The 72,089-nt window shown below is 35.1% G+C and overlaps 3 protein-coding genes across 7 annotated transcripts; all 3 read right to left on the bottom strand.

The window, feature by feature from the left end:
* Nucleotides 1–8,605: 8,605 nt before the first annotated feature.
* On the bottom strand, nt 8,606–11,966 carry LOC132311741 (uncharacterized). 3 transcript variants are annotated; one of them, XM_059809814.1, is made up of 4 exons: nt 11,692–11,966; nt 11,388–11,493; nt 9,926–10,258; nt 8,606–9,772 (listed from the first exon to the last, which is right to left on the bottom strand). In XM_059809814.1, exons 3-4 carry the CDS (start codon nt 10,226–10,228, stop codon nt 9,191–9,193), a joined length of 885 nt encoding a protein of 294 aa, XP_059665797.1. In that variant the 5' UTR covers nt 10,229–10,258; nt 11,388–11,493; nt 11,692–11,966; the 3' UTR covers nt 8,606–9,190. The 3 variants fall into 3 exon arrangements, with proteins under 3 accessions (XP_059665797.1, XP_059665795.1, XP_059665796.1); XM_059809812.1 differs by having other exon boundaries at nt 9,899–10,258; XM_059809813.1 differs by lacking the exon at nt 11,388–11,493 and having other exon boundaries at nt 9,899–10,258.
* A 1,853-nt stretch (nt 11,967–13,819) lies between these two features.
* On the bottom strand, nt 13,820–23,286 carry LOC132311740 (uncharacterized). Of its 3 annotated transcripts, none has more exons than XM_059809810.1 (5): nt 23,206–23,286; nt 22,697–22,814; nt 22,442–22,599; nt 15,012–15,421; nt 13,820–14,896 (listed from the first exon to the last, which is right to left on the bottom strand). In XM_059809810.1, exons 1-5 carry the CDS (start codon nt 23,210–23,212, stop codon nt 14,159–14,161), a joined length of 1,431 nt encoding a protein of 476 aa, XP_059665793.1. In that variant the 5' UTR covers nt 23,213–23,286; the 3' UTR covers nt 13,820–14,158. The 3 variants fall into 3 exon arrangements, with proteins under 3 accessions (XP_059665793.1, XP_059665792.1, XP_059665794.1); XM_059809809.1 differs by having other exon boundaries at nt 14,991–15,421; XM_059809811.1 differs by lacking the exon at nt 22,442–22,599 and having other exon boundaries at nt 14,991–15,421.
* Nucleotides 23,287–25,723: 2,437 nt separating this feature from the next.
* On the bottom strand, nt 25,724–42,568 carry LOC132311742 (MATH domain and coiled-coil domain-containing protein At3g58370-like). The gene is made up of 6 exons (XM_059809816.1): nt 42,221–42,568; nt 41,803–41,871; nt 41,569–41,634; nt 41,274–41,397; nt 41,027–41,187; nt 25,724–26,846 (listed from the first exon to the last, which is right to left on the bottom strand). The coding sequence occupies exons 1-6, from the start codon at nt 42,450–42,452 to the stop codon at nt 25,924–25,926; spliced, it is 1,575 nt and encodes a 524-aa protein (XP_059665799.1). The 5' UTR covers nt 42,453–42,568; the 3' UTR covers nt 25,724–25,923.
* Between the last annotated feature and the right edge of the window lie 29,521 nt (nt 42,569–72,089).

The following is a 72,089-nucleotide window of genomic DNA, read 5'->3' on the forward strand; positions in this document are numbered from 1 at the left end:
TTTTTGCCATTTTCTGAGCTTTTTCTGAATATCTTTGCTTGACTTTAAAAAGGCTTTAATGAACCGTTCTTAGCTCATTTTAACTTTATTGCCCTGAAATACACATAAACATAAATTGGGACTAAAATATGAAATGAAGATAGATGCAAAGACTGAAATACCTTAGCTTAGGTGCTGAAATGTGCAACATGTAAGCCCTTATCAGCAACCCGAGTAAAATTCGCACCCCCCCTCGCTCTCCAAAAGGCATGAAGAGACTAGGCACCCAAATATCATTCCAAATGTGCATAGATTTCCCATCGCCGATAACCCAACACAAACCATGCCTCAACAGCTCCTGTGCTGACCAAATACTACGCCAAGCCCAGGAGGGATTCGATCCAAGGTGCGCATCCACAAAGGCACATGATGGAAAATATTTCGCTTTGAATAACTGATACGCCACTCTATGTTTAGACACTTGGAAACTCCAAGCATGTTTTGCCAACAACGCCAAATTAAAAGCTTCCAGATCTCGAAATCCCAAACCACCCTCTTTCTTACTTGTACACAATAAATTCTAAGAAGCCCAATGAATTGCTTTATCTTTCCTAAATTTCCGCCACCAAAAAGAGCGCACTTACTGTAATAATTCCAGACATAAATTACGAAGAAGGTGGAAAACAGACATAACATAGGACGAAAGAACAGTCAACACTGCTTTGATCAAGACTTCCTTGCCACCATTAGATAATGTAGTTTGCTTCCAAGAGGCTAAACGATCCTTCATTCGTTGAAGCAAAAACTTAAACACATCATATTTGGACCGACCAATTATCGTTGGCATCCCAAGATACTTCGTCTGAAACCCTTCCTCAGATAACCCCAAGAACTGACTCAAGGTATGCCGTAAATGCAAAGGCGCATTCTTGGAGAAAAATGGTGAACTTATTAAAGTTCACCTTCTGGCCGGAAGCTATCTCATAAGCAGTAAGAATACGCTTTAAAGATCCGAGCTCCGCTTCAGAGGCCTGACAAAAAACAACCGAGTCATCCGCAAAAAACAAGTGCGAAATAGATGGAGCACCTCTACAAATTCTCACCCCGAATATGAGCTTTGCTTGCTGGGCTCGCTGGATAGCCAAAGACAATGCCTCAGCACAAAGAATGAAGAGGTAGGGCAATAAAGGATCACCTTGGCGCAACCTACGCGTTGGCTAGAAGAAACCCACTGAAGTGCCATTGATAACCAAAGAATATGAGACCATTGAGAGACAGGAGGATAACATTTTAACACAATGGTCATTCAGTCCCAATTTACGAATCATACTTAATTAGAAATCCCATTCTATATGATCAAAGGCTTTACTCATATCAAGCTTGAGCGCTAAAAAAGCCTTCTGACCCTTCCTTTTATTTTTCAAGTAATGGAGAACCTCATGGGAAATAAGAATATTATCAGTAATATGCCTTCCTGTAACAAATGTTGATTGATACTCGCTAATAACTTGATCAAATACATCTTTTAAACGATTAGTCATAACTTTAGCAATAATACGATAAGCAACATTCCAAAAAGAAATAGGCCTATAATGAGTAACTAAAGTAGGTGAGTCAGTTTTAGGAATAAGAATAATATTAGTATGATTTAAAGAGGAAAGTATATACCAGTTTGGAAGAAGCTGGAGACCGCAGCAACATCATCCTTAATCACCTCCCAATATTTATGATAAAATAGAGAAGTCATACCATTTGGTCCAGGCACTTTCAAAGGTGCCATTCCAAAAATGGCTTCCTTAATTTCCAATTCGGTCAGTGGCAACAGTAAAGATTGATTCATTTCTGGTGAGATTCGACAAGGAATATGACGCAAAAATTGGTCAATTTGTTGAGGATGCTAAGTCTGAAATAATTGTTGAAAGTAACGTAAAAAAATAGATTGAATTTTATCATCCTCCTCTTGCCACACTCCCACTTTATCAATCACCCCAGATATTCTATTTCGAGCTCTACGTCAGCAGGTTGGAGCATGAAAAAAACGTGAATTCTTATCCCCGAGTTGAAGCCACTGATTCCGAGATTTCTGTTTCCAATAAATCTCCTCTTCCAACCAATACTACGACAAAGCAGATTCTGCCTGAAGCACCAATGAATGATTATACTGCTCCGTCTGCTCTTTAAGAGATCGCAAATAAGATTCCACCTGTCGAATCTTATTTTTAGAATTAGTCTGACTACGCGTCTATTCTACTAAGGCTTTTTTATAGGCTTTCAACTTGGAAGCCTAGCAAAACTGTCGAGATCCATGCACTGATTTATTCCACAAATCTTGAATGATAGCCAAACAGCCATTATCCATAGTCCATCGAGCGTCAAAATAAAACTGACGTTTCCCCTTAGGAAGAATTGGAACAAGAGTTAACATTAACGCATGGTGATCCGAACCAGCCACAGTAAGATGGTATAAGGTAGCCTGTGGAAACACCGAGGTCCACTTTGTAGTTGACAAAGCGCGATCTAACCTTTCTTGAATATTAGTAGACCCAGAACGGTGATTATTCCACGTAAAAGGATAGCCCAGATAGCCCAAATCCCACAAATTACATGTCTCCAATAAAGACCGAAATGCCTACAAGCGCCACCCAGCTTTAATTACCCCACCATAATTTTCAGAACGATGAAGAATATCATTGAAGTCACCAATGAGCACCCATTTTGACGACCAGGACTGGGTTTGACGCGGCAAATAATTCAATTGGACCGCACGAACCCGGTCCTTAAGACTGGCATACATAACAGTAAGTGTCTATGGGGGATCTTGTGGAGGTTGAAGCATCACTGTAATATGAAACTCATTTAATTCCAGCACTTGCAACGGAACCGAGTCCTTCCACCAAAGCACTATCCCTCCCGAACGTCCCACCGGATCCGAAACTCTCCCGTAATGAAATCTAAGAACTTTCTGAAGATGAGCCAGTCGAGTTCAACGATTTTTGGTTTCCAACACTGCCAAAATATCTAGAGAGTGTATCCGATTAAGAGATTTTAGCTGTTGGATAGTCACAGGATTACCCAACCCTTGACAATTCCAAACAGTTATACGTAAGTTAGTATTCTGATAAGTATCTGAAAGCCGAGCCTGAACCTTAGAGCTTGCACCACACCACCGAGTACAATCAGTATAGCACGCCTGCCTAGCTAAAGTCGTCTTAGGCAGGAATTGAGGACCATACGCAGGTGTCTGAAGCACAGGCGGAACAACAGCTCCAATGGGTGGAAAAATTGATTCAAAACAAGCCGGCCCAGAATGTAACTGACCATTTATACCATCTAAAGTGTCATCCTTTGGCTCATCAACAAACAAGCCAGGTCCATCACAACCAATAGAGTCCATTCGCGGCCCATGAAAAGAGGCCCAATAAGAGCCCACTCCGGGCTCAACCTTATGAGGAAGGCTTCCAGAGTTTTCTACAGGAGTCGAACCTGACCGCCCCGTAACAGTAGACACCGCAGACCTTGAAACCGACGACAATGTATCCAACCACGAGTGATTCCTTCTTTCCATCACCCTAATCCCTGGACAAAAAATCCCTAAGGTGGACAGGCAGAATCTTAAACCACTAAAACTCAATTACCGTTACACGATAGAAATCCAGAACAAAGAAAGAAAATTGCGAGACCCACACTGGATAGCTCCTTGGGATATCCAAACAATCAAATCTGGAATTTTGGATTGTCGACCAAATGCCCCCCATGGTATGCCGACCTTCAAAATCCACAAGAACCAAGCAACAAACAGTACCAGGACCCAACCCAATGGAAAAATAAAAAAACAACAAAAACCCAAAGATAGGTAGATGAAGCCAATATACAACGACTAGATGAAGATCACACCCAAAACCAGATATAGTGGACGACACACAAACCTCTGACAAGCAAAGGAACCCTCTAGAACAGAGGCACTCCTAGGACAGGAGAAAAATTATTTCCTGAACATTAATATATATAGTTAGATAGAGTGAAGAATAATTAATATATAGGGTAAAATGCAAGAAACCCCCCTAGACTATTGGAAAATCTGTAACTAACCCTCTGGACTTTAAAAAATGCAAAAAACCCTCTAGACAATGCAAAATTATTGCAGATGACCCTATCCGTCCAATGTCCGGTGACATATGACCGTTAAAATTGGTTTGTTAATTTTAAATGACCATATTACCCATGGAAGTATGAAAGGACAATAGTGTCCCTAATTTCCAACATTTGATAGCCCATTCCTTATAATTGAACCGACCCAAACAAACCTTAATAAAAAAAACTCCCTAAATCGACAACTCTGCAACTTTCTAGGGTTTGTCTTCATTTTCAATTAGTTGTGCATCTTGCTGAATTTGGTGGTCAGAAACAACATACCCTTATTGTGCTTTCGTGCCAATCAACTGTGCATCTTGGTAAGGGTTGTTATCCATCTGTAGGTCTGTATTTTGGAAAGAGCGAACAAATTTTTTTTCACTTTGTTCATCATTGTGCTCTAAGCGTATCCATCTCATTTTTTGTCTCTATGTATGTTTGTTGTGTATTGTTCAATATGTGTGTGTGTGTGTCTATATATATATGGTATTATTTTCTCTATTAATTTTCATTTATATGGTATTATTTGTAGAAAATGAGTTTTGAATCGTCTGTAAGTTTTAGTTTTCGGGGTGTGGTGCGAAGGGGTCCTTTTAGGAATAGGAAATGTTGTTGTGATAAAAGGACAGCTGTTTTTATATCTGAGTCAACCGACAATCCTGGCAAGCTCTATTTCAATTGCAAGAATAAGGAATGTAATTTTTTCCAATGGTGGACTCCTCCAACAAGTTTCGGTGAAGCCATTGAAGATGAAGATGAAGCTCGAGTAGGTCATGTTGTACCTCTCAGTTCGTTCATTGCAATTGTTAAGTCAATGTTTGTTGGAAGCATGTTCTTCTTTGGGTTGTCAGTTATAATCTTATTTCGTTTCCTTTTTATGAAGTGAGTTTTTTGGCTGGGACTTGATAGTGTTGTATGTTGAAGATCAATTTTAGGAGTGGAATTTTTTGGATGGTTGGGATTTAGTAGTGTTGTATCTTTATGTATCATTTAAACCTCTTGTAATACTGTAAGTATGTTGGATGACAATGGTGTCTATTTTGTTTAATGACAATGCAATGCAATTATGTCTATTTTCTGGTTGTATATGTTGTGCAATGCAATGACAAAAAATGCAGGAAGGTGTTTTTGGTTGTTTGATGAATGACAATGCAATGCAATTGTATCTCTTTTCTGGTTATATATGTTATGCAATGACAAAAAATACAAGAAGGTGTTTTTGGTTATTTGATGAATTAGAGTGCAATGCACTTGGTTGTTTGATGAATGACAGTGCCGTGCAATTTTTAACAGACTTAACACAACATGCTCATCTCTCCATTTTTACCCCCACCCATAAAATCAATTTTCCCTCACTGAAAATTTCTTATGCTCCAACAGTTAAAAATGACTTCATGGTCCGGATGATATGATCATGGAGAAGTTGAGAGGTAATGGGAGTGTGTTTGATTTAATTTCCAAAAATAAAAAATTCATGTAGCAAGAATAGACTTGCAGGGATTTCTCTAAATGGAAGTACAAACCTAAATATAGAGACAAAATCCAAACGTAATAAACCATAGACTGTCTAAGGTACAAAGACCACCCTTTTTTTTTCTCATGCTTGTGACCTAAGAACAAAATGACATAACATACTAGAAAAAGTAGAAACTGCCAAACATCAAATTAAATGAAGTGAACAATGAATGATAAGAAAGATCAAGAGGGGAAGGAAACAAAAGAAAAAAAGACAATACACTTCCTCTCTTTTTCATGAGAATCCCTTTGTACATAATACAGAATTTTCCTCTCTCTCATACATAGCCTATCATACATCAATTACAGCCAAAAAAAAAAAAAAAAAAAACTTCATACTGATAAAGCAGCCATACATTCAGAAAAGTTTAGAACAGTTACACTGATAAAACAAACATACATTCAGAAAATTTTAGAACAGTTACACTGATAAAACAACCATACATTCAGAAAAGTTACATAAGAAGACTATTTTGAGCTAGTCTTTCATATAACCACAGAGTGACAACACCAAAAAAGCCAACATATGTAGTCTTCACTCCATTATCTTTAACAATCACCAAAAAATCAAACTCTTTAAGTCAGCAATAGTAGAGTGACAAAACCATCATCAGCTCTATGGCCATATTAACTACCAACATGCATATTCACTATCCATCATTGAGTTGTTAATCAACCAAAAAATTTGTTAACAACAACAAACAAACCATAGCATTAAATCTAAATATGGTATGTTTTGAACTTGAAAAGGTATGGTATGTTTTGAACTTGAAAATTAAATTATACCTGTAAGAATTTGATGGCTGAGTTTGTGATAGCTGAGAATATGGTATGTTTTGAACCTAAAAATAAATTGGTTGAGAAACAAGTGAGTTTGAACATAAAAAAACCATAGCAAGTGTGTGTTCATACCATAACATTGGACATACCTCTTGGTTTGAAGGTGCTGGAGCAGGAACTTCAACTCCTCTATTTCTCCCTCTTCCAGCCCTTTTTCCTCTTCCTTTTAGTGGCATCCCAATAGGTCCTCTTGCTCTCCCTCTTCCAACATTTGTTGGTCTACCTCCCTTCCTTGGTGGAGGTCTGTCAATGACTAAAGGCTCAGGTAATTTGCAAATCCTTGAGTTATGCCCATTCTCTTTGCACCTGGTACATTTTAAACTAACTATTGACCTGCTAAGCTTGGTTGAACCTTTGGGATCATCATTCTTCTTATTTCTAGCCTTTTTTGGCCTACCAATGGGTTTCCTATAGTGTGATGGAAGCAATGGGTCAATGGTGTCAGTTTTTATTAACCTTTCCATTGAAATGGGAAGGATCATGCCACTATAACACTTCATATAGGTTTCCCTCTGATAAAATGGGTGAACATATGCCTCAAGAGAGTCCCTTTTAATGAAAATACATGCCACAGTATGCCTACATGGGATACCAGTTAAGTTCCAAACTTTACAGCTGCAGGTTCTTTTATCAATGTCAACTGCCTCACTAATGCCATAGTATTGCACCTCATACTTGTTCTCACCAGCATAATGAACTTTACACATGGTAGCTTGCTGTTTGACTTTATTCAATGCCTTTTGTATATGTAGACATAAGAAGCCAAATCTTACACTGGAACCTTAGCATTAGATGTCTTCTAATCATTTCAAGCATGTAGATTATTGGTTTATCCCTTGCTTCAAGAATTACAGTATTCCAACTTTCACAAATGTTATTAATGAGCAGATCATTTTTTGAAGTTTCAGTGAAGGATGACCATACACACAATTTAGCTGGCACCTTTGTTAACCAATCATTAGCTTCAACATTCAAGTATCTGATTTTTCTCTGATTAGGTTTGCCGAGCACAGAGTATACATAAACACCACAAATGAATGTTTGTGGGTCTGTGGTGCGAATAAGCTGGGTTGCTGGTATGACACATTATAAGAGATAACATACCTTATCTCTTTAGTGTGCTATCGAGCTCCCATTTGCTATTGAGATTTTTGTTGCCATGTCAGCAAGCTAATATGACAATGTTTAAACGGTGTCGTTTCATAGTAAGGGCAAATATGTCATTTTTCTTTTCCGGTGACTTGATGGGGTAATATGCAACAAAATCAAAGTCCAGGGGGCTTTTTTTGTAGTCCAAGGGGTTTTTTTTTGTAGTCCAAGGGGTTAGTTGCAAAACTCCTATAGTTCAGGGGGGTTTCTTGCATTTTACCCTAATATATAAGATGACATCGGCTCTAAGTTTTGCGAAAAATAAATTGGAGCCCCACTTAGCATAGTCTCATTCTCACATAAAAATATAAAAATAAAAATTACTGTGATTAAATTAATGTCATAAAATAAGTTTTATAATTGAAATTTATTAAGAGTTTACAAAATTTGCTAGCCCCTTTACAAAATTAATTATTATTATTTTTCAACGTAATCTCATTTTTCTATTTTTATTTTTATGTTTTTTTCATTATATTTTTTTCCTACTTCTCAAAATAATTATTCTTCTTCTTTTTGCACTTATGTTTGTAGTATATATAACTTCTTTATTTTTCTCGTTTTGTTCTTTTTTGTTCTTCTTGTAATTTCTTTCATGTTACTGTATCCAATGAAAATACTACCTTGGGAGCAGCTTCAACGTTCCCGCTTTATAGCAATTTTGGGCCAAAAAATAGAAATATGTTACTCCATTGGACTAGCTGAAAAGTGGGCCAGTATTTTTGAGTTTCCAAATGGGTCGCCAAAAAGGGCGACCGTGTTAGCGATCGCGGGCCTACCATGCGGGACAACCTGTTTTTTTGTTTTTCATGTTTGTAGTATATAACTTCTTTATTTTTCTCTCTTTTTGTTCTTTTTATTTATCTTCTTCATATTTTTCTTTCATCTGACTGTATCCAACGAAAATACTACCTTGGTAAGGATATTATTTTGTAATAATTTTTTGTTGTGGATGATGGTAGAGTCTATCCATTACACATAAATGTCTGGTACCTTAAGAAACCAACTCTATGAAAAGAATTGATATTGATAAATGACTGAACCAAAAAAGAGAAGAAAATGGAAAGATGTGTCTCTGAACTCTCAGGTTGTGATGCATGCATTAAGTACAAAAGATAATCACCAGAAATAAGTACAGAATATCAATCCAACAGACCAAATATAAGTTAAATATCCAAAAACATGCAATGAAAGGACCTAGATAGACGATATCAAATAAAGTTCCCAGCAAAAGTTTATCCTCTCGCAAATAGAAGAGATTAATTGTTTGGTTCCATGAATATGTGCCTAAGCTTAGGCCACTTTTGTTGGACCGAAGACAAAGAGCTCTCTGCAGTCTTCTTCTCAGTCTCAATAGTTGAGATCTCCTCAAGAACAGAGGATCTAGACTGTTCTAGAATAAAGTACCCAACAAGTTTATCGTCTTGCAACTAAAAGAGATTAATTGTTTGGTTCCATGAATATACGCCTGAGCTTGGTCCATTTTTGTCGGTACGATGACAGAGAGCTCTCCGCAGTCCTCTTCTTGGTCTCAAGAGTTGACATCTCCTCAAGAACAGAGGATCTAGACTGTTCTAGATTAACCATCTTCATGCAGTTGCTTCATCTCTTTCTCAGCACTTCTCTTCTTCTCAGAGATCTTTGTCAGTTCAGCCTGCAGACTGGCCGCCTTCGATATAAAGTCTGTGTGAATAGCCCACTGCATTTGGAATGCCAATGCATCAATCTTTATTTGCTCAACCAAAGACTTCTTTGTTCCTTGCTTTTCTGCCATTTTTTCCTCAACCTCCTTCAAAGAATGATTGGAAGTCTGGTAAGTTTGGAGAAGTGTTGGAAACTCAACCTTAAAGGTGTTCAACTCTGCAAGCTGGGCTGGAGTAAGGTCACAGCACTCAGACAAGACTCTGATGGATTTTGTAAGGCGTGCGGCCAAATAAGGAATTTCTGACAGGTCCCGAGATAGCATCTCTATGAAGAATTTTTTGGCTTCATCAATAGTTGATTGAGGAATGGAGGTTGTGACCGATCCTTCAGTAGTGGAGTCAAAGATTGCATCAGTCTCTACTGCAGACACTAACTCGGAGATATAGGCATTCATGTCATCAAATGAAGATGACTCAGGAGGAGCACTCGTTGGAGTACTCCTTGGCAACTCAACTTCCTACAAAGATTACAAAGAAAATTTCATTTCAGAAACCGACTATCCATCAGGTAAAAAAGTTTTTTCTTTCAAAGATAAAAATAAAACAAAACATTGTTGATCGAGTCCGGAGAAAAAGCTGCTGACCGGATCTTTGGCCTGAGGGGATTTAACCTTTGATTCCTTTTCAACAATTGGAGTGGTTGGTATGACCAAAGCCTTGATTGTTTCGGTTGCTGATTTACTGGCAGGAGGAGGGCCCAAGATATCAGTTTGAGGTGGGATTGTATCGGTACCAGAAGCAGTCTGTCTAGTGTTCCCATCAATATCCCCACGAGAAGTAGACTCGGGAGTTTCACCTTCGGCCGACGCAGTCTTAAGTTCAACTGAACGGAAGCCAGGAAAATCAACTTCAACTACACATGTATCGTCCACAATATAACCTCTCCCAAGGTCATACAGTTCACTAAGAGGCATGAATCAAATGGAACTGGTGTTCAACAACGCCTGCATAAAGAAAACAGTCACAACTATCGCCAAAGGCTGCAGGCTACAACTAGAACTGCAGTGGACCTCACCACCTAGACATTTAAAGTAAATTAAATGTTTTTATTTTTAAACACCAAAATTAAGTACTTTACCAATTAAAATTTCAACAATGCGTCCCTCTTAATCCCAATAACAACAATGATAGAAACACAACAACATTATCAATAGTAAAGGGAGCATGAATAATCACCATCAGGAAACTAAAATGCACTGTAGCGAGAACAAAAAAGAACATAATACCAAATTCACACTTTCCATCACCAAATAAATGGTGTGTTTTCAATAGAATTTCCTAAATCTACCCCTTTCTGAAAAATAAAAAAGAATGAATGAAGAAAATTCAACCTCAAGCAATTTCAAAGACCTGTCATAAACACATTATTAAACAAATATTTTCCAAATATAATTTCTGCAGCCTTGCTTCCCCTTACATAACATATAATCTATGTTATCTGGACTCGGGTGTGTGTGTGTGTCGGATGTATGTATCCATGTGTTTGCCGTGTCAGATCTCTAAACAAAAGGACACATGGACATCGCTGAATATTCATTTTATTTTATTTTCTAGAGTAAAGTAATATTTTTATCTAATATTACGTTAAATATAGGCTTTTTAATTCATTTTAAAGTAATAATATAATATAATTGAATGATTGAATATGTTTTTTAAGTACATGTCCACCCTAAAGCTTTGCTAATTAGTTCAACACCTATCACATTCAATAATTATAAGTTAAACCACATATAGAATTACCTCTAGTAAAACACCAATTAGAATTACTTCTAGTAACATAAAACCATCAAAAAGAACAAATTCTGCAAATATAAATACTCCGTAATATTTTTCCGCACAACATATAAGCCTATGTGTGTGTACGTATTTAGTCCACCCATATGGCAAAGTTTCTGAATCCGAAACACCTAAATAAATCACCAAATGGTCCGCATCCCTGTTTCCCTTTGGATATATATATATACATGTCTTTTCCACACAATGCAGAAGAAAAAAAAAAAAAAAAAGAGAGCTTAAACATCAACCATAATGATGAAAATCTAAATCTAGAAAGAGGGTAGACATCAAAATTACCATTTGTATCCTCCAACATAGAAACTTTCAGAGCATACCCTCTTGGTATTCAGCCTTGTAAAGTTCTCAATCGTCCATGTTAACCGTACTGTATTATCAGTTTTTGCTGATGCAACAATCAATGATTTTAGAAGAACAATAAAATATTAAAAGGACAAAAAATAAAAACCATACAATGGAATCAAATGATTCAAATCTACTACACACTGACACAGAATCACAGATACAAACACGTAATCTACATGACTTTCCCTGAATTAGTTAAATTGAAACTAAAATTTGAAAATTAGATTAAAGGTAATACCTTCCATGGGGTGAGGGTTGATTGTGTTCGAATGAGAACGAGAAATTTTGAGACTTCAACACCGAAGTAAAGTGGGTTGGAATCTAGAGGGTCCTAAATATTATGAAAAAAAGCAGTTTTTTTTTTCAAACGTAAATGTTTTTTTTAATGCTTTACCTTCTTCTTTTTCTTTTTCTTTTTAAAAGTTAATGCTTTACCTTTTGCATACAATGAAAGTCCTAACTTTTTACTGTGGTCGCGGCCCTCTACTTTTTAATGGATTATACCCATTATATATCTTGCCTCCATATTCGATTGGTTATATTAATCAATATTCGATTGGTTATATTAATCAATTATAGATTTGGATCCCTAATGAATTATCATATTAAATGTTTTAATTCTTTTTCTATTTAGTTCAGACTTCGATTCAGATATAGATATAAAGTTAGACAGAGTAAAGAATAATTAATATATAAGATAGTAAGGTCTGGTTCTAAGTTTTTGAGAGCCTCATGTGAAAAATAAATTGGAACACCATTTAGCATAGTCTCACTCTCACATAAAAATATAAAAATAAAAATTATTGTGATTAAATTAATGTCATAAAGTAAGTTTTATAATTGAAATTTATTAAGAGTTTACAAAATTCACTAGCCACTTTACAAAATTAATTAATTAAATTTTTCAACGTAATCTCATTTTTTTTTTTCTTATTATATATATATTTTATTATATTTTTTTCTACTTCTCAAAATAATTATTCTCTTCTTTTTGCACTTATGTTTGTAGTGTATAACTTCTTTATTTTTCTTTATTTTTGTTTTTTTTGTATTTCTCTTCTTCATATTTGTTCTTACATCTAACGGTATCCAATGAAAATACTACCTTGGGAGCAGCTCCAATGGACCCGCTTTATAGCAGCCCGTACTACCGTATTGAATGACATGTTTAACTGAAATATTACATTAAAATCAATTTTTTGGGTTATTTTGGTCTTTTTTTTTTTTTTTTTTTTTTTTTTTTTTTTTTTTTTAACATAATTGAACTAGAGCCGTTAAGGCACTATTTGACTGATACAAACGATGCCTTCAAAGCTTTTTTGGGCCAAAAATGTTTTAAAAAAATGGAAAAAAAGTGAATTTTTTTCCTTAATAAATATTGTATTGTTTTAATTATTATAATCAATAATATATTTTGTATTGTTTAGATTTTGTATATGATGTAGCAGTTAGAAATATAGCCATTAAGAAAAAGTTAAAAGAAAAAAAAATTATTAAAATTTGAAAAAAATTACTATTTTTGGAGAGCGAAAATGCAAGGATAGCTAAAATTTAAAGATTTCAAAACGTTGACGTAGCTCTTAAAAATGCTGACGTGGCACTTGAAATATGTTGATGTGACAAAATTGAAAACCCAAATTTTAGAAACTTCATTGGAAATGCTCTTAGGATATTATTTTGTAATGATTTTTTCTTATGCCCCTTGATTTGAGCCATTTATATATTTTTTTGGGACACTGCGCCACCCCTTAATTGAGATCGTGGTTCCCCCTGTGGATGGTGGTAGGAGTCTATCCAATATAGATAAATGTCTGGTATCTTAAGAAACCAACCCTATGAAAAGAACTGATATTCATAAATGACTGAACCTAAAAAGAGAAGAAAAAGGAAAGATATTGTGTCTCTGACTCTCAGGTTGTGATGCATGCATTTAAGTACAAAAGATAATCACCAGAAATAAGTACATAATATCAATCCAACAGACCAAATATAAGTTAAATATCCAAAAACATGGAATGAAAGGACCTATATAGACAATATCAAATTAAGTACCCAACAAAAGTTTATGGAACCGGTGTTTATCGTCTGCATAATGAAAACAGTTTCATATCAATCTGCTAAGCATTTGAAGTAACTAGAATGTACTGCATTGAGAACAAAAAGGAACATAATACCAAATTCACACTTTCCAGCACCAAATAAATAGTGTGTTTTCAATAGAATTTCCTAAATCTACCCCATTCCGAAAAATGAAAAAGAATGAAAGAAGACAATTCAACCTCAAGCAATTTCAAAGACCGTGTCATAAATGAAATAAACACATTGTTGACAATGAAACTATATGCTCCAAAGATAAACAACTATGCTTTCCAAATATAAAAGAACATATAATATCTTACCATCCAATGACTACAAATTAACCTCTGGAAAATAACTTCAGAATTTTTTTTTTGGTAAATCATTTTCAATCAGTTGGGAGTAAAATGATTTACATGAAAAATGATTTCCTAACCTTGAACTAGTCTTCCAAACACTGGAAAATGAGAAAAATTATTTCCGAAAAATATTTTACGGTGAAACAAACGGAGCCTAAAGGTAAAATGTAACCAGCCTATACAGATAAATATAACAGTACACCAACAAAAGTTTCTCATCTATCAAATAAAAAGAGATAAATTGATTTAGGAAAGGAAAAAAAAGAGAGATCAATTGTCTGGTTCCATGAATATGTTCCTGAGCTTGGTCCATTTTTGTTGGGCGGATGACAGTGAGCTCTCTGCAGTTTTCTTCTCGGTCTCAAGGGTTGAGATCTCTTCAAGAACAGAGGATCTAGACCGTTCTATATTAACCATCTTCCCATGCAGTTGTTTGACCACTTTCTCAGCACTCATCTTCTTCTCAGAGATCTTTGCCAGTTCAGCCTGCAGACGCTCAACCTCTTGTTGAAGCTTGCCCTCCTTCGAGATCAAGTCCTTGTGAAAACCCCTCTGCATTTGGAATGTGAAAGCATTTATCTTTACTTGCTCAACCAATGACTTCTTTGTTCCTTCCTTTTCTGCCATTTTTTCCTCGACCTTCTTCAAAGAATGGCTGGAAGTCTGGTAAGTTTTGATAAGTGTTGAAAACTCAACCTTAAAAGTGTTCAACTCTGCTAGCTGGTCTGGAGTAAGGTCACAGCACTCTAACAAGACACATATTGATTCTGTAAGGTGGACATAAAAATCAGGAATTTCTGATAGCTCCAGAGATAGCATCTTTATGAAGAATGTTTTGACTTCATCAATTGATTGAGGAGTGGAAGCTGCGACTGATCCATCACTAGTGTCAAAGGGTGCATCAGTCTTTACTATTGACACCAACTTGGAGATATAGGCATCCATGTCATCAAATGAAGATGACTCAAGAGGAGAACCCATTGGAGAACCCCTTAGCAACTCAACTTCCTACAAAGATTACAATAACAAATCTTTTTAGAAACTGACTCTCAGATCAAAAAAATATTAATAATAAATGAATAAAATTAACTTAATTAAATACAAAAACATTGTTGATTGAGACCGGAGAAAAGCTGCTGATCGGATCTTGGGGCAGAGAAGAATTAACTGTTGATTCCTTTTCAACAATAGGAGTGGTTGGGGGGACCGAAGTCTTCATCGCTTCGGTTGCTGATTTACTGGAAGGAGGGGGGCCCGAGGTATCAGTCTGAGGCAGGATTGTATTGGTACCAAAAGCAGTCAGTCTAATCCTCCCTTTGATATCCCCTTGAGAAGAAGACTTGGGAGTTTCACCTTTGCCCGAGGCAGTCTTTGCCGCCTCAACCTCAAGCTCAACTGAACAGAAGCCGGGAATATCAACTTCAACTATGCATTTATCGTTCACAATATAACCACTATCACGGTCATACAGTTCGCTAAGAGGCACGAATGAACTCGCACCCCATTCACTTTCTTTTGCATTGAGTTGAAAGTCTGCATATATAATGAAAACAATCGCAACTATCACCAATAAGGTCAAAGGCTGTAGGCTACAACTAACCTCAACACCCAGGCGCACGCCTATATTGTCAGTATATAAAACATATAAACTAGTAGAGCTATGGTCTTGAAAATGGAGTGCCGACTAGTAGAGCTATAGTTTTGAAAGTGGAGTGCCAAGGAAAGGATTGAAAAGAAATTGAATTTAAGATTGGAGAAAAACTTTGCAGGGGCAACCTTAATTTAGATGGCATTCTCAGCCCTGCATAGTGCATACAAAGAAGTAAAGATATAATTTGCACAAAAAATTATCCATTTAACATTAGCAGCATCAACCCATATCAACTTGTGATTGCATTTCATTACAGACAATTTATGCATTAACCATATAAAAGACTTCTGAGAAAGCGGCAGGATTGAGATTCTTGCTATCTGTCTGAGTGACAGTTAATTATCTGTAATTAACGATGCCTTATTCTGACTTATTTCCCCTCCTTCTTTGGTATCCTTACTTTGTAAAGAAGGTTGAGTATCTTTCTGACTCACGTAAAGTTGATTCCTTAATAAATTTTGATTAATTTTGTTGAAAATTAAAAGATCATTTAATAGGTTAATGTATTAGTAATTATTTTTCTATACATCCTGCACCATCATGAGGAAAGAAAAAATCAATCCACAACATCTTTTCTAATTAAAGCTTCCACACCTGTGGCATTCAATAAGAGATTGATACTACTGGTACAACTTTTTTCGCCTATTTGACATTGTTTTGTTATTTGATATGCTATGTGCCCTCGTACTTGGTACCTCAGAAGCAAAGACAATTTAAAGAGGAGCCTTATTTGTGTTAGACATGTTAGATAAATCCATAATAAAAAAAACTTATTAATTTCAGATTCACGGCTGACACTAATTACCTCTTGATAACATGTGACCAGTGAACCTCCAACATTAGCTTATAACTTTTTATAGCATGGAAACAAAGTACAAGTGTAAGGAGAACTCAAAATTAAAGGTTTATAAAATATTAAGAACAAGTTTGAACATAATTAAAGGCAAAAATTAAAATATAGGCAAATTTATTATATGGGTGAGATCAAGTTAGTGTCCTCACGATTCTGTGAGTACCACATAGATATACATATTTACATGTACAGAGGAAGATATACAGTTGTACCTTGTTCTTGCTATGATTTTGTCGATGCAACATGGGTGAGTATTGATTATTGTGACCCATAAGTACCAAAAGTCATGTTACAGTTACTCGATATTTGATTTACCCATATTGAAGTAATGTTTGTTTCATATAATATTAATGTCATATATTAAATATATATGTGATGATTTGTTATCATTGATTGTTATAACCCATAAGTGAAAATTTCAAATTACAGTGGTATAAATGAGATTTACCTATCATAACCTGATATATATTAGTAGGGGTAAAAGTTATATAACTTAAAATGGGGAACACAAATGCAACTAAGGGCCTGTTTGGTGTCTGTTCCCATCTGTGGTGTAATGCTCCAAGCCCGCTACAATAGCCCATTTTTAGAACAAAACATGTTTGGGCCGGATTGTATTATTTTCAACAGTACCAGAACACTTTCAAAATTTGGGCCAAAACTTGGAACAAAAAAAAAACTTGTTTTGGCTTGTTCCACAAACTTTTTTAGGGCAAATCATTTCAGCCTCCCAATCGCCTCCATCACTATTCTCGTTCTCAACTCTGAACTTGCCCTAGTCTCTCTCTCTCTCTCTCTCTGCAACTGCAAACTACAAAATCTACAAGGATCAAAAGTCCTGCCTCCATCTCTATTCTCGTTCTCAACTCTAAACTTGCCCTAGTCTCTCTGTCTCTCTCTCTCTCTCTGCAACTGCAAACTACAATATCTACAAGGATCAGAAGTCCCGCCTCCATCTCTATTCTCTCTCTCTCTCTGCAACTACAAACTACAAAATCTACACGGATCAGAAGCCCCGCCTCCATCTCTATTCTCGTTCTCAACTCTGAACTTTGTTACATACCAAATTTCCCCCAACCCAAATTCGATCCCTTCCAAACAACCACCAAAACCAAATTTCCCCAAATCCCACCAATTCAAAATATTGTGTATTTCAAAATTTTGGATTTATGCTATGTTTTATCTAATTACTCTCATCTACAGAGCCGATTTTTCATAACCCATTTATGATTGGGTTAATTCCACCTACACCCCCTGACCTTTGACCATATCCCACTTACACCCCCTCTAAGTTTCAATATTCCACGCACACCCCTTAACCTTTGACCAAACGTACCAAGTTACCCCCCGCCGTTAAGTAATAGACGGCTAGTGTTGATGTCAGGAGTAAGAAATGAGTGCAAGGTGAATTTTGCCCTTCACAATGTCTGAAATGACATTTTTAACCTCATAGAGTATTGCAGAGTTACAAAACTACCCTTGTGACAAGAACAACAATATATCATACGCTTCATATATTCTCTGACTCTCTCACACACATATATTCATTGTACACACAACTGAGTCACTCTCTAATCTGGCGTTGATAAGCTTCACCAAGGGTCTCTCTCTAATATTCACTGTACACACACGCTCCAACTCGAGGACATTACGAGGGTCAAGTTCAACGGCGATAATGAACTTGCCTGCGTTGATGAGCTTCTTGGTGAGATTTTCGATACCGGGACCGATCTCGAGGATGACATCGGAGCACGAGATAAGGATGCCCTTCTATTCTTCGTCGCCTTGTGATCCTCCACGTGAACCCAAAGCGGCGGCAAGTTCGCGAGCGACAGTGGTTAGGAGGTCGAATCCTTCAATCATGTTTTCGATTAGGCGGTCCGACCTTGGCGATTTTGATTCTTTGGAGTCATCAACTGGACCGGTTCCTGTGAGGAACAATTTACTTACATACGGTGAGAAAAGGCTTCTGGTTTGGGTATTGGCCGTTTGGGTTTGAAGTTGGAGTTTTTTGGGGCAAATATGGTGAGAAATGGCGAGATTGAACTGACAGACGATGAAACTTCCAACTCTCGCCTTCGTTGTTAAAGATCCCGTTGCCAGAGAAGATGGGTTTTTCAACTTTTTCTCACTCTCTCTCTTTCATGTTTTTTTCCTCGACCAGATAAAAACAAGAAGTTTCCTCAGTGGTTTGCTCAAGAAAATTTCAGGCGCCGCAAATCCCGATCTTGGGGAATGAAGCAGTCTGTGGTGCACCATCGGTAGCCAGCAATCTTTCAGTGATATCAAGGACTCTGATGATGAAATCCGTTTCAAAATGACTCCAACAGTAAGAATTCAAAGATTCAATCATTTTGTAATAGCACAGATGCACCATTGGAAAACGCCGGGGAAGTTTCAGCTCTCGCCGTCAGTGTTGAAGATGCCGTCGCCGGAGAAGATGGGTTCATCACTTGATACCCAGGTTCTGGGCTGTTTGCTAGAAACTATATCAAATATGCAAGGTTTCAGAGGGGAAAACAAATAGCTCGATTTATGGGTCCTTTCACTCATCATCCTAATGGAAGAAAAGCTAGAGGATTTTAGTGCTTTAAAGTCCTCATTTCTATTTGTGATGAGCTTGAGAAGATTAGTTTTTTGTGATACAAAGAGAGTGTGTAGTCACCGTCGTAACGCTGGACAAGAATGAGGTAAGCCAGATCAAAGGCCATGGCGGCGAAGTTCATAGCTAACTCGATCCAGTTCAGTTCGGCGAAGCTTCGCGGTTTGTTCACTGCATGTTAGTGGTCTTGCGACGAAGGATGGCGGCTGTGATAAGAACCAGCAAACTGTCCTTGCAATTGAACGGCGTGCGGGAAGGACTGAAGCTTGAACGGCGGTGTGTCCTTGCAATTGAACGGTGGGCAGCGAACTATCCTTGCAATTGAACGGTGGGCAATAAGGAGAACGGCTCAGCTGTGATAAGAACCATCTTTTTCTGTGGTTGCTGTTTGTGTATTCTATTGGTGGCATAGTTTCTTCGTTGCCGGCAACAACGAAGAAGAAAGGAAAAAAAGAAAAAGAAAAAAGAAATATATATATATATGTATATATATATAGAGTTTATGTATGTATATATGTGTGAGGGTGTTAAACTCTTTTCCTTTAAGTTATAAATTTTAATATATAATTCAAGTGTAAAACAGTAAAATCACACATTTCCGTTGGTAAGCTTGACGGTGGTTACTGATAGGGGGTGTAGGTGGAATTATGAAACGTAGAAGGGGTGTGTGTGGAATATAGGCAAACGTCAGGGGGTGTAGGTGGAATTAACCCTTTATGATTTCCCATAACTAAGCTCTGATTTAGTGTTTTGTAGAACAAATTGTTCAAAAAATCAAAACCCATATCTTTCAGTTTCCATGTTCCAGTTCTGGTTCGTCGTTCGCAAGCTTCAGCCGCTCTCTCAACTCTCAAGCTTGCCCCCTGTCTCTCTGCAACTGCTAACCTGTGTATGGGTTTTGTTTTAATTTTTTTTCTAAATCAACTAATCAAGCTCTGTAATTCTCTTGTTTTGCAAACTAATCAAGCTTAGTAATTAATTTATTTTAATCATCCAAAAAAAATGTAATTTCTATTCCAAAATTTTCACTCCAAATTTTCGTCCTAAACATGTTTTGTTCTCATTTCAGAACACCACATTACAAAACATTTGTTCAGTTCTAGGCTAAAACAAAACACTACAAAGCACAACACTTCCCAAACGGGCCCTAAGGATACATATTAAAATTTGAAAAAAAAAAAAAAAAAAAAAAAGAAAAAGTTAAAGGAAAGTAAAAGACATTACTTAATAAAAATAAAAAGGGAAAAAATGGAATGAAATAGAAAAAGAATAATAAAGAGAAAAAATGTTTTCAAACAAAGAAAGAAAGGAAACTGATTTTTTGTTTACTTAAACATCCCAATCAGATTTTACAAGACAATCATCCACATACACGCTTATCTAGTTCCACTGCTGGAGGGGAAGAGAACCGAAGACTCTACAGAATTACATACAATTAGAAACTCCTGCTTATAGCCATGCAATTCTCTTGAACACAAACTTTGAAATGTTTTTTTATAGCAGGGATGAAGAAAAAAATGTGCATGCTATCGCTATGGAATCATTGTCAACCATCATCTGATAATATTATTAGAACTATTTAAATGGCCTGCTAACAGAAAAAGTCTATCTCTTCCACCATTTTGTGGATCTCTTTTTGGGAAGTTAAATCAATATATCCTCTAGAAATTTTAAAACAGAATTTTGTAGATCCTAATTACACCTCTATAAAGAGTTATATATCACCCAAAATAGGTAAATGAATAATTATTATGGCACTAAGATGCCTCAAAATATAACGAGCAAATGACAACGCTAGTGTTTACCATATATGCAAACGTGGAATGTGAAATAGTAGTGTGGAATGTGAAATAGTAGTATGGAATGTGACATATGCTTCTAGGAATGTGACATAGTACTAAGAGGGGTCATGTCCCGCATGGATTCCGGACGGGGAAGAGATTGGTATTTATAGGTTGGTATACAGCACTACCCAATAATTTAAGATTTTGGGTTAGAGGGCAAGTGCTCGACCAATTATAAATGGTATCAGAGCCAGAGCTAGTCTTTGATCCAGTGTCATGCCAAGCGCCTGCCCAGTAATGTCCGGGTCTTGCCCTGAGTAGGCAAGGTAGTTCTACCGAAATAAGGGCATTGTGAGTTCGGGTGGCGGAGAGTGTTAGAGGGGTCTTGTCCCATACCGGATCCAGATGAGGAAGAGATTAGGTATGTATGAGAGGATATGGAATATTACCCAATAACTTAAGCTTTTGACTTAGAGGATAAGTGTCCGATCCATTACAACTATCCACTAATATATGTTACAATTTGGATCCTATGAGGATGAACAAAGGTTGTACTCAGTGCACAACGCTCCCACAGGTGGATGGCAGACAACCTTGACCCTATTTTTAGAGAGGCTGATTATGGTGCTTGAGCCCGTGCCACTACAGGGGGCAGATGAGCACTTTGTCATCACTTCAGGTCCAACATCTTTCCATGAGAATGAATATTTTTCACAATCTAATAAAAAATACATTTCATTATTTTTTAAAAAATAAAATTCTATAGATCGGAATATGAACAAATGAAATAAGAAAAATGTGTTACTTCTCAAAAGAAAAGAAGGAAATAAGGAAAAGGCTTCTTTCTATAAGCAACACTATGAATGAAGGAAGAAGAAGAAGGCATGACTGTAAAAAGCTAACACTATATTTATGAATTTATTTTAGTGCCAATGATTGTAAAAAAGATTCCAATCCAAGAAATTCACAGAATTAGAATTGTTATCTGTTACTATATCTGATTCACATTTTTTTACTTATCACATTTTTTATTTTTTTTAGTTACTTATAAAAAATATAAGAATAATAATAATAATAATAATAATAGGTTGTTTAGTTATGCAACATTTAGAGCATAAAACATAAAACCAGATTTTTAACCACCTAAACACCATTCAATACCCTAGCAACACTAAACCAAACCATCAAGAAGAGAACAATTCAGTTGACCATACATTGGTTTCATTTTTATTAATCCACTGCAAAAGCAGGTTCCAAATCGAGACCATTCTAAAAATATTCACAGTTCGCTTCGACACTATTTCATCGATTATGATAGAAAAGCGAAGTCATGTCAAATCTCTTGGGCTTCACATTTTTCTCTATGCAATATTGCTATGCATATTACGTATATATAGATGTATATAGTACACAGATACATATAATTCCAATTTTCCTTGAACTGAAAAAAATTTATTTCCTAGATAGGAACCTACTGAAGGTATTGTATTACATGGCATATAAACTGAATGAATAAAGACTATAAACTATACACATTAATAACTTACTTATCAAAATATAGATAGATAGATATATATATATACACAAATTAAAACTTGATGGATGTTTGTAATTACATAGATATTATAGATGTTTGTAAATTAAACTGCAGTAAAGAACACACCTTTCTTCCTTGTGTAGTTGCTATAAATCTGATTGATAACAGATAAGCTGAATTTTGATATTCTACCCCACCCATATTGCAAAGTTGTTGAATCCACAGGATCTAAATACATTGACAAATGGTTCGAATGGTTCCCCTTTGGAAATAGAAGCACCCGCCTTTTTCACATTTTTCACACAATGCAGACAAAAAATCTTAAATATGAACCATAACCATCAAAATTAAATCTAGGAGGAGGGTAGAGATAAAAATTACCATTTGTATCCTCCAACATAGAAACTTGGAGAGTATAGCTTCTTGTTCATCAGTCTCGAAAAGTTCTTAATCGTCCATGTGAACCGTGCGGATGGTACATCATCTTTCTTTCCTCTTTCTAGCAAAGAATTAAGAGAATTTTATAGCAAGAATCAAAACATCAGCACAAATTTGACAATAGCCATCAAATTAGTGACCGATATATATATATATATATATATATATATATATATATATATATATATATATATATTTCAATCTACCAAGGAAAACTTGACCTAGAAGTTGAGACTAAAGATACAAAGCCACACGACAAATGTAGACCTTTTGTTAGCAGTTTTTGCTTGTGCAACTGACAATGATTTCCGAAAAACAATAAAATCAAATCAAAACCCTAATTCAAAGCATATCTATTAGACACACAGACACATACTCACACACATATCTACATGACTTTGGATTAAATCAGTTCTAAACCTAAAATTTGAAAATTAGATTGAAGGCCGTACCTTCCATGGGTTGAGGGGTTATGCAGGAATGGGAATCAGAGACAATGATTTGAACACGAAAGTAAAAAGTGTTCTGAATTTAGAGGCAGGTCAATATTAGGCTGCAACATGGGCGGGTTGGGCTTGCAACTCAAGCCCAACCAGAGATAAAATGTTCAACCCTAACCTCATCTCTAACCCTTATTTAATCGGAGCCTAATCTATATAAAGATAATAATTTGAATATTATTTATATGATTCTTTTAAAATACAATAATATATATAGTGTGTGTATATATAAGTTGCACCTCTAGAAGTACAATTTGGACGGCCAACTCGATTTTTCGTAAGCCTAAAAATTCATTTTTACAATTAAAATTGAGCAGGAGTTGAAAAATATCAAGAATTTAATTAGGATGAAGTTTAGATTGAAGTGTCAACTATCCAAGGCAACCCAAACCTAAATTCTAATCTATTTAAATTTTTTTATTGTATATGATACTGAAACTATGATTATTTTTTTCTTTTTTAACTTCCTTTATTACCATCTTAATTTATATTTTATATAGTACTACCACTTTAGAGACTTAATTTATAAGGAATTTGTTTGTAATTTTTTAAAAAATAGTATTAAGTTTTTTTGAAAAAATTTGCTCTCAGGAGTATCATAATACGGAGAGATGAAGAAGGAAGGTGAAGGATGGTGGTTGTGGCGGTCATTGTGGATGGGGAGAGGGGGCGATGGTGGAAGTAGTGGCGGCAATGGTGGTGGGAGGAGGGGGCCGTCTTTGGGGCAGTGAGAGGAGGAAGAGAGATAAAAGAAGGATTGGACGAGAAAAAAAAAAAGCCGCATTTAAGCCGTATGTAATGAGCAAAATGGTCATTTGTCATTTTTAGATATTTTTTTTAAATTTTTTTAACCATATAATAATAAGGGTAGTCGAGTAAATTCACCTCAAAAAAGTCCAAATTTGTCCAAAGGGAGTTGTTGCAAAAAAAAATAATAAAAAATTGATAAACCTTTTCTCTACTTGTAATTAGGATAAAAAATTTACCTAAAAAATTTTAATCATCCAAATGATATTTTCCTTGAGTTGACAGATTTTGAGTTTTTAGACACCGTACTTCAAAATGTTGCATGTTGTTATGAGATGTTTGTCCACTAAGAATTACATTTGCAATATATTAATTAAATTTGTGACTTATTTAAAACTTGACTACTTCTCTTTCTTTTCTTTTTTTTTTTTTATTTTTTTTTTTCAGATTTAAACTTTGACTATCTGATATAATTAAATTTTAAAAGATACAAGAATATAACGGTTAATTTTTTTTAATTATTCTTTTTAAATTTCACATTATGATTAAAAACATAGTAAAAAATGTTTTAAAATAAAAAATAAAAATCTTACACTTTTAATAGTATATATATATATATATATATATATATATATCATCTTTTCTATGGTAACACCATATCCTATCACAGATGCTCATACGATTTGTAATATATGGCGCTAAAATAGCCATTGTCTCGCATTTTCAAATCCTAAAGTCCGTGCATTATCCAGGCCTAACTCCTCAAGCGGTGTGTTTGTGATTGAGTCCCCCACCTCTGAATTTGTCAAGGGTAAAAAAAAAAAAATCCTCAAGTCTCATATTTTAGTTTTCCTTCTCTCTAATTACTGAGCATTCTAGTCTCTGGCTGGCTTGAATAATAATCCATGACAAACTCACTCGGACTGAGAGTGTCTCAGACTAACTAGAATAATGCTCCATAACAAACTCACTTGGGTTGGGCTCAGATTGGCCTTGTTCTAAATCATATTGGGATTTAAAAATAGTTGAAGTTCAAAAAGGTCAAGCTAGTTATGCTTACACCGAGTTAGAACTAAGGTTGTATTTTTTATTGGTAATAAACTCACTTACCCATTTGTTCCATCGTAGACTGATCTCTCACTTACACTTTGAAAGATTCGAGGAGATACATATGAAGAAAAAAAAAAGTCTCACTTAACTGGGAGGAACCATTTGTAGCGCACAAAGTTCTGAGAGGAGGGGCATACCTACCTTAAGAAACCAACCCTATGAAAAGGCTTGATATTCAACAATAACGGGACGACCAAAAAGAAAAGAAAAAGGAAAGATAGGTCTCACTATCAAGTTGTCATGCATTCGTTTAAGAGCATCAAGTTGTCATGCATTCGTTTAAGAGCATCAATATACACTGCCATGTATCAATATACAAGTTGTCATGCATTCTGTTAAGGTGTCACGTCATCAATGTATAAAATTATTGCCTATTTTACACAATTTTTTTACACAACCACATTAGCATATTTCCATTAACTAATCACTCCTATATCAAGTAGGTTTGTAAAAATCATGTAGGGTCCAGGCATGACACAAGTTGATTGTTATTAGAAAATATATGTTTACACAAAAGAGATAAAACAACCGAAAAATAAATAATTCAAATTTTTTGTGTAAATCTATCATGACACATCATTTACACAAATATATATATATATACACACCACAATTGAAGATGCTCTAAGTGCAAAAGATAATCACATTCATTAGTAGAACTATAGGACTAATTAACATTACAGAATATCGATCCTAACAAACCAGAAATAAGCTAAAATTCCAGAGACACAGATTAAGATCATTACATTCATTAGTAGAACTAAAGGACTAATTAACATTACAGAATATCGATCCTACAGAGATTTTGTTTGGTTACATGAACATGTGCCTAAAGTGACTCCATTTTTGTTGGGCTGATGACAGGGAGCTCTCGGCAGTCTTCTTCTCGGTCTCAAGGGTTGAGATCTCCTCAAGAACAGAGGATCTAGACTGTTCTATATTAACCATCTTCCCATGCAGTTGTTTGATCTCTCTCTCAGCACTTCTCTTCTTCTCAGAGATCTTTGCCAGTTGTTGTTGAAGTTTGGCCTCATCCGCAATCAAGCTCTTGTGAATAGCCCTCTGCATTTGGAATGCTAATGCATTAATCTTTACCCGCTCAACCAAAGACTCCTTTGTTCCTTGCTTTTCTGCCATTTTTACTTCCACCTCCTTCAAAGAATGGATGGAAGTCTGGCAAGTTTTGAGAAGTGTTGGAAACTTAATCTTGAGGGAGTTCAACTTTGCAAGCTGGGCTGGAGTAAGGTCACAACAGTCTGACAAGACAGACATGGATTCTGTAAGGTGTGCGGCAAAATCAGGAATTTCTGATAGGTCCCGAGATAGCATCTTTATTAAGAATTTTTTGGCTTCATCAACAGTTGGTTGAGGAATGCAGGCTACAACCGATCCTCCGGTAGTGGAGTCGAAGGGTGCGTCAGGCTCTACTACAGACACCAACTTGGAGATATAGGCATCCATGTCATCAAATGAAGATGATGACATGGCCCCGACCTTTCGCCTTCTTTTTTTCCTTGCCTTAACCTCAAGTTCAACATGACCACTCTCTCTTTTTGTGTCACATAACCGGCATTCAACAATTGAATCGTCAATATCAGCTTCAACTACAATATCAGCTTCAACTATGCATATATCATTCACAAGATATCCTCTACCAGGGTCATGCAGTTCACTAAGAGGCATAAATGAACTGAAACCCCAATTACTATGTCGTTCATCAAACTGGCATTTGGTGTCTGCATAATGAAGACAATCACAACTATCATCAAATATAACATGAAAGGTCAAAAGGCTGGATGCTACAACTAGAAGTGCAGTGGACCTCAACACCTAGCGCACACCTGTATGTTCCGTATATAAGACATACAGACGGCTATGGTTTTCATAGATGAGTGCCAAGGAAAGGATGGAAAGAAATTGAACATTTTTAATTGCACTAAAAATTTAACAGATTAACATTATCAGAATCGATCCATTATGCGGCCGAATATCCAATGAAAAACTGTCATATCAACCTGCTAAGCATTTAAAGTAAATTAAATGTTTATATTTTTCAACACCAAACTTGAGTACTTAAAGCATTAAATTTTCAACAGTCTCCCCTCCCAATCCCCATAACAACAACAAAAATAAGGATAGAAACACGACGACACATTATTAATAGTAAACAGAGCAAGAATAATCGCCATCGGGAAACTAGAATGCACTGCATTGAGAACAAGAAAGAACACAAAACAAAATTCACTTTCCAGCACCAAATAAATAGTGTGTGTTCAATAGAATTTCCTAAATCTACCCCTTTCTGAAAAAATGAAAAAGAATGAAAGAAGAAAACTCAATATCAACTATCAAGCAATTTGAAAGACCGTGTCATAAACGAAATAAACACATTGTTGAAACTATATGTTCGAAAGACAAAAAATTAGTCTTTTCTAAATATACTCTCCACAACCTTACTTCCCCTCACAAAAAAACCTATAAACAAAATCAGTTTTGTCACCAATATACCTTACAGTTAGGCAAATTCTACCTTGAAAATTTTAAAAATAAGAATACATTCTCATGCCATTCAACATGTGATTGCATTTCTTTACAGATCATTTATGCATCAACCATATAAAAGACTTCTGAGAAAGGCTGCAGGATTGACATTCTTGCTCACTGTCTGAGTAACAGATAATTAAATGCAATAAACGATGCCTTATTCTGACTTATTTCCTCTCCTTTGGCATCCTTACTTTGTAGAGAAGGTCGAGTATCCTTTTTGGCCTTCTACCACTGGCAAGGGGGAGCAGTCTTTGCAATCAGTGTGAACTGATAGAACGGATGAATTACGTAGACAAAGCAAGATTAGATCAACTGAGAACTTAGTTAGTGTTGTTGGAAAAATGACTGTGGAGATGTAGACATCGCGAAGAAAGGTGATGAACATGTGAGAAGTAACAGTAATGACTATTGTGAAAGTGAAAGTGAAAGTGAAAGTGAGGTGTAACAGGTAGTATGTAAAGATAATGACTATTGTGACAATGAATCTTTTTTCAATTCCAATCAAATCTCACCAGAGCATATGCATACTCAATCTTTTTACTCCCATAAAGTTGATTCCTTAATAAATTTTGATTAATTTCATCGAATTTTAAAGATATATTATTCAGTACAGAATTACCCAACTACTAATGTGGCATTCACCTTATTTAATTACTTGGTCAATCCTGCATGCACCATCACGAGGAAAAAGAAAAATCAATACACCACAGATTTTCAAATTAAAGGTTATGCTAAGTTCCACACCTATGATGTTCAATAAGAGATTGATACATCTGGTACAACCTTTTTTGCCTATTTGACATTGTTTTTGTTGGGGCAGCGGAAGCGCGCGAAACACAAAGATCCAAAGAAAGCCAACAAAACAATCACAAGATATACATGGTTCAGCCAAAACCGGCCTACGTCCATGAGATTGAGAGAGATGTAGTCTCATGAGGGAGTTGATGGGTAGAGATAGTATGCGGAGGGAGAGTAGGAAAAACACCGGTGATGCTGGTAGCAAGGAAATAAACTCGTGGAATGGTGGTGTTGGTACTCTATTGTTGTAATATCTCTACGAATCATAGTGGAATCTCTTCTCATCCATGGACGTAGGCCGATTTTGGCTGAACCATGTATATCTTGTGTTTGTGTGTAATTGCCTTGTTGGCTTTCTTTGAATCTTTCTTATTCATGCACTTCCGCTGCCCCCAACAAATTCTTATCTGACATTGTTTTTGTTAGGGCAGCGGAAGCGCGCGAAAAACAAAGATCCAAAGAAAGCCAACAAAACAATCACACACAAACACAAGATATACATGTTTCAGCCAAAACCGGCCTACGTCTATGGATGAGAAGAGATTCTACTATGATTCGTAGCGATATTACAACAATAGAGTACCAACACCACGTACATGTCTTTTCACCATGTGCCACTTCACGAGCCTATCTCCTCGCTACCATTGTCATTGGTGTATTTCCTACTCTACCAACCCATATACTCCCTTTACTACCTCTACCCATCAACTCCCTCATGAGACTACATCTCTCTCAATCTCATAAGTCTCAACCCACAACATATGTACCTATTTATAGAGTTACAAACATAATTCATTGTTGGACAAGGATTATAATTCCTTAGAGACCAAGACTTGCTAAATAAGAAATTACCTAACAGAATACAACTCTAAAATAGAATCCTAATTATAATAGGAATCTGAGACACAATTTTCAACAGTTTTGTTATTCGATAGGGTGAAAAACTCTGCCCTCCCCTAAGGTTGTCCAAATTACTTGCAGATGAAACTATTGGCGACATAACTTTGACAGGGGCATCAAAGTTAACCTCGTTAGTCTACTTAATATAACGTGTGAAAGTGCCATTTTACCATCACTAAAAATCTTTTGAAAGACTAATGCGTATGCTGATGTCATCAACAGAAAATCAATTTACTCTTAAATCCTCATAACCCTAAAGACGCTAAAGTTAGTTTTTCACTCCAAACGATCAGTTTATTCTTTCTCATTCACTTCATACCTGAAACTCCACCAAATCATGGTGAAGAAACTGTTATTAATTTACGCTTTTCAAAAATTAGGGTTTTTGAGTCATTGTCGGGAAAAATGGTAAAAAGGTACAGATTCCTAGGTTTTCCACATTCACAGGAAGGACGTCAGACTTCCTCGGTATCTTTCCGAAAACAGGAGGGAAATCCAATGGCCGGCAAGAAATCCCGGCCACCGTATCGATAGGCTGCCGCATGTGGAGTTACTACACATGATCCAGTGACCGCATACGACGGCGTCCTGGAAGCAAAGAGTTCGATAATGGAAACCATTGACGGAGGAGGACATATTATTTTGAGAGGTTTGGGAAGGAAGAGCATGGCTCTGATCTTCACAGCCTGATGTGTGGAAAACGAAAATCGACCATATTCTTCAATCAAAATAGCAAGGTCTTCGTCGCAGGTGATTGAAACCAACAAATCTAGATCTTCACTCAGCAACTAACACTTCATCATCACCAACGATCTACGCAACTCTCCAAACTTCTACAGACTCTGTTTTCAAATGGGGTTTTGATTCTTGGTGACTTGTAAAATTCTTTTCATTTCTTGAAATCTTGCTGTACTGGATTATAATAACCCAATTCTGGTACTTTAGTTCAGAATCTTTAACCAAGTTTTTTTTTAATGACTTCGACTTTAGGTCTTGTAACGTTGGTGTGGTTCAAAGCTGGGTTCTGCGAGAGAGGGAGGGAGGGAGGGAGGGGGAAACTTACAAGGTTTGCTTGGCGCCAGAGAGAGAGAGAGAGGAAAATGTTGCAAATTGTAAGGAAAAGTGGGGCAAGTTACATTGATATAAGCAAGGGGTAGTCTTGTCTAAATATTTTGTAGAAATGGTTATTTGATATATTAATAAAGTCGTTTGAGTCATTTTACTTACTATTGATGGAATTAATCCCTAACTGATATCAGGGGTGGTCAAAGTAACTTGGACACACCTCAAGGGAGGAGGTTGACCATACTTCTTAAAATGGTTTCATCCGCAAATAACTTGGACAAATCTCAAGGTAATTCACCCTATTTGAATGTCATGTGCCCTTAGTCCATACGTGGAACCTAAGGAGGAAAGACAATTTAAAGAGGAACCTTATTTGTGTTGGGCTGGTGACAAACACCAATGCTTCTCAAAACTTCCAAACACTTCTTACACATTTTGGATAAATCCATAATTAAAAATAAATTTGTTAATTTTAGATTCGTGCTCAACACTGATTGCCTCTTGATAACATGTGACCATTTAACTTCAGACTTTAGCTTATTACTTTTTTAGCATGGAAAGAAAGTATAATTGTTTGGATAAATGAATAAACGGTTATAAAATACTAAGAACAAGTTTCAACATAATTAAAATGCAAAAATTAAAATACTGGAAAATTTTATTAAATAGGTGAGATCCAAGTAGTGCCCTCAAAATTCTTTGTGTACCACGTCGGTATACATATTTACATGTACAGAGGTATATACATATTTTTGCCTTGGTTTTTCATAAAGGCACATTGGTGCCTTGTTCTTGCTATTATATGTCGATAAAACACGGGTAATTACCATAAGTAACAAATTTCATGTTACATTACACAATATTAGATTTACCCATCATGAATTAATGTTTGTTTCATATAATATTCATTTATTAAATATATATATATATATATATATATATATATATATATATATGATTGTTTGTAATTATTAATTGTAATAACCCAGAAGTGAAAATTTCATGTTACAACCATATAAACGAGATTTACCTACCATAACATGGTGTTTGTCATACACAATACATTAGAAATGTATTTCTTTGTTATTGAACTTTCATCATGTCACGCCAACTTCATTTTGATCTGTCATGTATGGTATTTTCATGCAATGTTTGTGTCAAGTGGCTGTCTCAATGTCACACAGGTTGGTAAAAAATAAAACTTTTTGGCTCAGAAACAGTCGGGGACGACTCTGAAGGGGATTTTGGTACACCTTCGGCTTGCAACGGGCTTGAGTTTTCGGCTGATGACGGTCATGACAGGTTGGGGGGAGGGGCCAATGACAGGAGTGTTATGGAGATGGTCCCATGAGAGGATACTAATAGTCTGGAGATGCAACCGTTATCTGTATTATGGCCGGATGGGAGGAGGGATTTCTCTACATTAGGTTGTGATGACAGAGGGGAGAAGTGGGTGAAGAATAACATTGATACTGTGAGTAGTATGTTGGGTCTTTCTTTTCAGCCAGATGAGGAGCAGGCTCGTTTGGTGATGCATTCAATTGTGGAGGGGAAGAATGTGGAGGGTGTTTGGAGTCTGAACAGAACAGTTAGAAAGAAGAAGTGGTTTTCGTTGTGGAGAGGGGGAAGGGAGATCCGAGGCCTTATTTCTAATATTAATTATGAGGGGAATAATGGGACGGGGAGGGAAAGTAGTAGTGAGAGGGGAAGAGGGAGAAGGAAAGGGGAGGGGCCATCTACTGGTTTTTAACGAAGTGCCGCATTATTTCGTGGAATGTCCAAGGACTTACTGATTCGGTCAAAAGAAAGGTGGTCAGAATGGCAGTGAGGAAGTGAGGTGTTCATGTGGTTTGTTTACAGGAGACGAAGATGGTGTCCATCTCGGATAGGGAGGTTAGGAGTTTGTGGGGAGGGAGGTTAGGAGTTTGTGGGGAGGGAGGTTTATTGAATGGGAGGCGTTGGATGCTGTTGGGACATCGGGGGATATCTTGGTGATGTGGGATAAAAGATGGTTGTCAAAAGCGGATGTGTGGAGAGGGAAATTTTCCATTTCTTGCAATTTTACTATGGAAGAGGATGGGTTCCGTTGGGTATTCTCGGGTGTTTATGGTCCAGTGGATGATGGGGAGAGGCATCTTCTTTGGGAGGAGTAGGGATCTGTAAAGGAACAGTGGTGTCTTCCATGGTGTGTTGGGGGTGATTTTAATGTGGTTAGATCCCCTTTGGAGAGATCGACCGGAGGAAGATGGACTTCAACTATGGTACAGTTTTTTGAGTTCGTTGATGGCCATCATCTTCATGATTTGCCTTTAGAGGGAGCTACTTTCACGTGGGTTAATGGTAGAGATTCTCCTACCCTTTCACGACTGGATAGATTTCTCATTTCAGGAGATTAGGAGGAGAAGTTTCCGGATGCGACTCAGGCAGCCTTGACTAGACCGACATCGGATCATATTCCTTTGGTGTTGAATTGTGGTGAGTTAAGGTTAAGAATCACTCCATTTCGTTTCGAAGAATCACTCCTTTTCGTTTTTAAAACATGTGACTTAGGGCGGACGATTTCCAGGGGTGCGTGAGGTCTTGGTGGGAAGGAAGTATGGTGTCCGAGAACCCGAGCTTTACTCTTGCTAGAAAGCTTGGGGTGTTGAAGAAGGAGACGAAAAGGTGGAATAAGGAGGCTTTCGGGAATCTCGAGTGGAGAAATAGTAGGGCTTTGGCGGAGATTGCAGAGATTGATCATTGGGAAGGCATGAGTGGCATTGATGATGAGTAGAGAAGTAGGAGAGCAGCGTGCCAAGCTGAGATTGCTGAGATTACTGTGTCAGAGGAGATTTCGTGGAGACAGATATCTAGAGTCTTATGGCTTAAGGAGGGTGACAAGAACACTAAGTTTTTCCATCGGTTGGTTAATGCATATAGGAGGGGCAATCACATAGGGAGACTTACCGTTGATGGGGTGGTCTTGAGTAGGGAGGACGACGTTTGTAGGGGGATTGCCAGATTCTACCAGAGACTGTTTACAGAGCCTATTTCTACGAGACCCCGACTGGATGGTCTTAATTTTGATAGGATTTCTGAGGCAAATAGGGAGGGATTGGAGATTCCGTTCTCTAAGGAGGAAGTGTTGAAAGCGCTGAGAAATTGTAATGGGGACAAAGCTCCGGGTCCGGATGGTTTCACTACGAGGTTTCTTTTGGAGAGCTGGCCGTGGTCAGGGGAGATGTGATGGGTACTTTTCATGCTTTTCATACTCAGGGGGGATTTGAGAAATCCCTGAATGCATCGTTTATAGCCCTTATTCCGAAGAAGGGTGGACCCGCAGATTAATGGGGAGGGCTATGGAGTTGGGTTTTTTCAGGGGATTTAGGGTGGGAGGGGATGATATGCATTAGTTCGAGATTTCCCATCTTTTATTTGCAGATGATACTTTGGTTTTTTGCGAGGCTGAAGTGTCACAGATGAGATATTTGAGGTCGGTGTTGATCTGTTTTCAGGCAGTTTCAGGTTTGAAAGTGAATGTGGGCAAGAGCGATTTGATTCCAATGGGGGAGGTTCAGGATATCAAGGAGTTAGCTTCTGTTCTTGGTTGTGGAGTCAGTTCTTTTCCGATCTCTTACTTGGGTTTGCTTCTAGGAGTTTCTTCGAGGTTTGTAGGTGCTTAGGATCCGATGGTGGAGAGGGTGGAGAGGAGGCTTGCGGGGTGGAAGAAGCAATATTTATCAAAAGGTGGGAGGGTTACCCTGTTGAAAAGCACTTTGTCGAACCTTCCTACATATTTTCTATCCCTTTTCCAGATTTCGTCCTCGGTAGCTGCTTGTATTGAAATACTTCGGAGGAACTTCTTATAGGGAGGTTTGGGGGATGAGTTTAAGTATCATCTGGTTCGTTGGGGACAAGGTGTGTACGTCTGTTAAGTTTTGGAGGAATAGGGATTAGGAGACTGCTTCCTTTTAACAGGGCCCTTTTAGGTAAGTGGTTGTGGAGGTTTGGTATTCAGCAGGATAGGTTGTAAAGAAGGGTTATCTTGTGTCGCTTTGGGGAGGAAGAGGGGGCGGGGGGCTCTTATTTGGTGTCTCTTCCCGGAGGCGTTGGTGTTTGGAAAGCCATTCGAAAGGGATGGAATGAGTTTTCTAAGCATATCAGATTCAGAGTTCTTGATGGTACGGCTCTTATTTGGTGTCTCTTCCTGGAGGCGTTGGTGTTTGGAAAGCCATTCGAAAGGGATGGAATGAGTTTTCTAAGCATATCAGATTCAGAGTTCTTGATGGTATGGAGATTCAGTTTTGGGAAGATTTGTGGTGTGGAGATCGCACTTTAGCATGTTCTTTCCCCAAACTTTTTAGGATTGCGGCTAATAGGCATGCCTCGGTGACTGTCTGTTATCGCCTTGATAGCGAGAGACCGGTTTGGGACGTGCTTTTTCAGCGATCCTTTCAGGACTGGGAAATGAATGGCGTCTTTGGTTTTTTAGAGTTTTTGTACAGCCAGGTGATCCGTGAGGAGGTAGGGATTCTCTTGTTTGGATCCCTTCTTCTAAGGGAATGTTTAGTTTGAGATCTTTCTTCGAATGCCTTTTGGACACAACTGGGGCGGTATTCCCTTGGAAGGCAGTGTGGCGAACTAAGGCGCCGTTGAAAGTGGCATTCTTTGCTTGGACGGTCGTGTGGGGTAAAATATTGACGCAAGATAATTTGAGAAGGAGAAATCATATCACGGTGATCTAGTGTTACATGTGTAAGTGTAATGGAGAGTTGATTAACCATCTTCCTTTGCATTGTTCGGTTAACTGTTGGAATCTCTTGTTAGGCCCATGGTTGTTAAAGGCGCAAGGCGCACTAAGGCGCCAAAGGCCTTCTAGAGCCTTAAGCCCAAGGCGTAGTATAAGGCGCGAGCCTGATCGAAGTAAGGTGCATGTATATAATAATACATATATTATTACATATATTCATAATCAAGTTGTAATTGCAGTTAATGTAAGTAGTGAACCATAAATTTATGAATTTTGTCAAATATTTCATAAGGATAAACAATACGGTATATGATATAGAACCTTTTAATTTAGCAGTCAATAAGTAAATAAGAAAATGATATGAATAAATGATTAAAAAATACAAGGCGCGCCTTTTTTGAGCCTGGAGCCTACTAAAAAGCGTGAGCCCAAGGGCTTTATGTGAGCCTGATTGAAGAGGCCTGGCCTGTAGTAGGTTGAGGTGCTCTAACTGAGCCTAGTCGCACCTTTAACAACTATGGTTAGGCCTCTTTGGAGAGGGGGTTGGGTGGGAGCACAGGCTCGAGGGTTTTGGAGGATGGCGCCCCTATGTCTTTGGTGGTGTTTATGGAGGGAGCGGAACAAAAGAGCCTTTGAAGGAGAGGAATCTTCGATCATTGTTCTCAAATCTTCTGTTATTAGCTCTCTCTTTTTTTTGGGGCTCAGGTAGACTATGTTCCTCTGCTGAGGAGACTATTAAGTTTTTGTCTTCGCTGGGGCCTTAGGGTACCCAGGTTTCTTGTTTCTTGTTGTTTTGTAGGGACGCGTTCCTCTTTTGAACGCTTTTAATGAATTGCTTATTTATCAAAAAAATAAAAATTATTTTACTAAAAAATAAAAATTTGTTTCATTATAAAAATGTTAATTTAATAAGACATAAACAAACAAACAAGAAGTTATAGGGAAAAGATTTGATGAATTTAAAATTTTAGTTAGGATAAAAGTTATAAAACTTAAATGGGGAAACATAAATGCAACAAGGATACATTTAAAAGAAGAATAAAAAACACACTACCTACCAAAAACTGAAAAAGGGTCCCAATGTAATAAAGAGAAAAAGGATTTTCAAACAAAGTGTTGCTCAATGACACCCCTGCCGTTAATGAAAATTTACAAAATGACTAAGTTGCCCTTTCCTTGTATTAAAAGACCTCAATAACCTTATATTTTGAAATGAAATGACAAAAATATCATGAAATGCCATTGAAATAATGCAAAGTATCAATTTTCATACCAATTTTTACTATTAAATTTTACATTTTTTTTTTTTTTTTTCTTTTTAGGGTTTGATTAGTTTTTAAAAAATAAAAATAAAAATAAAAAATTAGGTAGGGTAATATAGCATTTATAAGAAGGGGGAAAAAAAAGAGTACTATAGTCTTTTGGTTTGACATAATTTTTTTTTATTTAACTATTATTAAATTAGATAAGGGCTATGTTACATGGACTCTTCGAAAGTAGTAAAATACCCGTGTCGGACACATATTACTCGGACATGGGTATGGGATATGTGTCCGACACTTTTGGTTAGACATGTACTTAAAAAGCATATCCAATCATTCAATTATATCATATTATTACTTTAAAATGAGTTAAATGTCTATATTGAAAATTATATTAGATAAAAACATTACTTTACTCTAGAAAATAAAATAAAACAATTAATAAAATGAATATTTAGTTGTGTCCGTGTGTCCATCTGTTTGGAGATTTGACACGTCCGACACATGGATGCATACCCGTGTCCGATACACGTACCCGAGTCCATAGTTGTTAAAGGCGCCTCCAGGCGCCATGTTGTCGCCTCCATACACTTAAGGCGACTCTCTTAATAAAGGCATGCGCCTTTCCGACCAAGGCGCCAGGCAAGCTACAGGTGCTGGAAAGGCGCGCCTGAGGTAAAAAGTTGTTTTTTACTTCTTTTTTTTTGTTTATTGTTTGTTTATTTAAAAAGTTCTTTTTGTTTATTATTATTATTATTTCTATTCTGATAATTTATTAGTTAATATAATACAAAAGCCTACATAAAAAACATAAAAAAGCAAAGGAAAGAAGAGTAGAAGGCAGAGGCAGCAAAGGCACCAAAAAGCGTCGGATCTCTCGGATCAGCGTCGGATCTGCATCGGATCTAGTAAGTTCTTCTCTCTCTTCTTCTTCTTCTCTTCTTCTTCTTCTTCTTCTTCTCTCCTCCTTCTCTTCTCGGATTTTTTTTTTCTTCTTTTCTTCTTCTTCTTTTTCTTTTCTTCTTCTTCTTTTCTTCTTCTCTAAAGTCTCAGCTCTCTTAAGAGTGGAGTCTGGCAGAATTTTTTTTTATTTTTCTTCTTCTTTTTATTTATTTTTTTATTTTTATTTTTTATTTTTTATTTTATTTATTTTATTTTATTTTCTCAAGTTTTATTCTTCTTTTTCTTCTTCTTTTTATTTTTTTTATTTATTTGAGTGGAGTCTGGCAGATTGTTTTTTTTATTTTTCTTCTTCTTTTTATTTTTTTTATTTCTTTGCGTGAGGTACTTTATATTTACCTGCTTGGATTAGATTAGTACAATGTATTGCTCTCACTATTTTTTTATTCATTTGTGTGATCCTGTTTTATTTATTTGTGTGATCAGTGATCCTGTTTTATTTGTGTAAATTGTGTGAACAGCTGTAGCATGTATTTGTTCCGTTCTAACATGTTATTGGTTTGAGAAAATGCATTTTTATCAAATTTTGTTAAAATGAAATAATTAGTGAAGTGTACTCTAAATTATAGAAGACAATCTCAAATTGTAAATAGCTCATTTACTGTTAAAATGAAATAATTTTGTTAAAATAAAATAGTTTTGTTAAAATGAAATTGTTAAAATGAAATAATTACTCTTGTAAGATGTACTGTTATATTATTTTCATATAATTAGGTTCTATTATTGAAAGAATGTTTATGTTAATATATTTGATTACTCACTGTTGAACTTAAGTACTTGATTTACTTGGTTTTGGCATCTTTATGTTGAATATTTAACTTAAGTAATTCATTTAGTTGACTTTTACATCCTTATAATAACTATTGCATCTTTAATACTTTATTGGGTGGGTTTTGTTTTTTTTTTTTCAACGTGCGCCTTGCCTCAGTCGGGCGCGCGCCTCGCCTTGCGCCTTACGCCTCAGGCTCCAGGAGGCATTTGCGCTTTTGTGCGCCTTGAGCCTTTAACAACTATGCCCGAGTCCATGTAACATAGGATAAGGATATGAAAATCATTTCACACTTTTAAGGGAGGTCAAAGTAATAAAGGTCAAACGCTCTATCTATGTATAATTTGCCTAAACCTCAAGAAAAACCAGTGTAATTTACCTTATATTTATTCATTTAAACATTCTAATCGGCTTTTAAAAGACAAACTAAGTGTCTTATTAGACGTACACACATATGTTTGTAATTACACATACATATACATATATATTTTTCACAGGGGACGTATCCCCACACCTTACGAGTGAGACTAATTCACCTCAGAACACACACAGAACCCCACAAGCCACATGCATTGGGCAAGTCTAGGACTCAGTCTGACTACAACTTAACTTGTGTAGGTACCACACGGAAATTGTTTACCTAGAGGCTTGAACCTGTGACCAGATCTTCATGAGGCACCATGGCCCAAGTTCTCATCCGCTAAGCCAACCCCGTCACTACACATTGTCAAAGTTAAAGAGAGAAATAAAAAATGAAGAACATGAGAATATACGTGGTTCAACCACTAAAGCTTATGTCCACAGCATACAAAACTCAAAGGGCTACAATGAACGCCTCTATTTATAGGAGAAAGAACAAAGTGATAAATATGGAAAATACATTAATGGAGAATTCATAAAATCAATCCCATAAATCACTCCAATCATATTTTATCGTGGACTAAAATCACTCCCACAATATTCTCAGAGCAATATTATGTGAAGTAATTTAAGGTTCCTATAATAATATTCTCCAACACCCTCCCCCAAGTTGGAACACGAAGTGAACTCAAGTGTCCAACTTAAAACTAAGTACGAAGTTGTTGAGAGTCCGAAACAAGTTACAAAGATCTGAGACGAGTATGGTTGTTAAAGGCTCAAGGCGCACAAAAGCGCAAATGCCTCCTGGAACTTGAGGCGCAATGCGTAAGGCGAGGCACGCGCCCGATCGAAGCAAGGAGCACATTGAAAAAAAAAAAAAAACAGAACCCACCCAATAAAGTATTAAAGATACAATAGTATATATAAAGATACAAAAGTCAACTAAATGAATTACTTAAGTTCAATTTGGTTAAGTGATTTAACAGCTAAACATTCTTTCAATAATAGAACCTAATTATATGAAAATAATATAACAGTTGCTATTTACAATTTGAGATTGTCTTCCATAATTTAGAGTACACTTAACTAATTATTTTATTTTAACAAAATTAGATAAAAATGCATTTCCTCAAATAGTCAAACCAATAACATGTTAGAATGGAACAAATACAAGCATACAATTGTTGAATATTGCGATTTCATGGATCCTCCTTCAATTTGACATCTATGATTATGCAACGATTAAAATTAAACAGATAAGAATCAACAAGTCATCATTTAACTTTAGGAAGAATCAACATAATAAAGTGGTCATAAAATAGGATCACACAAGTAAATAAAAAAATAGTGAGAGCAATACATTGTACTAATCTAATCCAAGCAGGTAAATATAAAGTACCTCACACAAATAAATAAAAAAAATTAAAAAATAAAAAGAAGAAGAAAAAGAAGACTAAATCTGCCAGACAGTCCAGACGCGGGAAAAAAAATAAAATAAAAATAAATAAATAAATAAAAAGATGAAGAAAAATAAAAATAAATCTATCAAACTCGACTCAGCTGAGAGAAGAAAAGAAGAATAGAGAAAAAAAAAAAAAAAAATTGAGACAGATCCGAGGAGAGGAGGAGGAGGGAAGAAGAAGAGAGAGAAGAAGAAGTTGGAGAACTTACCGGCAGAGTCGCAGACGCAGATTCGAGACCGAGAGTCCAACTGTCCAAGTCGTCGCTACCTCTGTCTTCTTTCCTTTGCTTATTGGTTCTCTTTTTTTTGTTTTTTATGCTGTAACTTGTAGATTTTCTATTACATTAACTAATAAAATAATATAATAGAAATAATAATAATATAACAATACACAAACCATAAACAAACAAAACCAAAATAACAAAACAATTCAAAAAACTACATTTTCAAGCAGGCGCGCCTTTAGCGCGCCTGTAGCCTGGCGCCTGTGTATAAAAGGTGCACGCCTTCTTTAACCCATACGCCTTAAGGCACTAAAGGCGATGAGATGGCGTCTAGAGGCGCCTTGTGCCTCCGGCGCCTTTAACAACTATGGAGACGAGTTGATCCGAAAATCCGAGACGAGTTATCCAAGGATCCAAGACAAGTAGAGTATAGAGTATGGTATGATAAACCTGCTCTAATACCATGTCAAAGTTGAGGAGAGAAATAGAAAATGAAGAACTTGAGAATATATGTGATTCAGCCACTGGGCTTACATCCACGGCACACAAAACTCAAAAGGCTACATATCTTTATTATACTTTCTCTTAAGATTGTTTACAATGAGCACCTCTATTTATAGGAGAAAGGACAAAGCGATAAATATGAAAAATATATTAATGGAGGATTCATAAAATCAATCCCATAAATCACTTCAATCATATTTTATCATAGACTAAAATCACTCCCACAATATTCTCAGAGCAATATTCTGTGGAGTAATTTTAGGTTCCTATAATAATATTCTTCAACACACATATATATCTGTAAATTAAACTGCATAAATGCTGTAAACAACACACCTTCCTTCACTGTGAGCTTGTTATCAATCTGATTGATCACAGAAAAGCTGAATTCTGCGCATCTACTCCACCCATATAACAACCAATTTTTCTCTGGAACATCTAAATAAATCGACAAATGGTCCACCACTTTGTTCCCCTTTGGGAATATAAGCACCCGCCTTTCCAACACAATGTAGTAAAAAATAAAATATCAACCATAACGATCAAAATCAAAATCTAGAAAGAGTGTAGAGATCAGATTTACCATTTGTGTCCTCCAACACTGAAATTTACGGAGTATAGCTTCTCGGTATTCAGCTTCGAAAAGTTCTCAATCTTCCATGTGAACCGTGATTGAGCAACTGTTTTAGCAGTTTTTGCTTGTGCAACTGACAATGAATCCCGAAAAACAATAAAAAATTCAAAAATTTCAAAAAACAATAAAAAAATTCAAAAACCTAATAGAATCATATCTATAATCTACATGACTTGGGGTAAATTAGTTCCACTGAAACTGTACTAAACCTAGAACTTGACAGTTAGGTTAAATAAAAGCATACCTTTATTCCAACCTACAATTTCGGCTACCTTCCGGCCGACATCATTGGGCAATTTTTCTGGTGCAACTGACAATGAATCCCGAAAAACAATAAAAAATCCAAAAATTTTGAAAAACAATAAAAAAATTCAAAACCCTAATAGAATCATATCTATAATCATGACTTGGGGTAAATTAGTTCTGCTGAAACTGAATTAAACCTGGAACTTGACAATTTGATTAAAGAAAAGCATACCTGTATTCCAACCTACTACATTTTCGGCTACTTTCAAGCCGACGTCATTGTGCAATTTGGCTGGTGCAACTGACAATGAATCCCAAAAAACAATAAAAAAATTCAAAACCCTAATACAATCATATCTATAATCATGACTTGGGGTAAATTAGTTCTGCTGAAACTGAACTAAACCTAGAACTTAACAATTAGATTAAAGAAAACTGAACTAAACCTAGAACATGAGAATATATGTGCAACTGACAATGAATCCCGAAAAACAAAAACAAAAACAAAAGCAAAAAATAATTTAAAATTTTCGAAAAACAATAAAAAAATTCAAAACCCTAATAGAATCATATCTATAATCCACATGACTTGGGGTAAATTAGTTCTAACTAAACCTAGAACTTGACAATTAGAGTAAAGAAAAGCATACCTTTCATTTGATTAGGATTCCAACCTACTTCACTTTCGGCTACTTTCCAGCCGACGTCATTGTGATTTTTTTTTTGTGATTCCACTTCCCGTTTTGTTCTTGGTTGCGGAGGCAACTCACGAATTGGGTCTCTTCTTCTCGTTGTTGAATGTTGCTCTAATTCTGAGTTTCTCCAGAAGTTTGCAGTTCCACCTCCCAATTTCACTCTGCAACTACTGCTATTGGTACACATCCTTCGCCACCGCCGCGATTGGTACTCGCGCTCAGTCAGAGACCCCAGAAATATTCCTCTTTCGCGCTCACAGTAAGCACCGAATGGCCTCGAGTTGAACACTAGGACAATTTTGGCGAAAATGATCGGTTTATTATATGAAGGTATTTATGGTATATTTTGAGTTTTTTTTTCCTTACAAAATACTGGTATTATTTATAAGACAAAAGTGTGAAAAAACACAATAAAGCCTGGATTATACAAAAAGTAGCTACACTTGCATTCAATTGTCTGACTGAATAATTTTTAATTAACTATTTATATTAAATACAACTAAGTAAATGGCTCAACTTTCTTATTTATTACATATTTAACCAACAAGTAGTGATACTTATTTATTACATATTTAACCAAATAATTTTTAATGGGTTATTTATACCAAATACAACTAAGTAAATGACTCAACTTCCTTATTTATTACATATTTAACCAACAAGTAGTGATACTTACACTGAACACTTATAGTGAATTGCCTAACCAAATAATTTTTAATTTTATACCAAATACAAATAAGTAGAAGACTTCACTTCCTTATTTGTTGTATAATTAACCAATTAAAAGAGTAGGTTTGTAACTATTGAGTACAATAATCATTTTCCTTATACAAAAAGGTACAAATTTCACGTGATTATATTTTTCGGTGACAAAAGGCCAAAATTATCAAAATAACCGAACTTATTAATTTATATTAAAGTTATAAAATATCATAAACGTACAATACTCAAAACACCCTTAAGAGGCAATCTTGCAACTAACCAATATTTTAGGAGTTTTGTTTACAATTTTGTCAAATAATAATAAACAATATCAATAATAATAATATTATTATTATTAATAAATAATATTAGTGATAATAATAATAATAATAATAATAATAATAATAATAATAGTAATAGCAGCAGCACTAACAGTAATAATAATAGTAGTTAGTAGTAGTATGTAATGTCCCAAATTTTTCTGATTTTTTTTTTATATTATTTATTTTTTGTGGTTCGTTTTGCTTGCTATGTGGGCCCCAAGTGACGTTTAGGTCATTTTTTTGAGTCGAGAGTTTTAGAAATGTATTTTTATTTATTTTAAGCCAATTAGAAGTGATGAGATTAATTTTAGAATTTTTCGAAAGTCGGGACGATTTTCGAGCTAGGGAATTTCTCCCGGTTTTGCCATTTGCTTTGAGGGGCATTGTGGTCTTTTTACACACATATACATACATCTATATCTATACATTGAGGTAGATATTTTGGAGACAAGGATGGCTTTGCATTGGAAGTGCAGGGGCAATATGATAACTAAACCATAAGTTAGTAACCTTTGAAAGCTTGACAAGTAGCACTTAGAGAGTCACATTCTTATTTGCAAGACAAGGGCCAACCCTTGTCTTCTTCTTCATTTTCGGCATTTCCCTTTCTCTCTCTATCTTTTCTCTTTCCTTCTCTATATTTATGTATACATATCTGCCATGTTCAAGCCATGATTTGAGAGGGTTAGGGTAGGATTTTGAAGAAGACCAAGAAGGAAGTTTTGTTCAACTTGGCAAGAGTTTCATTTTGGCACTATGGTTGCTAGGGTTTGGAGAATTTCGAAATTGGGAGCTAGCTACGGGCTTGTTTGGTTGCACTTCATTGAGGTAGAGATTCTTAATGCCTTAAACTTTGTCTTTTTATTGAGTATTCATGCTATGATATTCTATTAACTTCATTCTTGACTGCTAAAGTATGAATTGACATGATAGTAATATGTTAAAGTGGTGAAATCATGCTAGTATGTGAACAAAAATGTGTTTAATTTCATGTTAAGTATGTATATAACATGGCCTTAGTGCAAAGTTGCTTAAATAATGAATACTAGTATGATTTGTGATTATATGAATTCTATAAAGAACGTACTAGTGATTGAGTTAAATGAGAATGCCATGCTTGTGAATGATTTGCAGAAAGTGCCATGTTATGCTCACTTTGTGGAGAATGCCATGCTTATAGGAAGAATGCCATATTTGTGCTTTACTTCTAGAAAATGCTATGTTTATGCCATTATTACATATGAGTGAGATAGAGACCAAATTGATTAAATTGAATTGCATGCATGGCATGGTGGGAAAGTTAAATGAGAAAGGGCATGAAATGGATTTTTATAAAAGTTAGAAATCAAATTTCGCGAGTCCGGTGCTAATTTGACTTAGAGGGAGCGCTGCCGATTTAGGACATGAAAAGTTGATTACTAGGCCCCAAAATGGTTGTCGGATTTGGAACCAAGGATAGTAACTCAATCTTGTCTCAGCAAAGTCGGTTATTGATTTTCGGTGTGAGTTAGGATTGATAGAGACCAAGTGTGATACCCCTGGACTCCGAGCCATGGGTTGATCAGGCCCAAGCCCAAACCCGAATAAATACCAAATAATTAATATGTAAACAAGCAGGAATACAAAATGAAATAAAAGAATAAATAATACGCTGAAGAAAAACTAATAAATAAAAATTTTCATTAATAACTCGCTAATGGTTATAACTAGGGAATCTCGAAACTCAAAGACTCTTTAATCAAAATCCACATAAGCATATATTAATGAAAGAAAAATAATTAAAACAAATACTCAATTAAATAAACAATTTAAACAAATAAGTCGATTAAATAAAATAATTAATCAATTAATTAAAATAAACAGGCAAATAAACAAATAAATAAATAAAAATGCAATAAAATAATTATTAAAATGCCGAGACTCTCCTTTTAAAATTAGGGGTATTACACCAAGTTTGGGAACGGTTATGCATTGCATTACATTCTGTGCAATATTTTGATTGATTGCTTAAGTGCTATTGGTGAGAATGATTTGTGATTTGAATGCTATAAAATTCTCCAAAGTATGATCCTGGTTTCTCTTTACCCCCAATGTGTGTTGTGTGGCTTAAGGGAGTCCAAAGTGGGCGCCTTAGGCATCTTCTTACTGAGCCTCCGTGCTCACCCATTTCTTTAACATTTTTTGGGTCATGGCAAAGATGTGGTTGATGACGTTCTTCCATAAGCATAGTTGAAGTTGACGAGTCATCTTTTGTAAATTTTTTTAAACAATGCTTAGTTGATGACTATTATTTTGTAAAGTGACGATGATTTGTTATTTTTATTTTAAAACGTTATAATTATGACCTTAAGGGTCTCAAACTTGTATCTTTATTCTTTTGGACTACTATGGTATAATTTGGGTATATAAGTACTAAGCTCGTTGACGCCTTGCAAATGATTGAATATGAAAACTTTTATACTACGTTTGATGTGCAGGAATGGAATGGAATGGAATGCCCATTCCAACCATTCATTTATTTGGTGTGCAGGAATGGAATCATTCCATTGGAATGAAAATTCATTCCGTTAGTAAACCTATGGAATGGTCATTCCATTCCATAATAAGATTAATTTTTTTGTAATATTCCCAATAAGCCTTTCATCACATTTCAACAAGGCAAAAATCTTTCGCATAGACAAAAAATCATTAACATTCTATTTTTTACGTTTCTCGAGCTTTTTTATTTTTCACTAATCGTTCTCTTGTTTTTTTATGGCTTCAAAGACTTTTTTTTTTTATATATATATTATTGAGATGGATATATCATTATATATATATATATATATAATTTTTTAGGTTAAGTATTTAACCCCTTTTTGGATAAACTGTACTGACAAATTTATTTGTGTGTCTTCAATCATGGTGGATTGGTTTAGTTGTAAAACTTGAATCTATTCAAGATTTAAAGCCAATTCTAGAACACTATTGTGACCATGGGGCTGGAAAGTGGCTATGGTTTTGTGCTTGCGCCTTTTGAGAATTCAGATATTTTCTCTTTTGCAGTCATTTATTAAGATTAATATCTCATTAAAAATAATATTTTATTTTATTTTAAGGTTTTTCTTTATTTTTTTAGAGAATACCTTCTTGTAAAGACGAACCAATCATATCATATTTTTACTATAATGTCACACAAATCGATCAATTTTTGTAGTTACTTTAATAAAAGAGTTCAACAAGAACTCTTGTCAAATTTAAAAATAACAAAAATATATTTTTTAGGTATTTATTCAAATCACTGATTCTCAAGTCAAGTTTATGTGGTTGGTAAAATAGAGTCGATAATTATATAATTTCCCTATATTTAGTGGTTTCACACCAAAAAAAAAAAAAAAAAAAAAAAAAAAATCTTCAATAGATATATAGAAGAAGTAGCATGAGGAGGAGGGTAAGCAAGAACAGAGGTACAGAACAATACTCCACTTTAAATTCAATAAAATAGAAAGGACACTAACAAGTGAAAAGTGAAATCCTGCATTAATTAAATCTAGATATTTTTCGGATAATAAATTTGTGAAAGTTATGACAGTATCAAGGCGAATCGAGAAATTGTCAATGGAGTGGACTAATATTTCTTTAAATAGACTAATACTAGACTAGGATAAAATTGCCTATAGTAAAAAATAAATTTAGGAATTAAGTTTGAAGAGAGTGATGAAAGTATATTGGGTTTACAGTCTACTCACCTTCAGCTTACTCTTACATTAATTAATGCATACCCAATTTCCTTTCCCTTCTTGTCAGTGCCATGTGAACAATCACAGTAATTATATCCAACCAATTACGTTCCTATGCACTTTACTTTAGAGGTGAATAGACATGTTAAGAAGTTGATGGTAAATTTCCAAGAACTTTATTCATCAAAGCAAGTACTTTTTAGCTGGAAAAAAAAAACACACACGGTGAAAAAGGTGTAGGTAAGTCAAATTTGGCTCCTGAAGAAAGATTTCCAAAGATTTAATGCCCCATTTGAGAATCAAAATTTACATCTTCCAAAAGCATTGTCCAATTTCACACGGGAATCATCTTTTGTGGGGTTCACAAAAGCAGTCAAGTTGAAAGGAAAGAAAATGTGTCAAGTCGGTGGTTGGACATAATATTGGTGTCGAGTTGAAAGGAAAGAAAATGTGTGGACCAGTATTGCGGTGTATGTGGGTCATATCGGTTTAGGTGATGTGTGTGTCTCTAAGCGATTTTGGTGTGTGTGGTTCGAACTTGTATAGAATTTTCAAAACCTTACACTTTTATTTCCAAAGTATCAAAACCTTTAAGTTAACATTACCAACTTTTACAAGCTAAAATAATTAGGTACATATGTCAAAATATACGCAAAATCTACCACGTTTAAACATTTAAATCAAGTGGTCATGTTGTGAGTAAAATAATGTTTTTATATGTCACTATTTAGGATTATGAAAGAGTTATACCAATATGACAAATCAAAATAAAAAAAACTTACAGAAAAACATGTAGATCGAGGTTAGAATTGAATTCTACGACAAATTACGCACTGCTATGTGCTCAACGGTCTCTATGGTATTTGCCTCTTGGAATACAAAAATCTTTCCTCCCTTTGACCCGACTTAGACTCAAAATGCTAGACTAGGATTTGAAGTGATTCGGAGTTAAACCGAACCTTTAGACTTCAACCCACATACTCTGGACTTGAGTGTAGAGAAGAAAGAAGAAAACATAATTCTGAAACTGTGGATTGCAAATGGGAGGCAAGGGTATTTATAAAGTCTCAGGTGCTGGATTAGGTATCTTATAACATCCCATAATTCATCGTCAGAATATTAATTATATTGATTTTATTAAAAAACAATGTAAGCCAATGAAAAGGGTATTTTTGAGAAAAATCATTTCATTCCAGATTTAATAATAGTCAACCAAACAATAGAATGATAATAATCATTCTATTCCATAATGATTCACCGTGTCACACCAAACAATGGAATGAGTCATTCCATTCCACTCTCATTCTTATTCCATTCCAAGTTGCATTTCATTCCATTCCTGCACACCAAACGTAGCCTTAAATAAATGTGATGTATTTTGGAGACGACACTTCAATTTAAGGGACATTTATGCCATTTTGTTCACGTGAATGTTTTTATGTCCTTTTGTACATCTCATCCATGTTTTAGGACAAGTTTTGATTTGTATGAATGTGTACATTACTATAATTGGAAGGCAGGATCAAACCAGAGCTCCCTTGGAAGCCGATGTCCACATTTTGGGTTCAATATCCGATCGATCGGATTTTCCCATACTTAGAATATTTTAAAAGGCGACCAAAATTTTCTCTCGGTCCGATTAATCAGATTTCAATCCGATCGATCGGATTTCCCAAGACTTAGAAAATTTTGAGGTTGTTTAAATCGCCCGAATTGACCAAACTTCAAACAATCATAACTTGGTTATTTCTAACCCAAATTAAGTCATTCTTGAGTATAGATTGATGCATTTTAAGCCAACTTCCCATTGGCATCAACCTCATTTTATAATTTTAACTTCAAATGACTATTTTACCCCTCGTAAGCCTAGGGTTCCGGTATAAACCCGAAGTTGGAGTTACCATTCTTTAATGATCCAATGTGGTTATAAAAAAACTAGCATGACTTAATTATGACTTTTAACACATAGTAAAGTCCATAATAACTATTTTACCTTTGGTGTCCTCGGGTCGGGTTAGGACCCGGTTAGTGACCGAATCCCCCGGATTTGGGTCATTGCGTAGTAGTAGTAATAATAATAATAATAATAATAATAATTTAATAATTAATAAAAATAACTTTATTGAGTAGTTGCTCGATGGATTCATATACCTACAAACAGTTTTCACAAGCTGATAAATTATCAAATAATATTTCAAATAATAATAATAATAGTAGTAGTAATTGTTGAAGAAGAAATTAGCCCGACCCGGAATGACGACCTACAAAACAAAGGGAATATGTCACTTCGTTGGGCACCGGTGTGGTGCCGGCCGATGACGCTTTGACGATCAATTCAGTAATGAGAAGGAGTTATAGATAAGTGTATTTAATGTTTCTGAAAGTGTTTTTTTACCTACCTTCTTTAAAGGTTGAGACCTTGTATTTATTGTAGTCTCATGATTCGAGTCCGTTGCTAAAATGAGACTTAAACGCTCTCAGTTTTTACCTCAGCCAACAAACCACTGGATTAACAAACTGATATTTAATTCAAAATGATCATACCATTATCCATATCAATCGACACAATTGGTCAATATGAGAATAAATCTCCTCATTAGTTGCCCCATATTTCCTAGTTCATCCGAACTAGGATATATATATTTTTTGTTTTACCTCGGGTACTATTCTCGAGGTGAACATACGTGACTTTTTTTTTTTTTTTTTACCTTGGGTTATAATTCCCGAGGAACCCAAAAGTTTTACGTGGAAGGGCATAAGTTCAAATTCCACCTTATAAATTTTTGTACAGATTAATTTAAAATCCAATTTTTTTTTTTTTTTACACCTCGGGTAAGGTTCCCGAGCTGAACAATTCCACCTCGGGTTCAAATCCTAAAGTGAATAGTACCCTATTTGTTTTTTCTTTTTTTTCACCCCGAGTTACTATTCCCAAGGTGAAAAGTACCTCAGGGTATTGTTCCCGAGGTGGGATTACTATTATTATTATTATTTTGCCTCGTGTTTCTATTCTCGAGGTGAATAGTTCCCGATGTGGAATATTTTTATTTTTTATTTTACATAAGGGTATTGTTCCTAGGGTGAACAATCCATCTTGGATTTTTTTCCTCGGGTGAGCAGTCCCCACCTTAAATTTTGTTCTCAGGTAAATCCACCTTAGATTTTGTTCCCGGGGTGAAAAAACATAGATACCAAATCAAATTTCTGTTTTGTAAGGGCGTGGGTTCAAACCCCATGGTCAATAACTCTTAGTGTTGTACGGATGGATTCCCTTTGGGAATCTAACATTCTATTTGCATATTTTACGAGATTTACTCAGCTCGTCCCTTTGGTAAGGGAATAAATTTTACAAGCTTCACTCTGGTCATCCCTTTGGTAAGGGAATAAATTTTACGAGCTTCACTCAGTTTGTCCTTGGATTAGGGAATGGATTTTATGAGCTTCATTTAGCTCGTCCCTTTAGTAAGGGAATTGTTTTTACGAGTTTCATTTAGCTCATCTCTTTTATAAGGGAATTGATTTTTTGAGCTTTACTCGTCTAATCCCTTTAATAAGGGAACTTATTTTCTTGTTAGCTTTATGTAAAGTATAGCATATAAGTCATTCACGAGTAACTTGTGATACTCCCTGATTTTAGAGCCAAGGGTTGATCAAGTCCATGTCCAAAACCGAGTGATATCAAAATAATTAGGTAATAAACGAATACAGAATACAAAAGATGAATAAAAAATAAATAAATAAAGCTGAGAGAAAACTAAAATAGTAAATAAATAATCCTCCAATAATAATATCCCAATAAAATAAATCTTCAAATACTCTAATACCAATAATCTTCTAGAATACAACTCAAGAATCCATAATGTGGACCCCTAATAAAATCACAACTAAAATAATAAATGAAATAAATATCTAAATCTAAAGTCTGAAAGCATAAAGTAAAATCCTACGTAGATAATCAGAAGAGTGATGAAGACTGGTCTCTGTTCTGCATGAACGATCTCTATACTTGATGAACACTTGAAAAATAATAGTAGGTCAGGCACGCAAACAAGTCATTCTCTACTACATACCAAATAGAGACCCGATACACAAATACATCATAGTCAACTCATACAATAACTACGTAGTCTGTATATATATACATAGATACACATTAAAGGACTCACTGGACTATAGGGCAGCCTTAACCGGATAGTAGGCAATATACAAAACACACACACGATGGGTATAAGTACCATGATCTACCAAGGCACACAACTATTCTCTATATCCAGCTATGCATCCCAAGGCTATATACGCTCCGTAACTATCGATCCTGATAACTCAAGCACATATTATGGCACATATCCTTATATATAAAAATTCATATCCTATTCAAAACATAAAATAAACTATCCGCTACAGTCTTTTAATAGCATGTCATTCACATGGTTCCGTAACCTGACACAAAAAGATGAAACTAAACTTATTAGCCAGCCTATCCATAATATGCCCCCATATCCTGACAATGGTGCATTAATCCATATCCTTATCCAAACAGTGGTTTCCAATCCAAACAATGATTCAAGCAAGTATATACATCGAATAATCTAGAAATAAATATGATAATCATCATTCAAATATCCATTGCATTTTATTTAGCAATATAAACAATCTAAGTAGCATGCAACTAACTTACATCATAAATAATTAACCTACATCTCAATTAAATTGCATAAACCTCCATATCATGGCATATTATTGTATATTATGCATTATGTGAATTAATCAACCTATAAGTTAATTAAATTTCATTATGTCCTAACTTTTTAGCATATCAAGATATATTATGCATTCTGAGAGTTAATTAGGTCCATTTAGATCAATTAAATCACCTAACACGAGCTAAGTAGCCTTGGAACACCCCAAAAATCAAAATTGAACCCAAAACACCCTACAACCCTTTTCTCCAGCAAGGGAGCCGGCTCTCTTTCATAAAGGAGCTGGCTCCCTCTAAAAAGGAGCAGACTCTTGCTCCTAAGAGCCACAGTTTTCAAAAGGCAGTCGGTTTATTTTCCAAAGGAGTCGGCTCTCAACCTGCTACCTTCGTTTTCTCCATCTCCGGCGGCCTTAAAATGCTACGATCACCTCTATTAAGGGTCCTAATTGTCCGTAGTAAGTCTCAAATGGTCCCAATTAATTATTTAAAGTCCTTGTGCCTCATTAGAACAATTTAAAACACGTTTTCATGCAAGAAGATTCATAATCAAGCAAACATAAATATATAATCATACTCACTATTTTAAATCCGATTAAGCATGCAAACATGATCGTTTTTACTGTATAATCATCCTAGAATTAGCCTAGGTATGTATTGAATACATAGTTAAAGGAGAAGAGTTAGAACAAGAACTTGCCTTTAAGGTTTCGGATTGAAAACCCTTGAAACTCCTTCTTTCCCGGCCAAAACCTCAACACCGGCAGCCTCTGGATGTCGTCGTCCTCCTCTGTAGGTCTGGTCCTAACCCACGCACAGCCTTAGCCTTTTCCTTCTTGGTTCGGCCTTCAATCATTGGCCAAAACTCACAATTCTCTCTTTTTCTTTCGCCCATGTATCTCTCTGGATATAAGGGTTTTGTAATGCTTACGCAGACTACATACATATATATTTATTGGCTAACTAATAACCCTAGTCCTAATCCTAATATCTTAAGAGGAAAGAAAAGAAAAAAGGAAATTAATATAATTAATATAGTAATAATAACTATTTATACAAATATACATATATATATATATCTAATTAATAAATATATATATACATATCTAAATTTGATACATCCATAATAATAATAATAATAATAATAATAATAATAATAATAATAATATCCATTTATTTATACATGGGTCCTTATCCATACCCATACCCATTGAGGCTTCCTATCCAAGTAGTCCATAAGACCGATAGTCCATGAGACCCATTAGGTTGGTCCATTACTGTTATCCAAACCCATCTCCTTTTAAATTAAAATTAAAATTAAAATAAAATAATTAATCATTTAAACCTAACAAATAATTACAAATAAACACATATCATTTAAACAAGTAATTTCATACAATTAATTAATCTAAATGCACACAATCAAATCACATAGTTCATACAAACAATTTAAATCAAATAAACACATAAACATATAACCACGTAATTAATTAAATGCAATAAGAATGAAAAAATCCAAAAATAAACCGAAATAAATCCTTTAAAAATTAGGGGTATTACATAACTGAAAATATAATTTTTATTGCATGAAGATGTTCAAATATGAGAAGTCATCCATCTTATTGATAATGGTGACTTTATTAGAAAGTAAAATGAAATGTGAGGGAGCTATCCTCCCTCCAAAGTCCTTAACTAGCAAGCCCCCGGTCTTTATTTTTAATGACTCGATAAGGCTACTTCTAGTTGGGAGGCAACTTTTATCACATTAGCCTCATGAGCCGAATTGGATTCATCATCCTAAGTCTACTCATCTAGAGATTATCATGATCTAAAGGGCAATTATTGGGTTTGGTATTGGGAACAAACCTTTGCAACTGACCCATTTTAATCTGATTCTTAAGGTCAAAACAATCCCCCGTAGTGTGCCTATGATTATGATGGAACCTGTAATACTTATCTTAAGATTTTTTCACTGGATCAAACTTCATCTTCTATTACCATTTCAAAGACGCATTGCCTTGGATCTGTAAGAAAATCTGGTCAACTAACTTATTCAGAGGAGCGTACGTAGTTGGCATACTTATTTGAGTCTTTTTCACGAGATGTCCTTTCGCTTTGGTTGAATAATGATTTCTTGTATTTGATTTCCTTCTCATCTGTGGTGTTAGAGGTTGGCATTTTCTTATCTTTTCATTCATTTTCCTTCTGTACATTCAAGGAGTCTTCAACATTCATATACTTTTGTACTCTAACCAATAACTTTGTCATATTGGTAGGAGGCTCTTTTGACAAGGAGAATGAGAATTTAGAGGTTTGGAGTCCTTATATGAAAGCAGTCAAAGCCACCTTGTGATTCACCTCTTCTACCTATAAGATCTTTGTGTTAAATCGGGTGATGTACGTATTCCCAGATTGATTCTCCCTTCTATTGTTTCACAGTCAGTAGGTAGGTGGTCGGCATCCTATGTCTCTGGCCTGCAATGAAGTGGCTTATAAACTGTTTACTCAATTCTTCAAAGGTGTCAATGGTTCTTGGTTTCAGCTTATTGAACCAATCCATGTCGATCCTTTGAGGGTCGTGGGAAAGGCTCGGCACATGATTTCATCCAGCATAGCGTGTAGATGCATAAGAGCTTGAAAGGTCTCTAGGTGGTTAACGGGATCTTTGGTCCTATCGAAACTTTCGAACGAGGGCATCTTAAACTTGCTTAGCAGGGGCATTTCATGACAACGGGGCTGAACGATAAATTGGTCTTTTACACCAAGTCATCTACGGTGGCATGCCCTTTTCCTTTTATAACCTATATCACATCCTCCATTTTTGCCTTAAGATCTTGGATTTATAAGTAAATGTGGGTAACTTCCTCTATCTTCTCCTCGATACAGGCAGTTATGTTTGCCTGAGGCTGGGAGTTCCACGGAGGAAGAGGAAGAGTCTCTTTATGTCGGTTCCCAACTTAGCTTTGTTTTGCCTCGAACTCATGAAGAGGATCATTATCTCGGTCCTTCCTGTTTTCTCACCCATAATTCAGATTGGGAAGATCTTGATGTCCGTCAGACAATTCTTTTTGGGGCGGTGGTCCTGCCAGGGCAACCAGGCATTACAAAATTATCGCATTTTGTTGGACCAATTGGTCTAATCCTTAGTTCAAGCTCTGGACCTATTATTCCAATGCTATAATGCATTCCCGGTCGGTTAAAGTGTCTGAATGTTCCCTATTCAATTCTCTATGATTATGATTTTACATCGATGTTCCCTCGTTGGCCGGCTAGTCCGGATCGCAACTGAACCACGATATTTTATAATGAGAACTTTCATTCCTACATACTGCGCTAGCTATTGAAGCAAAAATTAGCGTGACCCAGAACGACGACGTTTCCTATAAAATAAAGGGGATTACTTCACTTTGTAGGGCATCGGTGTATTGTCAGCCGAGGACGCATTGATGATCAAGTCAGTGATCATAAGGAGTTATAGATAAGTGTATTTAATGTTTTTGAAAGTGTTTTTTCACTTGGGTGTTAATTCTTCTAAAGCGCGCACGTCAAAGTGCTTCTAAAGGCGCCGCCCAGAGACGAGGCGACGAGAGAAAGAAAGAGAGTTTTTAAGAGTTGAGACCTCGTATTTGTTGTAGTCCCGTGATTCGAGTCCGTTGCCAAGGTGAGACTTAAACGCTCTCAGTCTTTATCTCAGCCAACAAACCGCTAGATTAACAAACTGATATTTAAATTCAAAGTGATCATATCATTTTCCATATCAGTGAACACGCTTGGTCAATATGAGAATAAATCTCCTCATCGATAATTATTATTAAAATAAGAAAAATAAATTACTTAGTTGCAAGATATGTGAATCACTTTTAGAACCCCTGAGAATTAACAATAAGAATAATAATACTAGTAGTGGTAGTAGTAATAATAATAAAAAATTAGAATAATAACAAAAAACAAATTGCTTGATTAGTTGCTTGATTTATCCCTATACATATAAACAATTTTTGAAAGCTCATAAATTATCAAAAAATATATATATAATTAATTGTGTTTTGTTATTTTTCTTGTTTTATTTTGTTCTATGTTGTATATTTAGAATTGAGGAGGACACCCCATTAATGATATGTTTTTCTAGTTTTTGTTTATTTAATTTCTTTCATTATGCTAAGGTTAATGATTCTTACTTCACATGATTAATTGAACAATAGAACTTACACCATTAATATCAAGTATTCTTGGTAGTTAGTGTTGGGATTTATATGCCCTGGCATAGCAAATTCCTGTTTGGATTAAAGTGACATATGTTCCTGACGTTTATGAAATATTTATGTTTTATACAATTGGTGAATTCAATGTATTATATTTCGATTCATTATAGAATTGATAGTGTCCATTTGATTACAAGAGATATTTATATATATGTTTGTGATGGCAATCAATGCATGATATATAAATAGTAATCATAAATGGTTCATAGTCGGGAATTATGGATGGACTCATAATTAATTAAGATTTGAACTGGATCCGCGTTATGTTGAGATATATTGCGAGAGCCGTCGTATGCAATTGCTCCCTATCACCGTCATGGCATTTGACTCTTAAGTATGAGAAAATTATAGACTCTTTTATTAATTAATAATTACTTTGATTTGTTCGGCGGATTCTTCGGGATCTTTAGACCGACACTTTGGGTAGTTATGTAATTAATAGTTAGAGGGTTATATTTTCAATATTTGCATCATTGCTACTTGTATTTATTTTGTATTGATTATGGTTGATCACAAAGTAAATTCGAAGGCCTTCGTGTATTTTTAGACAAAATGATTTATTATATATTTATTTATTTAAATTATTATTTTTGTCAAACAAATGTTTTATTGTGATCGAGCCAGAAATAATCAAAGGTACCAAAATAGATATATTAATTAAGTAGTCGGATTGATGGCTTTATTTATCCGATAACTAATTATGCATAGAGGGGTCAAAGTGCAATATTGACTTAGAGGTTATTTATTATTTAATTGGAGTTCAATTAATTTCTTTTAGTGGAGTAGAAATTAATTTATGAATTAATTGAATTGGGTCCATGGACCGGGCCAATTATTAATTCATTGTAGCCAATAAAATAATAGGCCCAATGGATTCTCACTCATAGCCCAACTTGATATTGGAATCATATTAGATTTGAGACATATATATTAGAGATGGAGAAGGATTTGTTGTTTCCTTTTCTTTATTTTTATGTTGCCTATAAATATACATGGTCTATGTATATTTTAGGGTGTGATTTTTATGAGAAGGAAAAAGGAATAAATTTTCTCTCTCTAGAAAATTAGGGTTTATGTTCTCATCTAATGGAGGCTCCCACAAGCCTAGTTTTTCGAGGTAATTCATGGAGGCTTATGAGTGATTCCTAAAGGCAAAATAATTACCAAAAAGATGGAGATCCAAGGAGAAGGCATCTTGCTAAGGGATCTACAATAAGTGAAAACATTCACTTTAGAGGAAAGTTTTAAAGGTTTACTCAGACATTTGATGTAAGTATTCAATCCATTAATTGAATGATACATCATATTTTTATTTTTGCATAAAACTTGTCTCTATGTGATGAATCAAAATCTATGAATCAAAATCACTCGAAAAGTTTTTAAAACTTGCACGTTACCCAACAGTGGTATCAGAGCATGGTTTAATTCATTACTAGAGATCATGTTTTTATCAAAATCATCATCATGGATCCAAATTATATATATATATTGATGTGTGATTTAATATATTGATACATGATGATGTATGTATAATTGTGAATGGATGATGATGTGTGTTTGGGTGATGGATGAAGCTTATAGGTTAATTGAATGTAATTTTATCTTTGGATGACTGTAATTAAGGCTTTGATTTAGCCGTTTGAAAGTTCAATGATGTAATTTAATTTTTTCATTGTATTTCAAATTGTAAATTTATTTAAAGCCATGTAATCTTCATCAAAGGATGCTATGAAGCTTAAAGAAGGTCCAAGAGGGTTAAATTAGGCTTCAGGAATTTTCTGGGATTTTTTAGAAATTTTTTGGAATTTTTCTGAAATTTTTAGGGCCTAAATTTAATTTCTGGAAATTTTTATTAATTTTTCTGGAATTAACGGCGGTTTTCCGGTGACCGAAGGCTCGCCGGCGGCAAGAGGCAGGACCGGAGGAAGAGATGGGATCCGGTGCAGCGCAGGACCATGCAACCGGATCCACAACCGTTGATCAAGGGCTGCAATCAAGTGCAGCACCAACATAATACACCTGGCGCGTGAGGAGCACGCGCCAGGGTCATCAGTTTGCTGGCGCGTGAGAAGCACGCGCCAGCACAAGTCAACCTCTTCCACGTGCGCGTGCAGGCCCGTGGAGGTGCTCCCACGCGCCCCAGGCGCGTGCAAGCACGTGGGGGCGCGTGTCTTGACCTGGCAGCTCCCCTAGGCGCGTGGGAGCGCGTGTGGGGTCCTTCGGGCTTGTTCCAGACACTGTTATGCTTCTTCAGGCGCGTTCTTGTCTCCTACGGGTGTTTGCAAGTGGATGGAGGACTCTCGGGCAATACTTAGAGCCTATGAAGCACGGACATGGATACGGGATACGGGTACGACACGATACGGATACGGCGACACGGCAAATTTCAAAAAAATAGGACACGGACACGGTGGGGATAGGCCTATAAAATTATATATATATATATATATATAATTATATATTTAAAATATAATTACTAGAATCTTGTACAAAAAAATAAAACAACAACAAAGAACAGAATCAATTTCAATAATTTCATCTCTGTTATAAGAAAAATATAGACAAGACAAAACAGAAAATAAATGAAAAATAAAGTTGATCCAAATTCCAAAAGAAAATGTGCAGAAGAGATATAGCTATAATGAATTAAATATGTATATGAATAAACATATATACTTTTAGTCTTTCACAAAGTTTTGTTCATGTAACTTAAATATATATATATATATCTTGTTCATGAAGAGAGATAATTGAAGAAGAGGAAAGACTGAGAGGAGTGAGAGAAAATAAATTTTGTCTCACAGAAGTGTCGGACCGTGTGTCCGAGCCTCAGACACGCGTGTCCAATAAAAAATAATATTTGGACACTTTACAGAAGTGTCGGACACGGGTGTCGGTGTCCGAAAAGTATCCGACACGGGTACGGGGCCCCTGGGAAGAGTGTCCGTACTTCATAGCTTAGAGCAATTAAATGTTAAAAGCTAAATCCATTGGCCATTTAAATTGTTTCTGTCTGTGGTTTAATTATTTATTGATGTATGTGATGCATGGAATAGATAATTGATTATTAATTATTATTCATGCATTGGATCCATGATATTTATTTAAATGGCTTGATTTACATTAATTAAATTATGAAAATTAATTGGATTAGATTACTAATTAATTTGAGGGCACTTATTGGGAAACGAAAAATTATTTTTGTAAATTATTTTTAAAGTGTGCTTCAAATTAAATATTAGTGAATCATTTAAAGTCCAAATATTTTCTAAATTTAATGGGATTAAAATCAAGACGTTTTGCATGCATTATATCATGTAAATTGAAAACCTTAATTATTAATGACTAAAAATTGAGTGGGAGCGGGGATTTTTATATATTGCCCCATGGCCTTCGTTATTAAAACCATTGTAATTAGATCTTCAAAAATAAGGCCCTACGCATGATTTGAAGAGTCTTAATATTACAAGAATGGTTATCTCATGAAAATAATAATATTAAATGTTCATTGTAATTAAATCTTTAAAAATAAGGCCCTACGCATGATTTAAAGAGTTTAGATTATAATGACAAGATATTTAATATTTTATTTTTCATTAGAACTTTAATAACGTTATACACTCAATCTAAAATCAATAGTGTTAGCTCCCCAACGGAGTGGTCTACACTAGGTGATTTTAGAAAGGGTAAACATAATCGGGAATTATTTCATATAGATAGACAAGACATTGTCTTAAGAAATATGGAGATGATGGGATTTGCCCGCCAATAACAATAATGAACTTCGCCAACCGAATAAGTTATTGGTGTATTGGTTATCCGATTTTTCATGCAGTGGTTAAGGGACCCACATATTATTTTAATGGAAGTTCTCACCTAATGGCAAATGAATCTCTACAATAGTAATAATGAACTCCTCCAACAGAATAAGTTATTGACATATTGATTGGTTGATTTATTATGCTACAGAGTTGAAGGACCCACATTAATTAAAAGGGATTGTTCACCAATAATGATAATGATCTCTTGTTCGATTGAGATTTATTATATTATGTGATAAACAAATTCATTTTAATTTTAAATATGCATGACAGTATTAATAATTCACCTTGCATATTGTATGAATGCATTTATATTCAGACTAATTATGTCTAATCCATTTTATCTGCTTGCTAATTTCAATGTATGTGGACTTCATTTATAATGACTAGAAAAGGAATTTAGATATTTTATTCACAACGTGGTGGTACAAATGTATTTACTACTCCTAAAACCTAATCCTTTTACTTTAAGATACCCAAGAGAACATTAATGCTTTGAATAAGTGAAATAAGGCAAATGAGATGAATTGGTGCAATATTCTAGAGTTTACCTCGAATACGCTCCAAAGCTAACATTTACATTATTTTATTTTCTTCAAGCATCATGTTAAATGTCAATAAGATGTTTTGGTGAGATTAGATAGAGAGTATGCTAAAGTACTATATCAGATTTGAATAGCATCAAGATAGCCTAAGGAACTCCAGTATGAAATCGAATTTTGGAAAATGATTGTTTATTATTTAAAATTAGCTGGAGACCAATAGGGCTGACTTGGGTGGTAAGTTTCAAGTTGGCATAATTATTGCCTTGTTACCAAACTCGTTCGACTCTGTTAGAGTGAACTAAATAAGGAATCAGTTTGAGTTCACACTCGCTGATATTCTTATAGAATTGGTAACAGATGAAGGGATAATCAAGAGTTTGGGCGTTCCTATCAATCTAACCTAGTCTATACCATCTTTTTCTAGGCCCAAGTGGATGGGCAAAGCAAAGAAGAAGGATGATAATAGGACTAGGCTAGCACAAAACATAGGTATCTAAAAGGTTAAAGGGAATAAGACAGTGTATGTTGAGGGCGAATGAAACTGTTTCTTTTGCCGTTAACTAAAACACTATAGGACGAACTGTCTAAGCAAAGTTAGGTCAGTGGGAGTATTACATCTGAAATTAGAGAGTATGAGGATATTAGTATTAGAAAACTATCTTTATGCACAGAAGTTAGACGCAATCTAATTTTTGTTTCACTTATGGTTTATAAAAACTGTGTTGTTATTTTGTAAAACTGGTTTTATAAAATTAAATAGATATGCTATTACTTCTGGTGCATTGAAAGATGGTTAATATACTATAATCACAAACTTTTAAGATTTGCAGGATGTAAAAACTAATGTTGCATCTTCTAGATTGAATGTTAAGAGAAAATTTGTTATTCCTGACTCATTGTATTTTTAATGTCTATTTTTGGGTTGTTATCAATCAAAATAAGATTTAAAGATTGGTCAAAGAAGGTTAATTACCTAGTGAGGCAGGGGAGCCTAAACCAAACTTGTGAACCCTGTTTTGAAGGATAGATAACTCTTAGGGCTTAATCAGCCAGATGAAATAGACATAAAGGACAATTGGAGTCGGTACACACTGACACGTGTAGTCTTATGAACATCCAAGCAAGATTACTCACATTTTGGATAAGTTTATTTGATGCAACACAAGTCTTAAACTCTTGGTATATTCTGAGAAGGTTAAGACTGATGTGGAACACATATTAGGTAAACTTATCAAGACACTTCGATCTGATCGAGGATATGAGTATTTCTTGGGATAGTGCAAAGACTATATGGTCAATGAGGGTATTATGTACCAGTTTTCCACAATTGACGCTAAATGTATTTAGGTGTCAAATAGGAATAACAGAATTCCACTTAACATGGTTAGATCTATGATCAGCTATACCACATTATCTCTTTCATTTAAGAGTTTAGCGTTAATGACATCGATGCGCATTATGAACTGCATTCCATCTTAGTCTGTCTCAAGGATACCGTTGAGCTGTGTTTTTGACTAAATCTTAGTTTAAATCACATGCACGTATGGGGTAGTCTTGCACATGTGCGTTTGATATGGACAAGTAAGTTGGAAGTAGATCATAGGCATGCTAGATTTGATAGCTACTCTTAAGTCACTAGGATTGATTATTTTATGATCTCAAAGATAAAAGTTGATTGTTTACACTCACTGTTTATCTATAGGAGAATCATATTATGAATCACATACCTAGTAACATAATGTTAGAGAATATGGTATGAGTACCAGATGTACCACATGTGAACACACTTATTATAGAGATTGAGAATAATATATGAATTCTCTATTGATGCGTCAGCATCATCTAGTACACAGATTCCTGCATCGGTACATTAATGTAGTGGGAGGATTATCATCCAACCGATAGAATCATGTTTTTAGGTGAGACCATTATGGACATCCCTGTTAAACATGAGTTGGACCCAGTAAGTTACACGGAAGCGTGAACCGATATGGATACAGATCGTTTTGGCGAGTTACTATGAAATCAGAGTTGGAATCTATGTATTCTAATAAATTCTGGGATCTTGTAGAACTTTCTAGTAGGGTGATACCTATGGAAGGCAAGTTAATCTACAAAAAGATACCAGAAGATTTCTTAGTGAATAAATCATGAGTGTACAAGGGAATGTCATTATTTTTCTTAATTCTATATATTGATGACATCCAACTCATTTATAATGACGTGGAAGTTTTGTCATCAATAAAAAGGTAGTTGTTCAATTACTTTTAAATGAAGGATTTTCAAGATGTAAGTTATATTCCTAGGATCAAGCTTTTGAAAGATCAGGTTAAAAGGAAAATAGAGTTATCTTAATAATCCTACATTGATAAAGTTTTGACCAGGTATGGTATGCATAACTCAAAGAATGAGTTCTTGCTTTATTGATATGGATTGCTCTCTCTAGTAAGTAGTTTTTCAAGACTATCAAAGGAGATTGAGCAAATGAGACTGGAACAATATGCTTCGGCATATGAGAGTCTCATATATGCCATGGTCTATACCAAACAGGACATCCACTACATTGTAGGGATAGTCAGTAAAGATCAGTCCAATACTGGACTTGACAACTAGTCTGTTGTGAAAAATATCATTAAGTACCTAAGGAGAATCAATGATATCATACTCATTTATGGATATGATGATATGGTCCTAGTTAGGTATGCTAGTTCTGATTTTCAATCAGAAGTAGATACTATGAGGTTCATGACTTAGTGTATGTTCACTTAATGGAAGGGAAATCAGTTAGTAGATTGTTAAGCAGATTTCAACTGCTGACTCAAACCTGCAGGTGGAATATATTGCAGCCTTAAAGGCGGCAAAAGAAGCCTATTGGTTTGATCTCACTGATTTAGAGGTTGTGGAGCATACTAGCCTGCCTATCGAGCTATATTGGGACAATAGTGCAGAAGTAGTCCAAACCAATGACCCAAGGTTCCATAGATGAACAAAATACACTGATAGGAAGTATCATGTTCTACATGATATTGTCCGGCAAGAAAATGTACTTGTGGCTAGAACATTGCATTGGAACACAACTTTGTTAATTCATTAACAAAGGTGTCGTCGATCAATAGTTTTGATCAACACCTGGATAACATTGGAGTTAGATGCAATTTGAATTGGCTATGAGGAAAATGTACTTGTGGCTAGAACATTGTATTGGAACACAACTTTGTTGATCCATTATCAAATGTGTTGTTGATCAATAATTTTGATCATCATCTGGATAACATTGGAGTTAGGTGCAATTTGAATTGGCTATGAGGGCAAGTGGGAGCTGTTGGGATTTATATGCCCTGGCATAGCAAATTTCTGTTTGGATTAAAGTGACATATGTTCCTGACGTTTATGAAATATTTATGTTTTATACAATTGGTGAATTCAATGTATTATATTTCGATTCATTATAGAATTGATAGTGTCCATTTGATTACAAGAGATATTTATATATATGTTTGTGATGGCAATCAATGCATGATATATAAATAGTAATCATAAATGGTTCATAGTCGGGAATTATGGATGGACTCATAATTAATTAAGATTTGAACTGGATCCGCGTTATGTTGAGATATATTGCGAGAGCCGTCGTATGCAATTGCTCCCTATCACCGTCATGGCATTTGACTCTTAAGTATGAGAAAATTATAGACTCTTTTATTAATTAATAATTACTTTGATTTGTTCGGCGGATTCTTCGGGATCTTTAGACCGACACTTTGGGTAGTTATGTAATTAATAGTTAGAGGGTTATATTTTCAATATTTGCATCATTGCTACTTGTATTTATTTTGTATTGATTATGGTTGATCACAAAGTAAATTCGAAGGCCTTCGTGTATTTTTAGACAAAATGATTTATTATATATTTATTTATTTAAATTATTATTTTTGTCAAACAAATGTTTTATTGTGATCGAGCCAGAAATAATCAAAGGTACCAAAATAGATATATTAATTAAGCAGTCGGATTGATGGCTTTATTTATCCGATAACTAATTATGCATAAAGGGGTCAAAGTGCAATATTGACTTAGAGGTTATTTATTATTTAATTGGAGTTCAATTAATTTCTTTTAGTGGAGTAGAAATTAATTTATGAATTAATTGAATTGGGTCCATGGACCGGGCCAATTATTAATTCATTGTAGCCAATAAAATAATAGGCCCAATGGATTCTCACTCATAGCCCAACTTGATATTGGAATCATATTAGATTTGAGACATATGAATTAGAGATGGAGAAGGATTTGTTGTTTCCTTTTCTTTATTTTTATGTTGCCTATAAATATACATGGTCTATGTATATTTTAGGGTGTGATTTTTATGAGAAGGAAAAAGGAATAAATTTTCTCTTTCTAGAAAATTAGGGTTTATGTTCTCATCTAATGGAGGCTCCCACAAGCCTAGTTTTCCGAGGTAATTCATGGAGGCTTATGAGTGATTCCTAAAGGCAAAATAATTACCAAGAAGATGGAGATCCAAGGAGAAGGCATCTTGCTAAGGGATCTACAATAAGTGAAAACATTCACTTTAAAGGAAAGTTTTAAAGGTTTACTCAGACCTTTGATGTAAGTATTCAATCCATTAATTGAATGATACATCATATTTTTATTTTTGCATAAAACTTGTCTTTATGTGATGAATCAAGATCTATGAATCAAAATCACTCGAAAAGTTTTTAAAACTTGCACGTTTCCCAACAGTTAGAACATTTCTTTTATTCAATTAATCAAAGCTTGATTTCGTAACTCTCGATAGTAAATTTATTTGATCTTATGTTTTTCATTAGATTGGGTACATACGATGCTTAGAAAATAATTCTTTGATTGTATGTCTTTCATGTGTTTGGATACATTTGATACTTATGAATTTACTCTTTTAAGCAAGAAGAATTTGCTCTTGAATTAGGAAGGAACGGGAATGATTCCTGAATCGTTTATCTTATTTGGGAATTAGTAAATTTTGGATTTAGTGCTGGTGGACTCTGATAACTTAGTTATTTACTTTTATATTTATTTTGTTTAATTTTTTAGTTTAATTTAAAAATTTATTCTTCAACCACTTTTGCTAATAGGTTAGATTTAAATTGATTTAGATTTGTATTATTTTTCATCAACGCATTCCCTTGGGTTCGACCTTGTAATGTCTCAGATTTTTTTTTGATTTTTTGATAGTTTTAGTTTATTTATTTTTCGTACCTTGATTTACGTGCCATGTGGCCCCCGAATATTTCCACTTATTTATTTATTATGTTATTTTATGCATTTATATGTGGTTATGTATGTAGTGGCATGAAAGGAGATATTATATGACATGGATATAGTTTCAATTAAGTTAGAGGGCATTTTGGGTAGTTGGGGTATTTAGTGGAGAGAGAGCAACTTGGACTTCGACTTTAGAAGACACTAGAAACTTGTTTGGACCACACAAGTCTTCATCTTTTCTCTCTCTAGCCAGCCACCACACCTCATCTCTCTTCTCATTTCTTCATCTTTTCATATTTTTACTCATATATACCTAGATTTGATCTAGTTTGGGATAGATTTAAACAAAGTGCAAGAAGGGAAGTTAGTTATACTATTCAAGAGTTACAATTTGATACCGGTCTTGCTACCATTTGGTGAATTTTGAGTTTGAGATCTAAGGGCTTTGGTTGCATCATTTGAGGTAGGGTGTTTAAATCATTAAGCTTTTCATTTTATTGAGTTCTATTGCCTTGATTTTATCTTAAATGTGTTTTAAATGATAATCTTGGAGTAGAAATGTTATTTATGTGTTATGTGAAGAAATTATGGTGAAATGTTATGTTGGTTGTATATATATTTGGGTGCTAAATTGTTTAAAGAGCATGATTATGTGTATAACTTGTATCATGAGAATATATAGGTGGGTGTAATGATATGATGTTGATGGGGAGCATGTTTGATTAACTTGATAGAATTGTAAAACATGTGAATGTTGATCATAATGATGCATGATTTCATTCATGGTAGAAAAAGTGGGGTTGAATTTATCATGTGAGTTGTGTTTGGAAAGGTTGTGAAAATAGTTTTATGAAAGGAACTGGATATCGTAAGTCCGGGGCTAACTTGACCTAAAAGGAGTGCCTGCTAGATTTACACGTGTAATATTGAATTAACAAGGCCCTAAATGGTTGTCGGATTCGAGGCCAGGGATAGTTAATTAATCTTACCTCGGTAAAGTTAGTTAACGATTTTCGTGTGAGTTATATTGGATTAGGAATAATGTCGGGATAGCATCACATTTCATGTTATTGTTGCATTCACGTGCATGGTTTAGTCTTATGAAAAATGTTGTTTAGAATTAATTATATTGATTATGGTCCATGACATCCCCCTGTATAATCCCAAATTCTCTTTTTTTCATTAATTGTTTGTTGACTCAAGGGAGTCCAAAGCCAATGCTTTAAGCATTTCCTACTTGGCCGTTGTGCTCACCCCTTTTTCTAATATTTTTAGGACATGGCAAGGAAGTTGTAGATGATGCAACCTCGCAAGCTTAGAAGTAGATTGATGGACCTTTTGACATCTTTTGTAATAGAAGTACTTAGACAATTGAAGGTGCAATGAACAAACTCTCTCAATTTGGAAAGATAAGTCTTTACACTTCAAAAATATTTTTACCTTTTTTTCCCTCTCTTTTCATTTTATTTATAGACTTTTACAATTGTTCTAGAAGTTTATTCTTTAGTCCTCCATGTTGGACCGATCTTTTGGGCTCTTCTTGGACATTGGCCCATTTCCTTTGCTTTAAGACTGGGCTTGAGGGTTGTCTTAGTGGATGGGCCTAATGGGTGGTCATCTGATTGGGCCAGCATTCTTTCCAGATCCAATCTTTAGTAATATGGGTCGTATCTGGCCAGGCCATTTTCGGTATCTTCACCTGCCCCCTAATCTCTCCCTAATTGATTAGGGTGAGATTACCGAAGAGGCGTAATTGTGATATGACTGCTCGAGATGATGACGTGGGGGAGTGAATGGTCGGTTCAGAGATCAATGTTTTGAATTTTAAAATCTCTTTACTTCCCTGACGTCTCGATACTGGGACCATCCTTCCTTTTAAAATTCTTCAACCTATACTTGTAGTCCTTTCTCTTGTCTCCATCTTACCTCTTGTCAATCAATTTACTGTTCATTCTTTCAAGCAAAATCAAGTCTTCTCCGGTGTATTTTTACAAAAGATTTATCCTTCTCAGCTCTCTTGTAGTGTCCTTAGCAATCCTCAACTCTTAAGGTTAGTCTTGCTCTTCTTTATTTCCTGGAAAACTGATCCGATCGTCCTTGCCATAGCCATTGATTTAAACCTCTTCTGTTTGAAACACGAAATCCTTAGTGATGTACTTATTAAGGTATGCCCCAAGAACGTGAATATTAAGACCGGTGTAGATCTTCTTCATAGCGAAATCCTGTTCTCTCTCTTCCACCAGAACGTTATCAGATTTCCTTTGCACCCTTTCTTCCGTTATGTCTTCAATAGACTAAACCTTTCCACTCTTCAAGTAAACCCCAACTTTCTTAGGGTTTTGTTCGTTCTTTTGATTCTAAACCGTAATAGGGGTTTAGATCTTGATATTTTAGATCTACTCCTTTGTTACAGGGTCAGTAAAATTAGGTTAATAGGCATGTACTACCATTTATTTCCCATTGAGAAACGATCCATATGTACGGATAAATTTGAGAAAGGGTGGAAGAAAAACATTATTAGGGTTAGAGGGGCTTGGTTCGCTCCAATTGCTAGGGATTATCCCATCCCGAACGCTTTTGGTGAATGCTCTGTTTCCTTGTACAAAAAAATAAAACCCACAAGAGTGAATGTCCTTGTGAAATTTGTCTTCCTCATTTCTGTACTTTTTTTTTTCGATTCTCTGGGTATTCCTCATAATGAATTGAGTTACAATATTTGTAGGGATAGAGTCAATCACTTGAAGGAGAAAGTTCTAAGCAACGTTCCTTCTTGCTCGGAACTCCTTGCATCCAAGAATCTCAACGACATATCACTTTTAGGTGCTCTCATGGATCAGATCTAGATCCCCTTTTTTAGTAAAAAAAAGAATCCTCCCAGGAATGCCATTGCTTCTGCTTCAGCTTCCATCTTTGCCTCGACATCTGCTCCTGTTACCACTTCCAGTGTTATTCCGAGCGCTGTACCTGCCATTAATCCGAGCGCCAATATTTCCCATGTCACTCTAGTCAATGCTCTTGGAGCTAGTAACCCTCATCTTGCCCATGTGTCCGCCTTGGATAAGAGTCAAGGGAAGAGACCTCGACCGGATGATAGATCTAACCTCGATGAAGTTCCTCTATCAAGAAGGGTTCGGCCTTCTGTAATACCCCTAATTTTAAAAGGATAGTCTCGGTATTTATTTATTTATTTTTATTGTATTTTTTTTAATTGTTTAATTGATTATTTGACTAATTGTTTATGTGTTTAATTGAATTAAGTGTTACTTGATTAATTGGCTACTTATCTATGCGTTATTTGTATTTTGTCTAGGTGTTATTTGTATTATTTGTTTAATTAGATTGTGTGCTTAAATGATGTATTTGATTAATTGTAAATTAAATGATTAAATGTTTTATTTTATTTTATTTTATGGTTATGGTTAGTGGTAATGGGCTAACTAATTGGATCGCATGAACTACTTGGATAGGAGGTTGGATGGGTATAGATAATTGCCCATGGATAGTTGTATATGTATATATATAGATATATATGTATATACATATATATAAAAAGGAAAGTAATTTATTAATATTATAGTAACTTTAGTATTAATAAATAATCTGATGTATATATTTTATATATTTATATAATAAGGATATACATATATTTTATACGTAACATGTTTTAAGTTACCTTTTTAATATTATGGTAACTTTAGTATAAATAAATAATCCGATGTATATATTTTATTTATTTAATGAGGATACAGATAGATTATATACGTAACATGTTTTAAGTTACTTTTTAATATTATGGTAACTTTAGTATAAATAAATAATCTGACGTATATATTTTATTTATTTAATGAGGATACAGATAGATTATATACGTAACATGTTTTAAGTTACTTTTTAATATTATGGTAACTTTAGTATAAATAAATAATCTGATGTATATATTTTATTTATTTAATGAGGATATAGATAGATTATATATGTAACATGTTTTAAGTTACCTTTTAATATTATGGTAACTTAAGTATTAATAAATAATCTAATGTATATATTTTATTTAATTAATAAGGATATACATAGATTATATACGTAACATATTTTAAGTTACTTTTTTAATATTTTTATTTTTTTATTTTTCTTTATTAAGTTGACTTGGATTGGAAAAATGAATAGGGTTATTATTTAGCCTATAAATACACAACTATAGGTTGAAAAAGGAGTGAAAATATATCACGTAATATATTATAGAGAGAGAGTTAGAGAGAGAAGGAGAAAGAGGAAGGAATGAGGAGAAAACCCTTTAGAGAGAAGATCAAGGAAGAAGAAATTTAACTTTAAGTCCGAAATTTTAAGGCAAGTTCTTCTTCTATCTCTTTCCCTTTGATTCGTGTTTATATGCATGCCTAGGAAATTTCAGGATTTATTAAACACATAAAATTAAATAATTATGCATGTTTAATTGGATTAGAACATAGGTTTTATGAATTTGGTTCATATCTGTTCTTATGTTATGAATTGATAAATGCATGATTTTGATTTGATTTCCGGTGTGAATGTTTACATGTTTAAATTATATATATTTCATATCTGTGGAATGATGGAACGTAGAAACATGCCTAAGATTCCTGAACATTAAATAAGAACTAGGTTTGGGTTTAAATAAATTTAAATAGACTCAATCATAATGATGCTTGCTATTTCAATGTTTTAAACAAACGAATGAATTTAATCTTTTAATATGTTTTAACAATTGAGATTAAATGTGTAGGATGAATTGGATATGGAGAATGCTTATTTGACAGTATAATAAAATATCATCATATGTATAAGATTCAGTTTATGTAGGACATATGATATATGAAACTTAAATAAATAATAAGTCATTCCTATTTTGTGATAACTTGATATCATATTATCATAGTTATTTCTGGATTGTTTGATGTATTTCCTTAATCGTTACATCAATTGTTGAATTGTGTGATTTAATGCACCGGTATGGGCCGGTGGCATTCTAGGAATGGATTAACTTATCAGTTAAGTCCTACCTATTTTATATAAGGGAATGGATTAACTAAAATGTTAAGTCCTACTTATATTCAAGTCAGGTCAGCTGAACAAGTTGAATGACTTATGGATGATTAATTTATTATATAAGTGAATGGATTAACTAAAATGTTAAGTCCTACTTATATTCAAGTCAGGTCAGCTGAACAAGTTGAATGACTTATGGAGGATTAATTTATACCGGATAGGATGGTTACTAGATTATATATATATAAGTATGGTGCCATGATATGAGCTTGAGTCTCAGGATCAGTGGTTAGGGTGCGTATATCGCCAGGGATGTGTAGCTAGATATAGTGTAGTTGTGTACCCTGGTAGGTCTAGGTATTCATGCCCACTATATGTGTGTTTTGCATGTTGCCTACTATAGTCTAGTGAGGTTCCTTTAGTGTGTGTATATATATATATATACGGACTACTAGTTACTGTTGGATTGACTAGGATGTATATGTGTATCGGATCTCTGCTTGGACCGTAGTATAGTAAAACTTGTTTGTGGGCCTGACCCACCATTATTTTTCAGGTGTTCATCAGGAGTAGAGGTTGTTCGTGCTGAGCAGGGATCAGTCTACTTCATTCTTCCAATGCTACATAGGAGTTTCTTTATGATTCAGTTTCCTGATTTAGACAATTATTGCTGTCATTTGTTTAGTTTGGATTTTCTAGGGGTCCGCACAGTATGGATTCCCGAGTTGTATTTTGGAGGATCAGTTGTATCAGAAGAGTTTATTAATTAATGGAAATATATTCTGAGATTTATTATTAGATTATCATTTTAGTTTCTTGTCAGCAGTTTATTTATTCTTCTTTATTCTTTTTTACTCTGTGTTCGTTTATTATCAATTTGTTTTGATATCCTCGGGTATTCGGGCATGGGCTTGGCCAACCCGCATTCAAAAATCCGGGGGGTATTACACCTTCCAAGTTGACTACACCTATCATATCACAGGGTGGGCCTACCACTACCGCTGGAACAGAAGGAGCTTCCACCTCGCCCTCTGAAGCAGTTCTATGGACTCCTCGATTTGTCCGAGCGGATGAATTAGTTGTCAATTCCAATGACACTATGTTCAAAGATGATCCTACTACCCTAGCCTACTATAAGCATTTGTGGTTTCCTAAGGATATTGAGATGCAAAAGGAGCTGACCTAGAAGGAAACGTTTAGTCGTTTTCCTATGGCTACCAAAGAGGTAATTTTCCATCATTCTTTCAGTAAGATTAAAAAAGTTTTTATACTCTAACTTCTTTGGATAAACGTTTGGCATAATTAGTATTCGTGTACCTATTTGCAGACTCTATTTGGAATGATGACCATGTAAAAGCATTTTGAGTTATCCAATGCAAGGGCGCGCATGCTCGTTTCTGGACTTGATGTGGCTAACAAAGAAAACAAGTTGATCAGCACCAAAAATGCTAAACTAATGGTGCAATTGAATAATGTTGAGAATG

Source organism: Cornus florida, unplaced genomic scaffold (assembly GCF_030987335.1).
Source record: "Cornus florida cultivar Cherokee Brave unplaced genomic scaffold, ASM3098733v1 CherokeeBrave_3.0.0_Hap2_Chr06, whole genome shotgun sequence".
In the NCBI taxonomy this organism is placed as follows: domain Eukaryota; kingdom Viridiplantae; phylum Streptophyta; class Magnoliopsida; order Cornales; family Cornaceae; genus Cornus; species Cornus florida.

Bases quoted from the DNA above. Each gene is read 5' to 3' on its own strand.
- LOC132311740 (XM_059809809.1), bottom strand. The intron at 22,600-22,696 runs GTAATTTTTATC...AATGTGAAAAAG, and splicing joins TATGTTGGAGGATACAAATG to GCGGGTGCTTCTATTTCCAA. The intron at 15,422-22,441 runs GTGTGTTCTTTA...TTATATATGCAG, and splicing joins CAACTACACAAGGAAGAAAG to ACTTTCAACTCAATGCAAAA.
- LOC132311741 (XM_059809813.1), bottom strand. From the start codon at position 10,228: ATGCCTCTTAGTGAACTGTATGACCTTGGGAGAGGTTATATTGTGGAC. The intron at 9,773-9,898 runs GTCAGCAGCTTT...TAATCTTTGTAG, and splicing joins CCCCTCAGGCCAAAGATCCG to GAAGTTGAGTTGCCAAGGAG.
- LOC132311742 (XM_059809816.1), bottom strand. From the start codon at position 42,452: ATGTGTACCAATAGCAGTAGTTGCAGAGTGAAATTGGGAGGTGGAACT. The intron at 41,398-41,568 runs GTATGCTTTTAT...ATTCATTGTCAG, and splicing joins AATTGTAGGTTGGAATAAAG to TTGCACAAGCAAAAACTGCT. The intron at 26,847-41,026 runs GTGTGTTGTTTA...TTCATTATGCAG, and splicing joins CAAGCTCACAGTGAAGGAAG to ACACCAAATGCCAGTTTGAT.